Consider the following 72,089-nt stretch of genomic DNA (forward strand, 5'->3'; position numbering starts at 1 on the left):
TTAAGACCATAATATGTAGGAGCAGAAGTAGGCCATTCACCCCGTCAAGTCAGGTCCGCCATTTAATCAGATACGACTGATCTGATATGATAATCTCAACTCCTTATCCCCATAATTTTAGATTCCCTTGCCTTCCCACTTATTTTTGTAAGTAGTCTCACAACACCAGGTTGAAGTCCCAACAGGTTTATTTGGTAGCATAAGTTTTCGGAGCGCTACCCCTTCATCAGGTGAATGCAGGATTTGGTTCACAAACAGCGCATATATAGACACAAACTTAATTACAAGACCATGGTTGGAATGCGAGTCTGGTTGAATGACTTGCATTCCAACCATTATCTTGTAATTTGAGTTTGTGTCTATATGATGCAGGAAAATGTGAAGTTGTCTACTTTGATGGAAAGAATAGAAAAACTATTATTTAAATAGAATGCTGCAGCACAAATGGAACTTGGTGTCCTTGCATACGAATCACAAAGAGGAAATTCACTAACTTGATTTCGTGGATGAACAGGTTCTCGTACGAGGAAAGTTGAGCCTACTGGAGTTTAGAAGAACGAGAGGTGTCTTATTGAGAATAAGATTCTGAGGCAGCTTCACAGAGTAGATGCTGGAAGGATGTTTTCCCTAGTTGGAAGAATCTAGAACACAGTTTCAAAAGAGGTCTCCTATTTATGACAAGAGGTGAGAAGAAATTTCTTAGTAGATTGTTAATCTTTAGAATGTTCTATCCCAGAGGTCAATGGAGGCTGGATCACTGGATATATTCAAGGCTCAGTTTTGGCAGGCATGAATGTGGAGTTGAGGCTATAATCTGATAACATGTTGACTTATTTGAATGACTGAGCAGGCTTCAGGGGCAAATCACCTACTCTTGTTCCTATTTATTGCATTCTTGTATAGAAAGTGCCCTGATCAATTAATTAGTTGGTCCGAGGTGAATAATTTCACACTTGTTTTCAACATTTGTTTTTCATATAGTGAAATATCCAAAGGAAATTCACAGGAATTATGAAAGAAAATTTGACACTGAGCCACTTAAGGTTAGGGAAGTTTGGTCAAAGAAGTTTTTAAGGGAAACAAGGAGTAAACGATACAACCCAGTGAGCCTGCTCCACCATCCAATTGTGGCTGATCATGGGCTTCAACTCCACTTTCCTGCTCACTGCACAAATGCCTAAAACTATCCCAGCCATAATACATTCAACAATGCAGTATCCACAACCCTCTGGAGTAGTGAATTCCAAAGATTCACAATCGTTTGAGTGAACCCCCTCATCAATCTTAAATGATCAGTCTCTTATCCTAGACCATATTTTAAACTTTCTGACCTATGGAAACGATCTCTCAGCGTTTATTGGCACAGTGCTGTCTCAAAGCACCAGGGACCTGAGTTCAATTCCTAGCTTGCGTTCCCTCTGTGCAGAGTCTGCACATTCTCCCCATGTCTGTGTGGATTTCCTCCCACAGTCTGAAAGATGTGCTGGTTAGGTGCATTGACAATGCTAAATTCTCCCTCACTTACTCAAACAGGCATTGGAGTGTGGCAATGGGGGGGGAAATTTTCACAGTAACTTCATTGCAGTGTTAACGTAAGCTTGCAAGTATCGAAATCAAAACTGCAGACACACGAATATGCAAAGCAGTGTTCCAGTGCAGCAGCAACATGGCACAGTTGTTAGCACTGCTGCCTCACAGCTGGGTTCAATTCCCAGCTTGGGTCACTGTGTGGAGTGTGCATGTTCTCCGTGTCCGTGTGGGTTTCCTCTCAGTCCAAAAGACATGCTGGTTAAGTGAACTGGCTAGTCTAAATGCTTCCTCAGTGTACCCAAACAGGCACCAGCATGCAGCAACTAGGGAATTTTCACAGTAACTTCATTGCAGTGTGAATGTAAGCCTACTTGTGAATAATAAATAAACGTTAGATGTTTTCTCCCCAGAGTTCTGTTCAATTGTAGCAAGGTGTTATTGCAAGACTGATTAAAGTACAGGAATAAAAGCCAACATGCCATTTGCCTTCCTAAGTGCTTGCTATACCTGCATGCTAACATCCTGCTTCCTTGTATGAGTACACCCAAGTCTCTTTGAACATCAACATTTACAAGTTTCACATATTTTTAAAAAATTAATAATTTTTTTTATTCTTCCAACCAAAGTAAATAATTTCACATTTGCCAACACTATATGCCACTGGCCAATTTGTTGCCTGTTTATTTAATTTGTCTATCTCTTTGCAGCCTATGTCCTCCCCACAGCTTATCTTTCCACTTAGCTTTGTTAACCAATTGTCTGTCCATGCTAATATACCATTTTATCTATTAACCTTTTGTTGGCACTTTAACAAAAGTGTTTTGGAAATCCAGGTGTAATAAACCTTGTAGTTCTCTTCTACCTATCCTACTAGTTACTCAAAATATACTATTTTTTTTCAAACAGGAGTTCCCTTTTGTAAAACCATGGTGCCTTGTTCTGATCATAGTATACATTTCCAATCAAATTGTTAAAGGATTCCTTAATAACGGATATCAACATATTCCCAATGGCTGATAGGGTAACTGGCCTGCAGTTTCCCATTTTCTCCTCTTTTGAAAAGCGATATTACATTAGCCAACTTCCAGTTTGATGGGATTGTTCTCTAATCTAAGGAAATCATACTGCAATTTTTAAGTGTGTTTAAACAAAAAATTGCTTCCAAATTGCCCTGTCGCTCTAGAAGCAGGTATCCCCCCAATGAAATACATGATGTGTTGTGAAGTTGCCTGTATTTGTGATATTTAGCACTAAACACATTAGTAAAAGTTAGTTAGCTCTTTGTCCATTTGATTGAAAGTACACTTTTAATAGTGTGATGAATCTTAATTAGTCAAATTTTCTAGCACTGAAAATTAACTTTACAAATGTGGAATTTTATTCCTTCAAATTTTAATATTTTAAAAAATTGTGTATTTTACACTTCACTCCTAAAATAATCTTTCCCTAAATAAAACAATTGACTGTGGATGCTGAAATCAAACAAAAACAAAATGTTGGAAAGTCTCAGCAGGTCTGACAGCATCTGTGGAGAGGGAACAGAGCCAACCTTGAGTCTGGATGACCCTTTGTCATCTTTCTCCCTTCCTGATTTTGCTTTTTGCGTTGATATTCAGGCCAGAATTTTACTGTCCCATGGGAATCAGATAGGGCCAGAGAAAGATAATGGAAAGACCCCTTGAGCTCGGGTGGGATTTTAGTTTCAGAATGAACAAGGCCGTAAAATCCCACCCTCAAACTCAGTGCTTTAGACTGTATTGCTCATTAACAGTTCTTCAATCTAATTAGTTAAGGAATTCTTTTGCTCTGTTCATACAGATCCCAGCTCACCTGCAGAGGGTGCTGTGTCTTCAAACACTGATTTTATGGCAAGTTCCAGTCTAAGATCTCAGCAAGTGCAATAAATGGCTGATGCAATTTGTTCACTGCTAAGAACGACTGGTCCGTTGTATATGCCCTTTGGGATATTTCTGAGAAATGTAATAGAACTTTAAATTATATAGTGCTTTTTCATAATGTCAAAGATTTTTTTTCAAAATATGATTGTACTTTTCATTGAACATGTACATGCAATGCAAGATTTTGAGCACAGGACAATGCTTTAAGTATGCAAGTGAATATTTTATTATCAAACAAACGTTCTGAACACAAGAATGTATCAATGTTAAGCACAGAGCTTTATTTTCAAACAAATGATTATTATATCAATCTAGTAATCAATTCCCATACATCAACATTCCAGATGTATTTTTGTCACAATGTTGAATTTTATACATAATTGCTCCACATCTTGGTCAAACATTTACACTTTTGTTTCAATGTGCACTAGAACAAAATTGTAATATAGCATCTTCATCTATATTTTCACAATCTTAAACCACAATGGTCTGCTCATCATGAGGTTTTGCAATACATCTCAAGATTATTATACATATATGTGCTAAAAGTGATCAAAATTGCATAATATTGTGCAATTCCTTGTTTGTTCTGAACTATGCCACCCTCCCTGGTCCAAATCAAACAAGTCAACCATAATTTATCTGTAACCATTTTATTATTTGCAAAATAAAAGCTAAATATCTAATCAATACTGATCTGTGTCAGAGATGTATTATAACAAAGTTGTAAGCAATCAGCAAACATAAGTATAATATACTAATTTTGTATGCTGAGGTACTATATACTTTTAAAAATCCTACTTTAAAGGTTCTTTAGTGAATATTACATCAGTTTAATTATACTTTTGGATATATTCAGGTAAGCACAGGAGAGAAACTGCCATCCATGCATCTCAGGGACAGTCAAATTTTCCCTATCTAAATTTCAACTTTGGAACAGGATCTCCCCCTTGTTATCAATGTGAACAAATTTCACTCACTGTTAACAAAACGTATGGCAATGATGGAGATAAATTTATAGTGACTCTATAGTAGCTCATGCATTGAGTTCAACATCCAATATTAACAACAGAATAAAGTAGGTAGTACCACCTCTGGAAATGGGTGTCACTGCCAGCTGCCTTTTAAGATATTTAGATTTAAATTATTAGAATGATATCCTTGTTGATCAACTATTAGGAAAGAACATCTTCACAGTATTATTGTACATGGTGTTGCTCAGTTCACGCGTGTCCTCTTCTCGCACTGCTGCCATTATTTCCAATACTTGACTATTAAAGAAAAATAATTAGTCAGGACTAATGTTAACCAATTGTTTACACTGAACAACTTTGCAATGGTTTGCCTGTTTAGAAGTTAAGTTCCTGCAACAGAACAGCAAATTGTGCTGACAATCTGAATATTCTTGTACATGAAACTGAAATTGAAAAACTCAGGAACTGAACTTAACTCACACAAGCTTCCTGGTGATTTCTTTCTCAAATCCTTGGGATTAGAACCAGTGACAAGCTAGTGGCCAAGAAGCACATTGGAAGGGAATTGGGGGTGTATCAGTGAGTAAAGTGAGGACAGGCTCAGGCAGGAGAGCCAGCTATAGTCCTCATTCTTTATATCTAGTGTGCTCATATCCTGACTGCTATTTGTTTATTATTTTCAACGGCCAGGCTATCTGTTTAGATCTTTATAGTCGTCAGATTTGAATTTCACATGTTAAGTACCATCAACCTAGGGATTTGAGTTCAGAATTTCAACTCTTCTCACTGAAGTGACAGTCAGGAAGTGATCACTCTTGGTTAGTTTGTCTACAAATCTTTTTCTGATCACTAATTACAAATTCTCATGGAGTGTGGGAGGTGTTTATTTTTTCTATCTCTCAGAAATGATTCCAATAATTTGCCCACCACTAAAGTCAGACTAATCACCTAATAATTAATTATCTGGTTTATCCCTTGCACCCTTTTTAAATAATTGTATAGTGTTCACCAACTTCCAATCCTCTGGTATCTTGCCTGTACTTAATGAGGGTTGGAAAATAATCCTCAGAGCATCTGTTATTTCCTCCCTGGCTTTTTTACAGCCTAGGACCAATCCATCTGGCCATGGTAATTTATCCACCATCAAGGATGTCAGTCCCTCCAGTGCTTTCTCTGTCATTATACTAACTATCTAAGATTTCATATTAATCCTCTAATTAGAATTATGGAAAGTATTCCTGGTGGTACAGACTGTGAGGTGAAAGCTTTATTCACCTATAGTGAGCTGAAGCATGCAGTGGTCTGGTCAATTCCACCACTGTAGCAGGTACTGTAAATGCCGCTTGAGTTTCAGCAACCTACCACTTGTTTAGCACTAGTGGCTGCCTGAAAGGACTTAACAACAGATCATCTCACTTAAACAACTGCTTAAACTACCTGAAGTAGCTAAACCAGTACACACTAGATTTCTCTGAATCAGATAATTAGAAATCATTTTAAGCTATACAGGCTATAAAGTAAACTTAAGAAATAACTTGTCTGTAGATTTAGTAATTTATGCATTGTGTCCAGTGCATTGCATTTGACCCTGAATGAAGCACCGGGAAGGAAACTAAAAATTATCCATCGAGGCAACAAAGTGACGCTACTGAATGCCAAAGTACAGTCTGGCTGATGAAGCATGATGAAGAATGTAGTGCCTTGGAAATATGACTAATAATACCTCCTGTACAATAATCATAGTGAGAAATACTCTTGACAAAATAAACATGCACCATACAATTGAATAAGCTATGTGAGAATTCTCCTTGGTACTCACATAATATGGCATGGCTCATTCCTGTCCTTAAGGCAGTATCCTTCTTCCCACTTCTTTTTTGTTGGAAAGGTTGTTGTCACAAATTTAGCACCTGCATGCGTGTTCTTTATTCCACACCATGGTGCATCTTTTCAGATATAAATAAATAATTACATAAACATCTTGATGAGTACAAGCAAACAAAACATCTGCTCAAAACATGATCCTCTTGATTAGATTATTCAAACACAATTTCCTGAAAAAGTTTTAGAAAGATCCTTTCACTTCTGGGGAACTGGGTTAAAACACACCACAAGTTTACTCTGCTAGCAGTAAAGATGCTGGATGAAGAGAGTTTTCCTTTGTTTAAGCCATAAGGATGCAGTGGTATCCTTTTTGTGGTTGGTGTTGAGGCATATTATTGTGGCTGTTCTGAAAGAGCTTGTCACTGCATCCAACCCTAAATATACCAAATGCAACAACACTCATAAGAAACAAGAGTAGGCCATATGGCCCATTGACCACATTCGGGCAACACAGTGACACTGCTGCCTCACAGCACCAGGGACCCAGGTTCAATTCCTAGCTTAGGTCATTGTCTGTGCAAAGTCTGCACGTTCTCCCCTGTCTGTGTGGGTTTCCTGGGGGTGCTCCAGTTTCCGCCCACAGTCCAGAAGATGTGCTGGTTAGGTGGATTATCCACACTAAATTCTTACTCAGTGTACCAAAACAGGTGGCAGAGTGTGGCGACTAGGGGATTTTCACAATAACTTCATTGCAGTGTTAATGTAAGCTTACTTGTGACCCTAATAAATAAATTTAAACTTGGATCATGGCGAATCTTCTACCTCCATTTTCCCACCCTATCCCCAAAACTCTGAATTCCCTTAAAGTCCAAAAATGTATCGATTGCGGTTTTGAATATGTTCAATGGTTGAACATTCATGACACTTTGGGGTAGAGAACTACAACCCTCTGAGTGAAGAAACTTCCCTTACTCTCAGTGCCAAATGGCTTCTCCCTTATTCTGAGAGTCTAACTGCACCACATGGACTGCAATGTTTCAAGAAGGCCACTCACTATGACCATCTCAAAATGGGTAATAAATGCTGGCCTACCCAGTAGCAAGCCACATCCATGATTGAAGACTCTCTAATTCTAGACTCCCAGCCAGGGGAAGCACTCCCTTAGAATGTACTCTGTCAAGCCCTTTAAGAATTTTATAGATTTCTTTGAGCTCACCTCTCATTCCTCTAGACTCATTCTACTCAAACTTTCCTCAGTGGAAATCCTCTCATTCTGGAATCATCCTCATGAACCTTTGTTGCCCCTTTTAGGTAAATATATCTTAAGTAAAACTGTAACTAGTGGGGTGCCCCAGGGGTCGGTGCTGGGGCCTCAGCTATTTACCATTTATATAGATGATCTGGAGGAGGGAACCGAGTGTAGGGTGTCGAAATTTGCTGATGACACCAAGATTGGGGGAAAGGCAAATTGTGCGGAGGGTGTGGAGAGTCTGCAGAAGGATCTAGATAGACTGGGCGAATGGGCCAGGAAATGGCAAATGGAATTTAATGTTGGCAAGTGTGAGGTGGTCCACTTTGGTAGGAAGAATGGTAGGAAGGACTATTACTTACGTGGCGAAAAACTGCAGCAGGCGACGGTGCAGAGGGACCTCGGGATCCTTGTGCATGAGTCGCAAAAACCCAGCCTGCAGGTGCAGCAGGTGGTCAGGAAGGCGAATGGGATGCTGGCCTTCATAGCGAGGGGGATTGAATATAAAAGTAGGGAGGTCTTGCTGCAGCTGTATAGGGCATTGGTGAGGCCGCAGCTGGAGTACTGTGTGCAGTTTTGGGCGCCGCACCTGCGCAAGGATATTTTGGCCTTGGAGGGAGTGCAGAGGAGGTTTACTAGGCTGATACCGGAGTTGAGGGGGTTGAGCTATGAGGAGAGGCTGAATAAACTAGGCTTGTACTCGTTAGAGTTTAGAAGAATGAGGGGAGATCTCATTGAGACGTATAAGATGATGAATGGGATGGATAGGATAGAGGTGGAAAGACTCTTCCCGCTCAAAAAAGACAGTAGGACTAGGGGGCACAGCCTCAAGATAAAGGGGGGGCGGTTCAGAACGGAGTTGAGGAGGAACTTCTTCACTCAAAGGGTGGTGAATCTCTGGAATTCTCTGCCCGTTGAAGTGGTGGAGGCTGCCTCGCTAAATATTTTTAAGAAGCGGGTTGATGGGTTTTTGATAAGAGAGGGGATTAAGGGTTATGGGGAGAGGGCGGGAAAGTGGAACTGAGCCACGACAGATCAGCCATGATCTTATTGAATGGCGGGGCAGGCTCGAAGGGCCAGATGGCCTACTCCTGCTCCTATTTCTTATGTTCTTATGTTCTTATGTAACAATGTCAGGTAACGTCCCCAAAGCACTACATAACAGTAATGCTTTTAAATTCCAACTACCATTTCATCACCAATATCCTGTATTAATTAGGCCAAAAATTTAAAACCAAAGCTTCACCGGAATTAAGAGCAACATAAACTGTACAACTTAGAAAGCACCCTAAATCTCTCCCTCAACTGCTTAGTTAGCTGATTTCACTCAAAACAACAACTGGGCACAACTGGACTCTGCAATTCTCAAAGAGAGAAGAGAAATACAGTCAGGGTCTCCACCAGCAGTCATTTCTGATGATCCCTGTTGTAAAGGGCAAGATCGAAAAGAACAGAGTATGGTTCAGATGTTTGTGAGTACCTTCCCTGGTGCCCTCCTTGGAACATTCAATCCCGAATCTTTGCGAGTTATCTCAGCAATGACAGTTATAACAAGCTGCAAACAGGTGGAGGGGTGAGGCTTTTTGGTTGGCAGGGGGTGGACTGTAGAAGTCGCTGGGCTTCTGTTCCTAAATGTTATCCAACAGTCCACATTGGAAATACAAGTGTGTATCTTGGGAGAGGACAGGATTGTGATGCTCCTGGGATTTAACAGTATGCTGATGCTTATTTTCACAACTCACTTGAATAATGATCAGTTGAATTAAGGCCTTGTGGCATACAACCCCACTGCATTCAAGAATCAAAACACTGGGAGATAGAGAAAATAGGCAAGAAAATAAGTGTTATAATATTGTCCAAGTGACCAAACTGAACACTCAAACTTATTTTCCAACTAATACCACAGTAGGGATATAGTAATTTTACTTTAAAACAAAGTAAGCAGCACATGTCAGTATGCTGCATAGCCAGCAGTTAAATTCCGTAAAGGTAATGAATACCAGCTTGTATGACAACTCTGCTGTAGCTATTACTATAAATTCAAACCATTTATGAATATGCTTTTCACTCAGCTCTATAGACTGACTGCATGCCAATCACTGCAGTCTATACCCTGAAGCAAATTTATATTATAAATAAAGTCTAATTTAAAAATAAGGCATTGTCCAGAAGAGCTTGGCTTGTTCCCTACTGCAGTAATATCCAGTAGTAGACTAGACACTGTCTGACTGAAGAATGGGTTACCCCATAGTGATGCTGAGTATCCAAAGTTATCCTTATTCATTCAGTTTACTGGAAGCAGTCACTGCAGGTAAACTGATACGTCAGCTAATCTTTGCACTTAGCTCTCTGAATGGAAATTCAACATTCTATTGCTGGTCTATCCTTTACATCTTGGGTAACTCTAAACATATAACTTACCAGTCTCTATCATCAGCCGTTCACTTGGGATAGATTTCATGGCTTCAAGATTGGATTCTGTTTTTAAGGAGCTGAAAGAATCAGATTTGCAATTAATGCATATAGTTTTAAGAACTGAGAGTCCATTCATTTAGAATATTTAGAAATATGGTAGATTTTAATTTTAAGAGATAATGATTCAAATTATTTAATGAGTGCTGCAGTATCAATATAATTAACATTGCTGGTACATAAACTCCTCCCCTTGCTTTCCTCTATTTCTGGACATGGTGCATGCTTACTATCACGTGCCACTCTTAAGTAAAATCTATTCATATTCTGCTTGAATGTTCCCATTCACGCATTCACAGCCCATTAATCACAATAAATATACCTTCCAACTTGTGCTGCAACAGGAAATTTTCGCTGAAGGAGTAGTCATGACAGTGTACATCCTAAGATTGTAATTGCTTCTTCTGGAGGAAAATTTGAGCTCCACAGAAACATTTGTCTTTATTAAACTGTGATTGACTCAACCTATTCACTACGTTAAAGATACTGATTAACATTGTGAAAAGATCAGAAGTTTTAATTACAAAAAGGATAAGTTCTGACTAGAACAGTTGATATAGCTGCAAGTTATGGTTCTCATCTACATTTATTTTACTGGCTGCTGCCAGCAAAATTTAACAAATCACCAACTCAGCCTTTATTTATTACGTTTTATTTAATACTATTTATAATGAAAATTATATCCAAGAATTAAAGCTGCAATTAAACAACATCTTAAATCTGTGTAAATGGGGGTATTAGCATTGAACTTCCAAAAATACTGACAAAATCATTCCGTCTTAAATCTACCCAGTCTGGAGGATGATAAGTTGAACTATTTGCTTTAATTTTGAAACATCGGCTAAGATGGATTAGGTAAGGAGTGAGCAAGTTTTTCCTTTAATCTTCAGAGTTAGAAAAGGATATAAATTTGGGAAACTGCGATGAGAAAAATAGCTGAAAATTGATTCCATTAAACCCTACAGAACTTGTTATGAACCATTTGAAACCAAATAATTTCTTGCAAGCACAATTCTCATCTTGTTACAAGTACACAACTTGTGTGCAAGAAGAGTCAATCAAATGCCTGAAAATCTGTTTAATTTGCTGCACAAATGGTGTTGCTCCAATCCTCTAGATTTAGTAATACAACAATAATTCCTGTTAAGGGTCTCCTTTCTTAGAATATTAGCATATTCAGTCATCCTATAATTTCTCACTACTGGATAATAGCAGTTAGTCCAGTTTCTAATTACTGACCTGTTTGAATATTAATTACCCTCATGCAGAACAGTAAAAAACCCAAGGGACAAAAGACGCAAACAAGAATCCATTGGTTTGCCAATAAAAGATACTTATTTTAGTTTAATAAAAAAAAGCTGATTGCCATTGATGTTATTCATGTAACTCGGTGGATATATTGCATCAGTCTGCTTAAACACTGAAAGAAAGCAAGCCATTTCTTTGGTCCTCACCATAAACTCCATTCCCTAATGACCAACCCCACTCCCTCTCCTCAATGACAATCTGAGGTCGAACCCGATTGTTTGCAACATTGGTATCTACTTGATCCTGGGGTGAGCATCCAACCACACATCTATTCCAACACCATGAATGCTTAGTTCTACGTACATAACATCACCTAACTCCAACTCTGCTCATCTGCAGCTGAAAAGTTCATCCATATCTTTGTTAACTCTAGACTTGACTATTGCAATACACTCCTCACCAGCCCGCCCACCTTGCAGACTAAAAGTTCATCCAAAACTCAGCTACCTGTATCTTAACTCAAACCAATTCACATTCACCCATTGCTCACTGACCTATATTGGCTACTGATTTGGTATTATCGTCAATTCCTCCACAGTCTTACCCCTAACCATCTCTGTTTAACTTTCTCCAGCCCTACAAACTTCCAAGCTCCGTGCTCAGTGAGGGATCGAGGAAGAGAGATGGCAGTTTGTCAGTGCATGGGGAAAGGGAATGAACCTTGAACTTGGATTGAGGGAACTCTTCTGTTGCACGTGTAGAAATTCCGAATCATAACAAGCTGTTTGGACATGTATTCTCTGCATTAGCAAAATTGTAAGAGTATAGTGCTTTTCAGCTCAGTGACCACTATTGGTGGATCACTCATACTTGTATGCTTCACATACTTTAAAGGCCACAACTTCATAGTAACCACAACTGAAACTATAAAATGAAACTTACCAACCATTAATACCAATATAGAGACCCAATTCTACAAGTGCAGCAGCTTCTTCTTTTGTACCATCAAAAGAGTGCACCTAAAGAAAATTATAATCAGACTTTTACAGCACAGAAAGTGGCTTTAAAAATTGATTTATGAAACTCACAGATCGCCCTTTAATAATTCTTGTTTATAAAGTCCACTAACTATGAAGTGCCTGCTTTTATGAGGCAATAAATTATAATTACAAGAAAGATAGAAATATGATGAAATAATTCTGAGGGTATTTGTTACTCCAAAGCTTTCATCTCAGCATCAGCTAACACAGCAAGATAGCACTGTCTGATCACATTAGCAGAGGCTCAAATCAAGTTTCACTTTTGACAACTTAAGCATTCTGCAAGGTCACAAAGATTGGGCAGGTGATCTACATGTCATTTTCAAAGGTTTCAAAAATAAGAAAACAAAAGCAACATTTAATCTGTAAAGACAGACAGAGGATCAATGGAGAAAGGAAGCCGGCAAAAGGAGAAGTATAAGATACATAAAAAGGACCGTACATAAAAGAACTGGCTAGGTCAGTTGGCTAGATGTCGATAGCGTGGTGCAGAATAACGCAAAGAGTGTGGGTTCAATCCTAATTTTGGGGCCTGCCACCTCCCAAAGTGTTATCATATCATAAGCTATGAGGAGACAGTGGTGGCGTACTGGTATTTTTGCTGGACTAATTATCCAGAGACCCCAGATAATCCTCTGGTGTCCTGGATTCAAATCCCATCATGGCAGATGGTGAAATTTAAATTCAATAAAAATCTGAAATTGAAAGTCTGTGATTAATTGTTGTAAAAACCCATCTGGTTCATTAATGTCCTTCAGGGAAGCAAATCTGCCATCCTTATCTGGTAAGGCCTACACGTGACTCCGGATCCACAGCAACGTGAATCACTCTTAAGTGCCTCTGAAACTTAGTTCAAGAGCAATTAGGGATGCTGGCCTAGCCAGCAACACCCACATTTCATAAATGAATTTTAAAAAGTGGAGTAAGAGGGAAGATGTGTGAAACCTTGGACAGATAAGTAAATCTACATGGAAAAGATCATAATTTTGAATATAACAAATTAAATAACATTAAAAATGAGTGGGGAGCTGAAACTGTTGGCTGCCAGAAGTAGAAAGTACCAGACATTACCTTATCAAATTTAAAGGGAGAACAGCTCCTCACAATCATTGCTCTGATAACACATTCAATGTTTTAGCCCACTACAGATTGGAGTACAACGTTTAGGCTAACAGTAGTGCGATGATGAGGGAATGTTGCATGACTCGAAATGTCAAATTTCCAATGAGATGTTAAACAGAGACCCTGTCAGCCAACACTCCTCTCTCAAGCAACACAAAGAAAAGCAGGTTATCTTGGCATTAATGTGTTTTCCCTTTTCTGGACCTTGCTATCCTACAAATGATTTGTTTATACTGCAACACTGTAATAATAATTTTTCTACAAAATAATCCATTAGTCATAAAGTGCTTTGAAACATCCCAAGGAGGCAACAATATAAATACAAGTTATTTCTTTTGCACGTGATCAAATACTTAACATACTGAAACATATTTGATTTGACTATAGTGGTGGCTGAGTTACAAAGTCTAGTTGCTAAGTTTTCACTTTCACCACATTGGTGGTAATTTAACAGAGTGGATCACATCATACTCACTAGATTCTCACTTTATTGATTTCTATGAGACCCTTAGCCCATTTTCAGTCACTTTACCACCCATGGAGTGAAGACCAAAATTTATTTGTGTATTCATAAATTTATCATTCACATGAACCTTGTATTTCCACCACTTAACTAAAAATGGTAAACCTGTTTATTTGTTTTGGAAGCTTTCTCCACAATTCCTGAATGTAGCACAAGATGTATCACAAGAAAGTGCATAAGATGATAGTCAATTTCCTGATTCTCTATAATGAGCCAGAGGAATTGACCTAAGCATCATGTATGGACTTACCACTCCTCCAACACATCTGTCTATATGTCTCTTCATTATATCTACAAATCAAGCAGATAAAAAAGTTAAAAACATTATTATTGAGCATGTTTGTCTTTTGTTCAATCCAAAACATGCATTAGAAATATAATAAGAACATAAGTACCAGAGCAGGAGTAGGCCATCTGGCCCCTTGAGCCTGCACCGCTATTCAATAAGATCATGGCTGATCGTTTTATGGACTCAACTCCATTTACCCGCCCACTCACCAGAACCCTTAATTCCTTTACTGTTCAAAAATTTCTCTATCCTTGCCTTAAAAACATTCAATGAGGTAGCCTCAACTGCTACACTGTGCAGGGGATTCCACAGATTCATAACCCTTTGTGTGAAGACATTCGTCTTCAATTCAGTCCTAAATCTACTTCCCCTTATTTTGAGGCAATGCCCCCTAGTTCTAGTTTCACCTGCCAGTGGAAACAACTTCCCTGCTTCTAATTTATCTATTCTCTTCATAATCTTATGTTTCTATAACATCTCCCTTCATTCTTCTGAATCCCAGTGAGTATAGCCCCAGTCTACTCAATCTCTCCTCATAAGCCAACCCGCTCAACTCCAGAATTAACCTAGTGAATCTACTCTGCAGCCCCTCCAGTACCAGTATATCCTTTCTCAAATAAGGAGACCAAAACTGTACACAGTACTCCAGGTGTGGCCTCACCAGCACCTTATACAGCTGCAACACAATCTCACTGTTTTTAAACTCCATCCCTCTAGCAATGAAGGACAAAATTCCAGTTGCCTTCTTAATTACCTGCTGTACCTGCAAACCAACTCCTTGAGATTCCTGCACAAGGATACCCAGGTCCCTCTGCACAGCAGCATGTTGCAATGTTTTACCATTTAAATAAGTCCATTTTGCAGTTATTCCTTCTAAAATGGATGACCTCACATTTAACAGCATTGTACTCCATCTGCCAAACCCGTGCCCACTCAATTAGATTATCTGTATCCCTTTGCAGACTTTGTGTCCTCTATACACTTTGCTCTGCTACCCAACTTAGTGTCATCTGCGAATTTTGATACACTACACTTGGTCCCCAACTCCAAATCATCTATGTAAATCGTAAACAATTGCAGTCCCAACACTGATCCCTGGTGCACACCACTAGTCACTGATCGCCAACCAGAAAAACACCCATTTACCCCCAGCCTTTGCTTTCTGTTAGTTAACCAATCCTCTATCTATGCTATACATTACCCATAACACTTTGCACCTTTATCTTATGTAGCAGTCTTTGGTGCGGCATTTTGTCAAATAATTTCTGGAAATCCAGACACACCACATCCACCGATTCCCCATCATCCACTGCACATGTAATGTTCTCAAAGAATTCCACCAAATTAATCAAACATGAACTGCCCTTCATGAACATACGTTGCATCGTACCAATGCAACAATTTATATCCAGATGTCTCGCTATTTCTTCCTTGATGATAGATTCAAGCATTTTCCCTACTACAGAAGTTAAGCTAACTGGCTTCTATTAATCCACATTTTGTCTACCTCCTTTTTTAAACAATGGCGTCACATTTGTTGTTTTCTGATCTGCAGGAACCACCCCAGAGTTCAACGAATTTTGGTAAATTACCACTAGAGCATTTGCTATTTCTCCCGCCATTTCTTTTAGCACCCTGGGATGCATTCCATCAGGACTAGAAGACTTGTCTACCTTTAGCCCCATTAACTTATTCAACAGCATCTCTTTAGTGATAATGATAGTTTCTAGGTTCTCACCTGTCCTGTCATTAATTTTTGGCATGTTATTTGTGTCTTCCATTGTGAAGACCGACAGAAAATACCTGTTCAATGCCTCAGCCATTTTCTCATTTCCGGTTATTACATCTTCCTTCTCGTCCTCTGAAGGACCAACATTTACTTTCGCGACTCTTTTTCGTTTTATATATTTATAGAAACAGAGAGGCAGAGGGAGAGAAATCAAGTGGGTTTCATTGCCAAATTCTCTGAATTTAGCCAGTTTTTGACAGGGAGATGAAATACTTCACGAACATCAGTAAATTAATACCAAGAGCAAATACGTACAGACACCCACTTTGGTGCCATTGTGCCATGAATCAAAACCAACACCAATCTTTGTCCACACATTCAACTCTCAAATTTTATTTCCCTACGCCAATTCACTTGTGGCTCAGGCAGCAGTCCAAAGATAAATATCCTCGTGGCTCTGCCTTTTAATTTAGCCCATAACTGTTCAGATTCTCTGTAATCAGAACCTAAGTCCTAGCCATCTTATCGGTACCCAGCTGCAGCCTGACAATTGGATTCTGTCCCTCCCACAGAAAGTTCTTCTCCAGCCTCAAGCAGATATCCTGAATCCAAGCAGTGGGCAGGCAACGCAGCTTTTATACTTGTGCCCTAGGCTGCACAGAAGTGTCAACTCCCCTGACTGTAATGTCCCCTACTACCAAGACATTTCAATTTACTTCCCCATTTGAATGTGTCCCTGCAACATGGTCCCACAGTCAGTTTGCTAATCCATCTCATAGCTCCTGCTTTTGTCCATACAAGCTCAAACATGTTGAACAAATGCAAATGCTGAAGTTCCTCCACTTCCACCTTCTTGATACCCAAATCTGCCTCACTTACTGTCACACCTTCCTGTTCACATACAAATTCAGAAGACCCTAGTCGAAGATATGTAATTGTCCAGATTTTTCCCTCTCATTGAGGCACGGTGTCTAAATCGCAGCCTCCAGCTCATCAATTCTGAGCCAGAGTTCCTTAAGCTGCAAACATTCACTATGGACAACAGTCATCATGGATTATACTGGCATCCATTAGCTTCTAACAATCTACAGCTACAAGAAATCACCCATCTTTATTGCATTAACTAATTATATCACACTTTGATTTTCTCTGAAATGCTTTGATCCCACAACCCCATCCTCTATCTCTTCAAACACTTGCTGCTGTCTCTAGGTTATCCTCTGGAACTTGTGTCATCTACAGCTACTGTAGGATGAAAACAGACAGAAAAAAAAGAGTGCCTCTTTTTCCCCTCTGCACTGAATTCCCGTGTGAATCAAATTCCTAACTTCACTCACTCCAGCATAATCTCCTCTCAGTGAACCTCTTTACTCTGTGAGTTTGAAAATCTGTCTGCTTTCATAGAGCTCATGATTCACTATCTTCCCACACAGTAGCTAACACCTATTCAAAACAACCACTTTCAGCTGACTGACAGCTAACTGGACTACTTACTAACTTGAAATGTGGAAGTCCTAAGTCAGAGCCTGACTTTTAGTTTAAGTTAAACTTGACAAAAACTTATAAACTTACCCCATGAACCAAATGCTTAATTTCACACTCAGTCAATATCTCACTTTACTGTGGACTCCTCTCCGTGCGAAACCTCATTATGTTAGGTGGTGAGTTTCTGGCCTCTAACCTGCTCTCACAGCCACAATATTTATTTGACTGTCCAGTTAAATCTCTGTTCAATGAGAACCTCCAGGATGTTGAAGGTGGGCGATGGAAATCCTACGTCCACTTTGAAGTCTACCTTTATTCTTCCTGCGATTCATAAGACTTCCAAGTTTTGTATCATCCGTTAATTTTGAAATTGTGCCCTGCATGTCATTAATATCGATAAAGAAAAGCAGTGGTCATAGAGCTGATCCCTCGTGGACCACCTCCCTATAGTCCAAAGAATCAACCATTCACCATTAGTGTTTCCTGTGTTAGGATACCAGATCAGAAACCTCAAGGTATATTATAAAGCCAGACTGGATCCCAACTATTGCCTATTTTGGCATCACTATAATGATGTTTCACTCCAAGCAAGATTCTATTGACAAATGAGGAAGCTTTTATCAAAACAAACTTTATTTAACAACATAGTTTAACTATAACAACTGAATTAGCTTAACATTTAACATACAAACAATGCTTAAACATGACAAGATACAATTCTTAAGTGCTAATCTATCCCTATGAGTTCCAATTCAAGTAATATTCCTCTTAAAGACTTAATCACCATCTTAAAATTCAGTTACAAAATACCAGCATATTTGCTGTGACTGAGGTTACCAGGCTTTGGAGCATTGCTGGGTTGTAGGTTTTTTTTCCCTTTGTGCTTTCCATTGAGGGTCCTAGGCGCAAGGGCTGTTGTGAAGGGAGTGAGGGAGTATAAAAACAAGGCCACAGTAGATAGCGGGCAGCAGAGTGAGGCAGGTGCTGAGTGAGTACTGCAGGGCTTTGGCGAGGCAGGCTTAGGCAAGGTGAGTTACTGGTCAAATTTTTCAGAGTATGTCCGTAGGTCTAAGGGTAGCCAAATAAATGGCAGGGTCCGTGGGGAGACGTGTCAGCTGTGTAAGGTGCAATATGTGGGAGTTCCTGGAGACACAGCATCTCCGGAGAGTCCACATCTGCACCAAATGTCTGGAGTTGCAGTGTTTGAGGGCCTGGGTTAGGCAACTGGAGTTAAGGCTGGAGGATTTATTTTTAGTGAGGGAAAATGAGGCACTAATGAATAGGAACCAGATTCAAGAGGGGATCCCAGAGCCAAGGAGGGGGGATGGGTGGGTTACAGTTAGGAAGGGGAAAAAGAAGAGGAGTAATGTTCCAAAGGCTACCCCAGGGGTAGTCTCTCAAGATAGCAGGGGTAAGGCACCAACTGAGGTGAAAAGGGCACGAGGGGAAGAGGAAAATGCCTCAGAGGGAAGGAAGGGGGCTGGATGTGAGATAGTGGTGGGGGATGGGAGGGTTAGAGGAATTGATAGGCGGTTCTATGGGCAAAAGCAGGACTCCAGGATGGTGGTCTGCCTCCCTGGAGCAGGGGTGCAGGATGTGTCAGAGAGGGTAGAGGGAATCTTGAAGGGCCAAGGGACCCAGGCAGATGTAATTATACATGTAGGAGAGAAGGACATAGGAAGGCAGAGTAGGGGGGAAATACGTACGCAGTTCAGGGAGTTGGGAGCCAGGCTGAAGTGTAGGGCCTCCAGGGTGGCGATCTCTGGGCTGCTGCCAGTGCCCAGCAATAGGGATAAGAATAATGAGATCCTGCAGCTGAATGCGTGGCTAAGGGATTGGTGCAGGACAGAGGGTTTTAGTTTTGTTGACCATTGGGAAGTCTTTGCAAAGGAAGGGCACTTGTATAAGAGGGATAGGGAACACTTAAATGGGAAGGGGACACATATTTTAGCTGGGAGGTTGGCTGGAGTGTTTAGGCAGGGTTTAAACTAGTATGGAGAGGGGGTGGGGAGGAGAGAGACAGCTCAGGCACTGGGAGTGAGTTGGAGCTCAGGGTAAGTCTAGATGATAGGAAAATCCCCCAGGAGAAGGAGGATCTGAGAGGGCCGGAGGGTCTTAGGTGCATCTGTTTTAATGCGAGGAGTGTGATGGGAAAGTCAGATGAACTTAGGGCCTTGATGTTCACAAGGAATTTAGATGTGGTGGCAGTGACAGAGACGTGGTTAAAGGAGGGGCAGGACTGGCAGCTAAATATTCCAGGGTATAAGTGTTTTAGGCGTGATAGGGGAGGGTTGAAAAGAGGAGGGGGAGTGGTGCTCTTAGTTAGGGAGCAGATCACAGCAGTGCAGAGGGAGGATAACATGGAGGGGTTGGGAATTGAGTCTCTGTGGGTGGAGTTGAGGAATAGGAAGGGGGCCATTACTATGCTAGGAGTGTACTATAGGCCGCCCGACAGCCCACGGGCAGTGGAAGAGGGTATATGTAGAGACATTTTGGACATGTGTAGGAAGAACAGCGTTGTTGTAGTGGGAGATTTTAATCTCCCTGGGGTGGATTGGAAGGTGCCTAGAGCTGGGGGTTCGGACGCAGAGGAATTCGTAAGATGTGTATTGGAAGGATCCTTGCAGCAGTATGTAGATAGCCTGACTAGAGAGGGGGCAATACTGGATTTAGTTCTGGGAAAAGAGCCGGGTCAGGTGGTTGAGGTTGCGGTAGGTGAGCATGTGGCTAATAGTGACCACAACTCCGTCTACTTTAGGATACGAATGGAAAAAGACAAGAGCTGTCCTAAGGGGAGGGTGCGAAATTGGGGGAAGGCTAGATACAGCTGGATTAGGCAGGAGCTTAGGGATACAGACTGGGAAAGGCTGTTGGAAGGCAAGACCACGTTAGGCATGTGGGAGTCTTTCAAGGGAAAACTGCAAAGGGTGCAGGAAAGGCATGTGCCGGTTAGGAGGAAGGATGGGAAAGGTAGGATTAGGGAACCGTGGATTACTAGAGATATAGAAGACCTGGTTAGGAAGAAACGAGAGGCGAATGTCAGGTCTAAGCAGCTGGGAACGAAGAGAGCATTGGAGAAATACAGAGAGAGTAGGAGGGATCTCAAATGGGGAGTTAGGAGAGCAAAGAGGGGGCATGAGACGGCTTTGGCAGGTAGGGTTAAGGAGAATCCAAAGGCGTTTTACTCCTATCTTAAGAACAAAAGGGTGGCTAGGGGTAAAATCGGTCCTCTCAGGGACAGACGTGGGGAATTGTGCTTGGAGGCAGAGGGAATGGGGGAGATCCTGAATGAATACTTTGCGTCAGTATTCACGAAGGAGAGGGGCTTGATGTCTAGTATGGTCATTGAGGGAGCGGTAGACCAATTGAAAGATCTATCGATTACAAGGGAAGAAGTGTTAGGGCTTTTAGATGGCATTAAAACTGATAAATCTCCGGGGCCCGATTGCATTTATCCTAGGCTGCTTAGAGAGGCGAGGGATGAGATTGCTGGGCCTCTGACGCGAATCTTTGTCTCTTCTTTGGACACAGGTGAGGTCCCAGAGGACTGGAGGATAGCGAACGTGGTACCGTTGTTTAAAAAGGGTAGGAGGGATAGCCCGGGTAACTGTAGGCCGGTGAGCTTAACGTCAGTGGTAGGTAAGTTGATGGAGAGGATTCTTAGGGATAGGATGTAAGCGCACTTAGAGCGTTGCGATCTGATTAAGGATACGCAGCATGGCTTTGTCAAGGGGAAGTCTTGCCTTACAAATCTGGTAGAATTCTTTGAGGAGGTGACAAAAACGGTCGACGAAGGACGAGCCGTTGATGTTGTCCATATGGATTTCAGTCAGGCGTTTGACAAAGTCCCTCATGGTAGGTTGGTAAAAAAGATTAAAGCTCATGGGATATGTGGTCAGGTATCTAGATGGGTAGAGAACTGGCTTGCAAAGAGGAGTCAGAGTAGTAGTGGAGGGGTCCTTTTCTAGCTGGAGGTCTGTCACTAGTGGGGTGCCGCAGGGCTCGGTACTGGGACCTCTTCTCTTTGTAGTATATATAAATGATTTGGAAGAGGGAGTAGGTGGTGTGATCAGCAAATTTGCTGATGACACCAAGATGGCTGGATTGGCAGGCAGTGAGGAGCAGTGTCTGGCAATACAGCGGGATATTGATAGGCTGGTTGATTGGGCAGATACATGGCAAATGGAGTTTAATCCGGATAAATGTGAGGTGATGCATTTTGGCCGGAATAATGAAGGGGGGAGTTATATGGTAAAGGGTAAGCCCGTAAGGAGTATAGAGTCGCAGCGAGACCTGCACAAGTCTTTGAAGGTGGCAGTGCAAGTGGAGAGTGTGGTGAAGAAAGCCTATGGTATGTTAGCCTTTATAGGAAGGGGTATAGAACATAAGAGCTGGAGTCTAATGTTGCAGTTGTACAGAACGTTGGTTAGGCCGTATTTAGAGTACTGCATCCAGTTCTGGTCGCCTTACTACCGGAAGGACGTGGAGACTCTGGAGAGAGTGCAGAGGAGGTTTACCAGGATGTTGCCTGGTATGGAAGGACTGCGGTATGAGGAAAGATTGAAGAAATTGGGGCTCTTTTCCCTTGAAAGACGCCGACTGAGGGGAGATCTAATAGAGGTATATAAGATTATGAAGGGTATAGATAGAGTAAACAGAGGTAAGCTATTTCCTATGATAGAGACACGTAGGACAAGGGGCCATGGACTTAAGGTGAGGGGGGAGAGGTACAACACAGATATTAGAGGGAGGTTTTTCACACAGAGGGTAGTGGGGGTATGGAATGCTCTGCCAAGTAAGGTGGTGGAGGCAAACACGCTAGAGTCATTTAAGAGTAACTTAGACAGGCACATGACTGGGTTGGACATGGGTGGATATAGGAGATTGTTTTAAATAAGGGTCATTAGCATTGGGCGTCCCTGGTAATGTAAATGGGTATGGTATGATAATAATGTTTTTCTCTTTTCATTCACAGGTTTTAAGTCGGTCCACCTCGTGCCCAACGAGGGGCATACACGTGATGGATCGTACGGGGGCTGCTCTTGGTTGTTCAGGATTGGCCTAGTGCTTCATGTCATTAGTGTGTGCCTAAACTGGACAAGATACTGGGCAATACGACAGCTCAGTGACTATCGCTGATTGCTGTGCAGACACATGGATTTGGGCCAGTGTCTGTGGGAGTTTGCGCATTCCCCCCGTGCTTGCGTGGGTTTTCTCCGGGTGCTCCGGTTTCCTCCCACACCCCAAAGATGTGCTGTTAGGCTGATTGGCAGGAATAAGTTGTCCCTAAATCAGTTTCCCTCAATCTGGATGGCCATAAAACATTAGACAGGGGTCGTGGGGGGAGAGGGGGACTGGTGGTGTTGTGATGGCGGCGTGGGCTTGTTGGGCCAAAGGGCCTGTTTCCCGGGCTGATTTTGTTCTTTGTTCTTTCATAAAACCTTTGATGAAACAGAGAGAAACACTGTTTTCTTCAGGCAGTCCAGGCAGAAATTTTTAAAATGAAACTGATTTTTTTTTCCCCCCCTGTAAGCTTAGCTCCTCCCATTAATCACAAGACACTGTCTCTGTCAATCAATTAATCAAAACTCTACTTTGAAACCCTAGGCGGAGTCCAAGTAAACACAAATGCATTAGTCATGCTTTAACAAACAGTCCATGTCTAAAATGATACTTATCTTGTGCTCCCAGCCACTAATTTAAAGGTTTTCTGAGACAAACTGGTGCCATGCAAAACAGATCTGAATTCTAAATGGAGTTGGGGGTAGGGTGTTAGCGTGGATAGAGGATTGGTTGTCAAATAGGAGGCAGAGAGTGGGGGTCAACGGGTGCTATTTGGATTGGCGGATGGTGACTAGTGGAGTGCCCTAGGGGTCGGTGCTGGGGCCTCAGCTTTTTACCATTTATATAGATGATCTGGAGGAGGGAACTGAGTGTAGGGTGTCGAAATTTGCTGATGACACCAAGATTGGGGGAATGGCAAATTGTGCGGAGGGTGTGGAGAGTCTGCAGAAGGATCTAGATAGGCTGGGCGAATGGGCCAGGAAATGGCAAATGGAATTTAATGTTGGCAAGTGTGAGGTGGTCCACTTTGGTAGGAAGAATGGTAGGAAGGACTATTACTTACGGGGCGAAAAACTGCAGCAGGCGACGGTGCAGAGGGACCTCGGGGTCCTTGTGCATGAGTCGCAAAAGGTGCAGCAGGTGGTCAGGAAGGCGAATGGGATGCTGGCCTTCATAGCGAGGGGGATTGAATATAAAAGTAGGGAGGTCTTGCTGCAGCTGTATAGGGCATTGGTGAGGCCGCAGCTGGAGTACTGTGTGCAGTTTTGGGCGCCGCACCTGCGCAAAGATATTTTGGCCTTGGAGGGAGTGCAGAGGAGGTTTACTAGGCTGATACCGGAGTTGAGGGGGTTGAGCTATGAGGAGAGGCTGAATAAACTGGGCTTGTACTCGTTAGAGTTTAGAAGAATGAGGGGAGATCTCATTGCGACGTATAAGATGATGAATGGGATGGATAGGATAGAGGTGGAGAGACTCTTCCCGCTCAAAAAAGACAGTAGGACTAGGGGGCACAGCCTCAAGATAAAGGGGGGCGCGGTTTAGAACGGAGTTGAGGAGGAACTTCTTCACTCAAAGGGTGGTGAATCTCTGGAATTCTCTGCCCGTTGAAGTGGTGGAGGCTGCCTCGCTAAATATTTTTAAGACACGGGTTGATGGGTTTTTGATAAGAGAGGGGATTAAGGGTTATGGGGAGAGGGCGGGAATGTGGAACTGAGCCACGACAGATCAGCCATGATCTTACTGAATGGCGGGGCAGGCTCGAAGGGCTAGATGGCCTACTCCTGCTCCTATTTCTTATGTTCTAAACATACCCTTACAAAGGTATTTTTTAAAGGCACAGTATCACACCAGTCACTCAGTCAACTTTGTATCCAGGCTGCAACCTTGCCTTTTGTCTCAATGGGCACCAATTTTGCTGACAAGCCTGTTGTGCAGGACTTTAACCAACTGTCTTTTCAATATTGATCCACACCACAGCAAAAACACATTACTCTCTTCGACAATCTGTTAATTTATTGAAAACACAATCAAATTAGCTAAACATGATTTGCCTTCAATAAATTTTCACAAACGCCGAGCTTTACCAGACAATGATATTTTGAAATGTACCCTTAACTCAAAATAAAACAGAGAATTCTGGATAAACACCTCACCTTGGAAACATACCCATGTGATCAATTTGCCATGAGGAGAGAAACTCAAACAGAAACCCATTGAAGTGAGGTAGCAGTTTTATCTTTTCACAGAATCTCACAAAAAAAGGACAGCTTTTGTTTAAAATGCAGAATGGCTCGGATGGGGTACCTGGACGAGAACTCAGATCCTACATGGATCAGCTGGTGGGGGTATTCACAGACATCTTCAATCTCTCATTACAACAATGTGAGGTCCTTATCTGCTTCAAGAAGACAACCATCATCTCGGTACCAAAGAAAAGCCAAAAAAACAGCATGCCTTAATGACTTTTGTCCGGTGGATCTGACATCCATCATCATGAAATGCTTCGAAAGGCTAGTCATAGCACAAATCAATTCCAGCCTCCCAGACTGTCTGGATCCACTACAGTTTGCCTACTGTCGCAACAGGTCCACAGCAGATGCCATCTCCCTGGCCCTGCACTCAACCTTGCAACACCTAGATAACAAAGACACCCATGTCAGACTCCAATTTATGGGCTACAGTTCAGCCTTTAACACCATTATTCCTACGAAACTCATCTCCAAACTCCATGGCCTGGGCCTCAGCTCCTCCCTCTGCGACTGGATCCTGAATTTCCTAACCCACAGACCACAATCAGTAAGGATAGGCAACAAAACCTCCTCCATGATCATCCTCAACACCGGTGCCCCACAAGGCTGTGTTCTCAGCCCCCTACTATACTCTTTATACACCTATGACTGTGCAGCCAAATTCCTCTCCAAGTTAACTTTCAAGTTTGCAGATGACGCCATCATAGTGGGTTGGATCTCAAACAATGACGAGACATACAGGGGATGAGAAAGAGAATCTGGAGAACTGGTGCGGTGACAATAATCTCTCTCTCACCAATTTTTACATTTGCACCATTGAAAGCATTCTTTCTGGGTTATGAGGAAAGATTGAGAAAGATTGAAAGATTGAGCAAATTGGGGCTGTTTTCCCTTGAAAGACAGCGACTGAGGGGGGATCTAATAGAGGTATATAAGGTTATGATAGAGTAAACAGAAGTAAGCTATTTCCTATGTTAGAAACACACAGTACGAGGGGCCATGGGCTTAAGGTGAGGGGGGGAGAGGTATAACACAGATATTAGAGGGAGGTTTTTCACACAGAGGGTAGTGGGGGTATGGAATGCTCTGCCAAGGTGGCGGAGGCAGGCACGCTGGAGTTGTTTAAGAGTAACTTGTTGTCCAACGAGGGGCATACACGCGATAGGTCGTACTTGGGCTGCTCTTGAATGTTCAAGATTGGCCTAGTGCTTCATGACGTTACTGTGCTTAAACTGGACCAGATGCTGGGCAACACGACAGCTCAGTGACTACCACTGTTTGCTGTGCAGACACATGGATTTGGGCCAGTGTCTGTGGGAGTTTGCGCGTTCTCCCCGTGCTTGCGTGGGTTTTCTCCGGGTGCTCCGGTTTCCTCCCACACCCCAAAGATGTGCTATTAGGCTGATTGGAAGTAATAAATTGTCCCTAAATTACTTTCCCTCAATGTGGATTGCCATAAAAACAATAGATAAGGGTCATGGGTGGAGCGGGGCGGGGGAGGGGGGGACTGGTAATATTAAAATGGCGGCACAGACTCGTTGGGCTGAAGGGGCTGTTTCCCAGGCTGTTTTTGTTCTTTGTTCTTTATCACAGCTTGTTATGGCTCCTGCCCTGCCCAAGACCGCAAGAAACTACATGAGATTATGAATGTAGCCCAATCCATCACAGAAACCAGCCTCCCATCCATTGACTCTGTCTACACTTCCACTGCCTCAGCAAAGCAGCCAGCATAATCAAGGACTCCATGCACCCGGACATTCTTTCTTCCACCTTCTTTTTTCTCGGGAAAAAGATACAAAAGTCTGAGGTCATGTACCAACCGACTCACAAACAGCTTCTTCCCTGCTGCCGTCAGACTTTTGAATGGACTTACCTCGCATTAAGTTGATCTTTCTCTAACCCTAGCTAGAGCTGTAATACCATATTCTGCACTCTCATTTCCTTCTCTATGAACAGTATGCTCTGTCTGTATAGCGCGCAAGAAACAATACTTTTCACTGTATGCTAATACATGTGACAATAATAAATCAAATCAAAAGAAACAAAGAAGCTACTGCTCTGGGAAAACAGGAGAAACTGTTACCTTGTGTTAATGACCAAACAGGATTCTGGTAAGAATTTGTCTTCACCAGGAAAGGGAATAGAACTGACGGGGTCATGAAGATTTAAGCAATGGTGAGTCACCAAGGTGTGCCTTGCTGGTGGTAATCGCATTCGAGATAATTTGGGTTCGGTGGAATGATTGTCAAAGGATACTGGAAGTTTCAACCTGGTATGGCAGGGAGAAGAGAACTTCCACTAGTCAGCCAAGAGTGACCGTGGGAGTATTTTTGTTTTATAACATATTGGCCAGAAGCACAGCATTGCAATAAAGTGTTTTGTAAGACATATTTCACTTGTTAGTTAGTGAATGCAAAACTTACCTTTTCCTTTAACTTGGTGTTAGTTGCCTGTATATCACTACCTGATTTATGTCGATTTTATTTTGTTTCTTACAGTGAAAGTCTTAAAAAGTGAAATCTTGTCCACTGGTTTATTTCCATTTGTTGTTTGGGAAATTAAGTTCTTGGTTTCTATGGGGATCATAATGCTGGCTGTCACACTAGTTGTGATCATTACTCATCAAACTTAAACCTTTCTAGAACTTAAGGACCAGTTTTACACTATTTGAATCATTCAACAACTGAGGACCCTGATTTTGGTATTTTAATAGAAACTCTGCCATCTTATTTTAATCATACCTAAAAATTCTGGATGTGAATTTCTGCAGTGTAGAAACATAGGCAATTTAGTTTCTTCTGCCAAGTCAAACTGTTTTTCAAAGTATCTGAAAGAAAAAGTATATTCTCATTATTTCTAAGTTTTACCAATTAAGGACAAAAAAACTGCAAAAAAGCTATGAATTAAGGTCTTAATGTCAACTGACTACTCAATAATATGACTGGATGTTCAATGCATCCTGTAGCTTTTAGGAAGTTATTTTGAGACAAAAGAAAGAGGCGCTGCCTAATGAATGGGATGGAGACAGAACAGAAACAGAAAGCCAAGGCCAATAACTCTGATCACATAGGCTTAATATGATGCAAGTAAGGCTTTGAAAGTAACATTGTCTTGCCAGCAAAATGGACAGTTAACAGCAATTTACTTATCCAGTTATAAGGATTACTTCTATTACTCAGCAGCAAACACTTTATAAAATAAATTCTCCTAAAACGAAGGGAATATATTTTCATATGAGAGGTGATGACCTGTCTTTAACATCGTCATTGCAATTCTACTTTAAACTGTCATCTTAATGAATCTGCTTAGCATATTATGAAGCTATGATTTACTTAAAATTTGGCATGGTAATTTGATTTGTTAGTAATTGATTTAACTCAGTTAAGATGTACTTAGTTTACCAAGCAATAATTAATTCCTCTGAACTTTATTCAGTAATCATTTATTTCTACACTTTAATCTGCATCTTTTAGTCCTAGTTTTACTCATACAGGAAAATAATTATCTTGAATTTATCCCTTGAAATTAATCCCACAAACCCAGTGGCAACCTACTTTTGAGTTTTCTTGTTTCATTAAAAATTACCAGGTTTTTTCACCTGGCCAAGATCTGCACAAAGTTAAATCAACCTTTAATTATTTTAGACTAAAGGTCTTCCTTTAAACAAAGCTGCATTGCAACTTCTGGACAAATGAAGCTGAAGTTGTTGCATCCTCCAGCAGAAGACATTATCAAAAAAGTGAAATTTCAAATGCAAAAAGATAAAATAACTTGAGACCAATCATGTCCTCATATGTTTCTGAAAGAAATCTGGACACATTTGTGTATGCAGGTGATACAAAACTTGGAAGTATTGTGAACTATGAGGAGGATAGTGATTGCTTCAAGAAAACATATGCTGGCGAACAGACAGACATGCAGCAAATAAAATTTAATGCAGAGAAGTGTGAAAAGGTTCATTTTGCTAGGAAGAATGAGGACAGCCTATTAGTTAAAAGATACAGTTTTAGAGGAGGTGCGGGAACAGATGGACCATAAGTTTTGTGTGCGCAAATCATTGAAATTGGCAGGAGAAAATGATTAAAAAGGCATACAGTACAAAAGTAGTACAAAAGCAATGAAATAATGGTAAAACTTTATGAACATTAGTTTGGCCTCAACTGGAGTTTCTGGGCATTATATTCCAGAAAGAATGTAAAGGCAACGGAGGGAAAGCAGAAAAGATTTACAGCAATGATTCTGTAGTTAAGAGATTTCAATTTAATGGCGAGGTGAAGCTAGAGAAGGCTGAGAACAGATTTGATGGAGCTGTTCAAAATCATGAGGGGACTAGATTGGGAGAAACTGTTCCCACACTGATTTTAGGTGAATGGCAAAAGAATTAGAGATTTCATGAGGAAAACCTTTTTCACTCAGCAACTGGTTAAGATCTGGAATGCACAGCCTGAGATTCACTGCGGCTTTCAAAACAGGATTGGATAATTATCTGAAGAGAAGTAATTTTCAGGTAAAGGCACAGGAATGAGACTAACTAAGTTGCTCTTACAGCTTTCTAGCATGGACATGATATGCCAAATGGCCTACTCCTGAACTGTAACCATTCTATGATTAATTTCACTACATTACAGATATAGTTGCACATCGGTAGAAATAATCTGCATGCAAGAAGAATTTAAAGTTGACGAAGCAAATGGTGATTGCTATCTCCAAGTGCAGAGAGTTCCCACGACTGTCTACTTACCTTTTGGGCACTACTATTCCTATAGGAATATTAAATAGGAGTAGGTAACAGTCATCTATGGTGCAGAAAGGAATTTGGAGGGGTGGCAACTCAATGTCTGTGGCTTGTGTAGACTGCTCAAAAAATATTAAATACTTACTTCAGCTGAATCTCTTTAGGACAGAATTCCAATCTGTCAAAATCTGTAAAAGTAAAAATAAACAAGGACGAGTAACTAACTTTATCATAAGTCCTTCGTCCTGGATATGGCCTGGTTACAGAAACTAATCAGTTTGTATCCATTAGGAAACAATGCAAAAACAATCCTGTAACAGAAAATATATCATTTTTAAAAAACGTACCCAAGCCACATTCCCCAATGGCCACAACTTTTCCTTTGTTCTCCATGGCCAGTGTTTTAAGATCAGACAGGTACTGCTCTGGATTATTCTGCTCAAATTCACCACTGCGTGTGGGGTGACAACCAACTGTACTGTAGAAAGTATCTGTGAAGTAATGGCATTAAACAGAAATCAGCAGCAAATCCTACATATAACCATACATGACAGTAACCTTGTAAACATGGGCCATATTCCCTGGCACTGAGGAAGGGGTGATCTCACTAAGGCATCTAAAATAATATAGAGAATTAACAAGGTTTAATACAACAGCATGCATTTATATAGGCTGGGGGAAGAGACGGCAATATTACAGAGTTGAAAGTAGGTTTCTTGAAAATGGAAAAGGTTTGTGGTCAGTAGCTCATCCCAGGATCAAACAGAATGGCAAGGTTATGAGTGATATGATTCAGCCTTCGACCATCACCAGGCAGAGGAATGCAGCTGGTGGTTAGGGAACAAGCATGTGACAGGGACTGCAAATAACAGCCTCAGTTTTCACAATACTCAATTGAACAAAATTTCTTTTCATCCAGGACTAGATGTTGGACAAGCAGTGCAACAAATCGGAAGCATTAGAGTGGTTGAGAGAAGTGTTGTCACATTGAACCTGACAAGTTCTTGGATAATGTTGCGAAGAGGTAGCATGAAGCTGAGAAATAGGAGGTGGTCAAGGAGGGATCAGTGGAGATTCCAAACGTAATGGTGCAGATGAAGGATGATAAACCATTTACGGCATTTCTCTGAGGCTAGACAAGAAGGAAATAGGCAAGTGTAGCCTTATCCAGCTGGATGGCATAAAAGGATGTTTAACTTTGTCATAGTCACATAGAATGCCAATTGTGATTCTGATTATACCATTTGATAGCACCAATTGGTATGTGGAAGATGAAGATTAATTGAAGTAGCTCAAATATGGAGTTGTGGGGAAGATGGGCATGGATTTGGGAGGCAACAACAGATTCAAGGACTTGAGAGAAAAGAGATGTTGTTGTTTGCAAGGTCACAAGGATGGGTTCTTTTTTGAGGCTGAGCATGTTGAAATCAAATTTGGTATCTGAGAGAGTGAACAGTTAACAAGACAATTTAGCGTATGACCAATATGGAAGTTTAATTTGGTGGGAACAGGTCCGAAGGATCAGGAGAGGAGTCTCATTTACAAGATGTGCTTGGAGTTTTTATTTGATTAATGAGCAATAATTTATAACATTACAGTAAGTTTGTGGCCACCGATTAGTGTGGACATGCGCAAAATGTACCTGATTGTACACGCATTATTGGTGTCTGATTACTGTTCAGCTTGTTACTTACACAAATGCAACAAAATTGAGGATGCTCCAATTATTTGTACAAAGAGCAACTCAGCAGGGCATGAAAGGAGATAGAAGAGAAATTGGAAAAAGATGAGAGTTTGATGTTATGGTGGGGGCATGGAGGAATCTTGGAGTAGGGCAGAGAATGGAAGGTTTTGAGAAGATGGTTTGCTCTGAAAAGAAGCTATTGGTTATCTCTGCATTCCAGAATGATCTTTGCAACATGAGCTGTTTAAGTTGAGAAGAGCACAACACTGCTTTCATTGGTTCTGGCAACGAATGGCTCAACCAGTTGTCTACCGTAAACATTCAAGACTATATATTTTGGACTTAAAGGAGCACAATAAGGGCTGTACCAGAGGAAATGTCCAGTGAGAGTGTAGTGGCTTTAATGAGGACATGGGCATGAAAGACAATGGTGAGAGTTTGATCAGATTGAGAGCTGCAAAAATGTTATGGTGAATAGAGAGACAAAGGGTGAAATGTTGGGAACCACCTTTTCACTCCAGCAGCCCTGGCATACACTGGCAGCAGTGTATAGCATACACAAGTTGCACTACAGCAACTCACCAAGGCTCCTTGAACAAACAGCACTTCGACAACTCATTATCCTTATCATTTAGAAGAGGGCAGCAGATGCAAAAGAACAGCACTACCTACAAGTTTCCCTCTGAGTCACATATATTTCTGACTTGAAATAATAATCACCATTCCTGTACTGTTGCTGGATCAAAATCCTGGAAGTCCCTTCCCAACAGCAGTGGATGCACCAAAACCACAGAGTGCAGCAGTCCAAGAAGGCTAACCACCATTTTCCTCGAGGGCAATTAAGGTTGGGTAATGAATGCTGGCATTTCCAGGAATGCTCACATTTCATGCACTTTTTTTTTACAAAAAGCTATTCATCAGCATCCTGGAGCTTCTTGTATCTTTAGTGAAAGTTGTTTCCTTATAAAGAGTTTTTAAAATTCAAAGTAATTTTGATTTTTAATCCCATTTGTATCTTTCACTTAAAATTCTAACAAGACTAGAGTAGATGCAGGAAGGCGGTTCTCGATGATGGTGAAATCCAGAACGAGGGGTCGTATTTGAAGGATAAAGGGTAAACCTTTTAGGACTGAGATGACGTAAAACCCTTATGTTCGGGGTTGCGGAGCTATTGAATTGAGGCATAGAATCCCTACAGTGTGGATGGAGGCAATTTAGCCGAATGAGTCTGCCCCCAGGCCTGCCCCTCTGCCCGAGCCAGGCATTTACCATGGCTAATCAACACACCTTTGGACACTAAGGGGCAATCCATCTGACCTGCACACCTTTGGACTGTGGGAGAAAACCTGCACAAATACAGGAAGAACATGCAAACTCCACATAAGGGAGAACTTGCAAACTCCACAGGGACAATCACCCAAGGCTGGAATCGAACCTAGGTCTCTAGCGCTATGAGGCAGCGGTGCTAATCACTGTGCCACTATGTTGGGTTTTAAACAAAAAGGAAAGAAAAAGATGTTGTTTGCACACACACATTCAAAATAATAACAAAAGGTTTAACACAGGAGCTGTTGCTTGTACCGAGTAGAAAATGGAAATGTTTCTGTGAAACACCCCAATGACATTACCAAATCATGTGACCAGCTTTGAAAGCAGTCATGCAACCACTTAAATAGATAACAGATGAGGAGAAATATTTTCACCCAGAGAGTGGCAAGTCTGTAGAATTCACTACCACAGAAAGCAGTTCAAGCTAAACCATTCTATGTTATCAAGGAGGAGTTATGTATAGCTTCTGGGGCATAAGGAATAAAAGGATATGAGGGGGGTGCAGCAAAGACAGGATCAGGTTCGAGTTGTAGGATCAGCCATGATCATACTTAATGATGGAGTGAATGACCTATTCTTGTTCCTATTTTCTATGTTTCAATGTAAACAAAGTAATGGTCTTTTTATGCCAGTCCTCAGTCTAGAATTATATCCCAGTTAATAACTCAAAACCAGTAACTACTGAGTATGCTATATGCAGCTTTTTAGAACAATAATTACAGTTCAAAAACTACATTAGTGGCTGTATAGCACTTTGGGATGTGCTAGTGACTTGAAAGATGTATATCTTTCCACAGGCATTTAAGTCCACCTTGTTGACCAGCAAGGGGCACGCATGCGGCAGGTTGTAGTGGGCTGCTCTTGGATGTTGCTTCGGGAGTTGCCTATTGCTTCATGTCGTTAGTGTGCTTAAACTGGACCATCTCGAGGGCAACATGACAGCTCAGAGACTATCTCTGTTGCTGTGCGGACACATGGATTTGGGCCTGTGTCTGTGGGAGTTTGCGCGTTCTCCCCGTGGTTGCGTGGGTTTTCTCCGGGTGCTCCGGTTTCCTCCCACATCCCAAAGATGTGCTTTTAGGCTGATTGATTGGGTAACAAATTGTCCCTATATTGGACCTCCCTGATCCTCGCACATTAGGCGTAGACTAAAATCATGAATAGGTCACTGAGACAATGGGACGGCGGCGCGGGCTCGTTGGGCCGAAGGGCCTGTTTCCCGTGCTATGTTGTTCTTTGTTCTTTATAAATGCAAGACTTTCTTATGAATGAAAGACACTTAGTTATTACATGTTCAGTATTCCACTTTGCAAATATGCTCATTTTAAATTTTACTGTTAACAAGTGCCCGCTTCAAAACTCAAAGCAAACTCTTCAATTTTTTCAAGTACTTTTGAAATTTTGATCAAGAACTTTTGAACTTGTGATCAAGAAGCAGATGGAACGTTGGCCTTTATAGCGAGGGGGATAGAATATAAAAGCAGGGAGGTCTTGCTGCAACTGTACAGGGCACTGGTGAGGTCGCAACTGGAGTACTGTGTGCAGTTTTGGTCCCTGCATTTGCGAAAGGATATATTGGCCTTGGAGGGAGTACAGAGAAGGTTCACCAGGTTGATACCAGAGATGAGGGGGTTAGCTTATGAAGAGAGATTGAATAGACTGGGTCTGTACTCGTTAGAGTTTAGAAGGCTGAGGGGGGATCTTATAGAGACTTACAAGATAATGAAGGGGCTAGATAGGGTACAGGTAGAGAGATTCTTCCCGCTTAGAAAGGATAGCAGAGCTGGAGGGCACAGCCTCAAAATAAGGGTGGGGGGGAGCAGTTTAGAACGGAGTTGAGGAGGAACTTCTTCACTCAAAGGGTGGTGAATCTCTGGAATTCTCTGCCCGCTGAACTGGTGGAGACTATCTCGCCGAATATATTTAAGTCATGGATAGATAGATTTCTGATAGACAAGGGAATTAAGGGTTATGGGGAGCGGGAAATTGGAACTGATCCACTTCAGATCAGCCATGATCTTATTGAATGGTGGGGCAGGCTCGAAGGGCTAGATGGCCTACTTCTGCTCCTATTTCTTATGTTCTTATGTAATTTAACTTCACAGCAGTCGGATGATACACCACATCTGATTAAATTTAGAGGAGACGTGGTGAACCATTCTAGAATGTATCTTGTGCAATTTTTAGTGGACTCAAATTTCATAACAAAAAAGCAAAATATCACAAATGCTGTAAATCCGAAAGAAAAGTGAACGAAAGTACATTTATGGAAAGAGAAACATATTTCAAATTGGTGACCTTTCATTAGAACTGGAAAATGTTAAAGATGTAAAAGTTTTTAAGCAAGTGTAGAGTGGGATAAAGGGGGCTTTCATCTTCTCACCTCCCACCACACAAGGCCCCAAAATCCCTTCCAATGATTTAACTGTTTCAGTTTACTATCCAGTATCTGTTCCATTACATGAAGGAAACCGAACGAAGGTTAAGTGATCACTTGCTGAACACTTTTATTCTGTCTACAACCATGATCCTAAAATTCTGGTGGCTTTCAATTTTAACTCTCTGCCCCATTCCCACTCTGATCTCTCTGTCTCCAGCCTCCTAAATTATTCCAAATGAAGCTCAACAGAAACATAAGGAACAGCATCATATTTATCAATTACAACTTTACAGCCTACTGAACAACGTTTGAGTACAATTTCAGATCATAATCATTGTCTCCAGTTTTTCAGACAACAGGTTCTCCTGTTGCCATTACAGTTCATCTACAGCCAACTTTTCTTTCTTTACTTGTCTTGTTACATTTGTCAGTTAATCGCTCCTGCCTTCTATCCTATTTTCGACCTTCCCCTTTGTTCTATCCCAATCTCTCCCCTACCTCTGTACTTGCTTAAAATATGTTACACCTCTAAGATATTCCAGTTCTGAGGAAAGCTATCTATCCAGTTGAGCATTTCCAGCATCTTCTGTTTAAGGATACATGTCATGTTGCTACTTTCATATCCATGCATGATAGAAACTGTTTCATATTTATGGCCAGAAACAGTAAAACCCAATCATCAACTGGAATGCATATTTAAATACACATCATTCTTCAAATTCAAATACTGAAATTTGTCACTTCAATTATTACTAAATGGTCACCACAGCCCCAGCACTGTGCTATAATGGTACTTTACCATTAGAAACATTATTTTGCAAATAACTTTCTGATATTTTTCAAGTAAGTAATATCACTAACATAATGGTGAGCTTATCAGTGAGAAGCAGTGGCAGTACTTCTGTACATTTTCAGTATTATGTTGGCACATTATACACATCTTTAATATTAGAAAGAAAATATTTGCATTTAAATAGACACTTCTCTCTGCAGTGCTTTGAGGTCACACTTCTAATAATGAAGTGCTTTGAATTGTTGTGAATATTAGGTAGCTAAACAAGGCAGACATCTTACAGAATTACAGAATGGTTATAAGAACATAATAAGAACATAAGAAATAGGAGCAGGAGTAGGCCATCTAGCCCTTCGAGCCTGCCCCGCCATTCAATAAGATCATGGCTGATCTGTCGTGGCTCAGTTCCACATTCCCGCCCTCTCCCCATAACCCTTAATCCCCTCTCTTATCAAAAACCCATCAACCCGCGTCTTAAAAATATTTAGCGAGGCAGCCTCCACCACTTCAACGGGCAGAGAATTCCAGAGATTCACCACCCTTTGAGTGAAGAAGTTCCTCCTCAACTCCGTTCTAAACCGCCCCCCCTTTATCTTGAGGCTGTGCCCCCTAGTCCTACTGTCTTTTTTGAGCGGGAAGAGTCTCTCCACCTCTATCCTATCCATCCCATTCATCATCTTATACGTCTCAATGAGATCTCCCCTCATTCTTCTAAACTCTAACGAGTACAAGCCTAGTTTATTCAACCTCTCCTCATAGCTCAACCCCCTCAACTCCGGTATCAGCCTAGTAAACCTCCTCTGCACTCCCTCCAAGGCCAAAATATCTTTGCGCAGGTGCGGCGCCCAAAACTGCACACAGTACTCCAGCTGCGGCCTCACCAATGCCCTATACAGCTGCAGCAAGACCTCCCTACTTTTATATTCAATCCCCCTCGCTATGAAGGCCAGCATCCCATTCGCCTTCCTGACCACCTGCTAGCTGGGTTTTTGTGACTCATGCGCAAGGACCCCAAGGTCCCTCTGCACCGTCGCCTGCTACAGTTTTTCGCCCCGTAAGTAATAGTCCTTCCTACCATTATTCCTACCAAAGTGGACCACCTCACACTTGCCAACATTAAATTCCATTTGCCATTTCCTGGCCCATTCGCCCAGCCTATCTAGATCCTTCTGCAGACTCTCCACACCCTCCGCACAATTTGCCGTTCCCCCAATCTTGGTGTCATCAGCAAATTTCGACACCCTACACTCGGTTCCCTCCTCCAGATCATCTATATAAATGGTAAAAAGCTGAGGCCCCAGCACCGACCCCTGGGGCACTCCACTAGTCACCATCCGCCAATCCAAATAGCACCCGTTGACCCCCACTCTCTGCCTCCTATTTGACAACCAATCCTCTATCCACGCTAACACCCTACCCCCAACTCCATGTCCCTTGACCTTCTGCAATAACCTCTTGTGAGGTACTTTGTCAAACGCCTTCTGAAAATCTAGAAAGACCACATCCACCGGCTCTCCTCTATCCACCGCCCTAGACAGATCCTCATAGAACTCCAGTAAATTTGTCAGACACGACTTCCCTTTAATGAAACCGTGCTGCGTCTGCTCTATCAAGCAATTCCCTTCAAGATGCCTCGCAATTTCCTCCTTAATGACAGATTCTAACATTTTACCTACCACAGACGTTAAACTAACCAGCCTATAATTCCCTGCCTTTTGCCTGGCACCCTTCTTAAACAACGGCGTAACATTAGCTGTTTTCCAGTCATCCGGCACTTACCCGGAATCCAGCGACGTCTGGAAAATAACCACCAAGGCATCCACTATCACCTCCGCCATTTCTTTCAGAACCCTCGGATGCATTCCATCCGGTCCTGGGGACTTGTCCACAATCAGCCCCTCCAGTCTGTCGAGCACCGCCTCTCTAGTAACAGTAATGTCATTAAGACCCTCCAGTCCTACCACCTTTCCATCGCTAACACCCGGCAAATTATTCACGTCCTCCTCCGTGAAGACAGAAACAAAAAAGCTATTGGGCCCATTGTGTCTGTGCAGACTCTCTGAAGGAACAAATTTTAGCAAATGATGATATTTAGTCCACATTTTCATGATAAACATAATATTCTGGGATATTCATAATAATAAACATAATATTCAAGTTCCTTCAGAACAAGATCCCCACAATAATAATGAGATGAGAAGTTCAAATGCATTTTGTTGATGTTGGTTGAATGAAGGGTATTGGTCAGGTGACTAGGAGAGCTTCTTCAAATGATCACAGGGGAACAAACTGAATCACCAGGACATTCACTCAATTTAAAGTTTCATCCAAAGCCAACATCTCTGATAATGTCACACTCTTTTCATTACTGCACTGCAATGTCAGCCTGGGTTACATATTCAAGCGCAAAGTCTCCTGATGTAATTGGAGAGGAAATACTATCAAGTGGGCCAAGCTGGTACACTTATCTGCACAAATTAGGAAGATGACCAGTATGTTAAAATTGTCCACCTGAGTGGGCTATTGGTTTCAAGAAAAATATGGTAACAACTACACTGCTTAAAGTTTTGGATTCTAAGAGAAACTCAAAATGCATGAGTATATTAATCCTGCCAAAGGACCCATCCTATTTCAGTAGAACAAATTTCACAAAAAATATTCATTGGGAACAAATAAATAACCAAAATAAGATTTGTCTCTTTACCACCATGTTTTGTAATTGCTAACAGACTCAGTGGCAGGCAAAAGTTATTAGTAATAAAAATTAAGTTTGAAACTTTAAAGTTATACAGAAATTCTGATCCATTTTGTTTTTCCATATTGTAAATAGTAACTCTATGGTGAAATGGAATAAGAGAAGTGTATAGACACATGGCTGCATGGTGGCAGTGGTTAGCACTGTTGTTTCACAACACCAAGGATCTGGGTTTGACTCCCACTTGGGTCACTGTTTGTGTAGAGTTTGCACATTCTCTCTGTGTCTGTGTGGGTTTCTCCCGGGGCTCTGGTTTCCTCCCACAGTCCAAAGATGTGCGGGTTAGGTGGATTGGCCACCGTGTCTGGGGGACTAGCCAGGGTAAATGCACGGGGCCTGAGTGGAATTGTGATCGGTGCAGACACGTTGGGTCAAATGGCTTCCTTCTGCACTCTAGGATTCTATCTATCCATCTACACCTTAATTCACAGTACAAAACCCATAAATTAACTGTTGCATATTTTTTCAGTGACACTATTATTCATGAACAGTTTAAATCTAAATAACAAAGAAAGTCAGCAACAAAATTTACACTGAATTCTACAAGATTAATGAATCTCTGGAGCATTCTCAAAGAAAATATTGGAGCAGAACAGGTTTGTTAACTTACCACTTGTCTTTGCCAGTTCCAATGCATCTTTACTATCTTGCAAACTGCCTCCTGTAATCATGAACTGAATAAAAGAGAAAAACCATCAGGCATGAAGAAAGGTTAAAATGTAAATTACATATCTTTTTAAAATATTTTTTCCTGGTTATACTTGTCTGAAGGAAAATATGCAGTTTTAACTTGTAACTGATTTACAGAATACAAACATGATATCACAGATGGGAACTAATTATTGAGAGATACAAGAATGATCTTTGATACAATTCTTATGAATTCTGTAGCAGACAATTATTCAAAACTGGTCCCTGTAGAATTCATATATAATAATCCATGCAGCATTCTAAAGTGACAAATATTCTACATTACAATTCAGGCTCAACATACTACAACATCAACAAGCACAACCAGTGAAAAGGGCATTTACATAAAGTACAGGTTTAAAAAAAAGACAGTTTTTTAGCAAATGCTGATATTTAGCCCACATTTTCATGATAAACAATATTCTGGGAAAAGATTTTTGATACCCAAAAGACAACTTGGGTCCAAGTTGTTGCAGTTCACTCCTGTCAGGTCACTCGCTAAACAATTCTAGAAATTGAGGCCTTTGCCATATTTTGACCAGGTATTTCATAATTCAGTGCATTCCTATTGGATTTAGTTTGTTTTCACTGAGTGATCAGGTAACTCGATTTTAAATATATTTCAGTATTCAAACGATGTGCAAACAGAATTTAAAACCAATATTTTGAGAACTTTTTTCTCTTTGCATAAAACAGAATTTTGTTTACCTTCTGTACTCCACTTTTGACAGCTCTCTGTACTACATCCAAAAAATCATCTGTAAGAGTGCACAAACAGATTCTGTGTCCTATAACTTCTTATTCAAGACAAGTGATCAGGTGCTTTGATTATCCAAGGTCCTGGTAATTAAATAATGTTTTTAATACAGAAGGTAATTAAGTTAGCATTATGGTGATAAGCAAAGATCTTATCATTTCTTGAAATATGAAACAGCCATGCTGCTGGCTAGCTGGATTCTTGGCCTCACATTGAGCAGCATTTACAAATTAAGCATATGGTTTTATGTTTTGAAAGAAGTGTTGTATTTCTACAATTTGGTCCAGTTTGATTTTTCTCTTTTTGCTCTTGACATGGTGGAATTAATTTTGTTTCCTTCACTTTTCCTGTTTTATCTCCTGCCAGATTCTGTAGGAATTTTAAAGTCTACCTCATTTATATTTTCTCATTGTTCAGGTATGAAAATGATAACTATAGAAGAACCTACTACGTTTATACAGCAGCTTATCTTCTCTCAAAAATGTTTCAAGATGCTTCCCATACAATAAGTTAATGTGAAACATAGTTACTGTTAAGTCGTCAAATTGGGTAAGATAAAACATGAAAATAACATGAAACTTCATTTAAAATGATAAACTAGACATAAGAAATGCAACAAGACAGAAGGAATGCAGAGTAAAGCACAGAAATCCAAGAAGCGAAAGAGGAGAGCAAAGAAGAATTTAAAGCAAGGATAAAACCAATATTTGCTGGAAATGTACACCAGGTTAACCAGCACCTGAAAAATGATATGTTTTAGGGCAGACCCCTTATCTATTCTGATAACGAAAAATTCATATCCAAAACACTAGCTCTTCAGAAATAACAGGAAGTTCAGAAAAGCTTAGCAGCTGGCAGCATCTGTGGAGAGAGAAACAGTCTGTTTCTCTTTCCACAGATCATAGAATCCTTACAGTAGAGGAGGCGGCCATTTGGCCCATTAAGTCTGCATGACAACAATCTCACCCAGACCCTATCCCCTTATCCCACATATTTACCTTGATAATCACCCTGACACTAAGGGGCAATTGAGCATGGCCGATCAACCCAGCCCGCACATCTTTGGACCAGATGCTGCCAGGCTTGAACTTTTTCAGCATTTTCTGTTTTTATTTCAGCATTTCCAATATATGCAGTATTTTTCTTCTATCTCTTTAAATGCTGATTAACCAGTTGCATATTTCTAGTGCTTCCTAGTTTTGTTCAGATGTTCAGCGTCTTTTTTTTACCTTTCCTTACCTATACCTCGAAAGATATGCGGGTTAGGTACATTGGCCATGCTAAATTGTCCCTTAGTGTCCCAGGATGTGTAGGTTAGAAGGGTAAGACGTAGAAGCTATTGAAAGGGTACAGAGGAGATTTACAAGGATGTTGCCTGGACTGGAAGGCATGCCTTATGAAGTTAGGTTGAGGGAGCTGGGTCTCTTTTCCCTGGAGAGACGAAGGTTGAGAGGCGACCTGATAGAGGTTTATAAAATGTTGAGAGGAATGGATAAGGTGGATTCTCAGAGGCTATTTCCCCGGGTTGAAATGGTCGCTACGAGAGGACACAGATTTAAGGTGCGGGGAGGAAAGTACAGAAGTGATGTTAGGGGTAAGTTTTTCACTCAGAGGGTGGTGAGTGAGTGGAATCGGCTGCCATCAGTGGTGGTGGAGGTGAACTCGCTGGGGTCTTTTAAAAGACTTCTGGATGAGTATATGGGGTTTTATGGGATTGGGGGTTATAGATAGGTGTTGATGTGATCGGCGCAACTCGTGGGCCGAAGGGCCTGTTTGTGCTGTAGTGTTCTATGTTCTAAATATGTGGTTACGGGGTTAGAGCCTAGGTGGGATTGTGGTCGATGCAGATTCAATGGGTCCAATGGCTTCCTTCTACACTGTAGAGATTCCATGATACTATGCAACCTTTAGCTAAAACAGAGAGTGACTTATGTTTTATGCACTCACAGGATGAGTGTGTTACAGGCAAGGCCCACATTTATTGCCCAGCCTTAATTAACCTCGAGAAAATGGCAGTGAACCATCTTTTTGATAATGCAGAGGCTTGCTATGCCATTTCAAAGGGCAATTAAAAGTCAACCACATTGCTGGAATCACAGATAGGCCAGAATAGATGATTTGCTTCTCTAGTGGACATTAGTGAACCAGATGGGGTTTAAGACAATCTGGTAGTTATGTAGTTAGCTATGTACTTAACATTACTGATAACTAAGCTTGTACTCCAGGATTATTTAATCAATCAAAATTAACTTATCAGCTGCTGCAGTGGGATTTGAACCTGTATCTCCAGGTCTTTAGTGCAGTCTCTGAATTGTTAGCACAGTAACATCCCCACTGTGCTAACTTTTCCACAATCAGTCAGGAGATAATTGAAATGCAAAGAAATCTCCCTCGAGAACACTATTTCTATACAGCAAGCAAAATTCAGTGACTCATTTAAGAGTGAATCCTTGACTCTGGGAGTGAACGCCTGAACGGCACGTGGTAGATTTGTTCAGTCGGTGTACTTGGCACAGTTTATGTTAGAAAGTTGGGCAATACCATCTCCAACCATGGGTTTACTTCAATATCCAGATCAGATGGAAGAGTCTTGCAGAAAAGGTCCAACTGATTGCTCAGCTAAACAGGCAGAATTAAGAGAGGTTATTTTATGTTGGATGTAATTCATATTTTCAGTATTTTCCCTGATTTGTGTAAACTTTATTTTAATGCAGAATATTTGAATGAGGTTATTATCTCCTTAAGGGTAAAAAAAAGGAACTTTTGCTGACAACCGTTAATTACTTTTAAAGTTTAAAACTTATTAATGTCACAAGCTAGCTTACACTGCAATGAAGTTACTGTGAAAACCCTTAGTTGCCACACTCCAGTGCCTGTTTGGGTGTACTGAGGGAGAATTTAGCTTGGCCAATGCACCTAATCCAGCACTTACTTTTTGAGCTAGGATTTTGCAAGTCAGAATGAATTACTAAAGATAAATCTATACCAAGAGTTAGGATACTCTTATTACCACTAGGGGTCACTCCATGAGCATCAGTACAAGCACTTTCCCTCTATTGACACTGTAACAAAAGCTCACATGCAATCACATCGCAAAAGCAGGATGCGAGAAATATACCAAATGTCTGAAAATTCTTATCTCTGATCATTTGAAGTGGTAATTCCTGGAGCTTTGTCAATGGTATTAAATACATGTAACCCTACAAATCCTAAAAGGTTCTACCATCTTACTCTTTTTAGCAAGCCAATAAACTAGTACGAAATTGGAGCTCATTACCTCATCACCGCTATTGATGGTTATTAAAAGGATGGAAAGATTAGCCTACTGTTTATATATAAAATGTCATGGTTCAATTGTATCTGATCAAAGTAACATTTCAAATCTATTAGGCTTCTATGCACAAACATAAAAACAGAATATTACAACAGGACTGCTTCTTTGAATGTAGCATGGATATTCTATAGTTATATGTCAAGACTTACCTTGGTGTTTCCGTGTGCCACGATAAATCCCACGAAACATTGGATCTGTCAAATTTATACCAATATCTGTTTCAAAAGTAGTATTAAAGAAATTGAATAGATTAATGGAAAATAAAGAAATTAAACAAAATATAAACAAGTGAACAAAGACACAGTGAAAGGCAAAGGGAAACTCTGAGAAAATCAAGATCAATCATTTCACAATCAAAATAAAATAAGTTCCATTATGATTTTCAGAGGTATTTATGTTCGATTTCATTTATTATTGTCACATGTATTGGTAGACAGTGAAAAGTATCATTTCTCGCACATTATTCAGACAAAGCACACCATTCATAGAATACATAGGGAAGGAAAGGAGAGAGTGCAGAACGAAGTGATGCAGCCATAGCTAGGGAGTAGAGAAAGGTCTAACATGAGACAGGTCCATTCAAAAGGCAGCAGGGAAGAAGCTGTGCTTGAGTCCGTTGGTACATGACCTCAGACTTTTGTATCATTCTCCCGACAGAAGAAAGTGGAAGAGAGTATGTCCAGGGTGCATGGGGTCCTTGATTATGCTGGCTGATTTTCCTAGACAGTGGGAAGTGTAGACGGAGTCAACGGGTGGGAGGCTTGATGGACTGGGCTTTCTTCACTGTCAGAAGAGGAGCCACACCAAGTTGTGATACATCCAGAAAGAATGCTTTTTATGGTGCATCTGTAGAAGTTGGTGAGAGTCGTAGCTGATATGCCAAATTTCCTTAGCCTCCTGAGAGAATAGAGGCGTTGGTGGACTTTCTTAACTATAGTGTAAGTGTGGAGGTATCAGGACAGGTTGTTGGTGATCTGGACAATTAGAAACTTGAAGCTGTCAACCATTTCCACTTCATCACTGCTGATGAAACAGTCCTCCACTGCGCTTCCTGAAGTCGATGACTATCACCTTTTTTTTGTACTGACATTGAGATAGAGATTTTTGATGCTGCACCAGTTCACCAGATTCTCTCTCTCTTTCCTGTACTCAGTCTCACTGTTGTTTTAGATCCAATCCACTAAGGTAATGTCATCAGCAAACTTGAAAATCAAGTTGGAAGGGAATTTGGTTACACAGTCATAAATGTATAAGGAGTATAGTGAGGGGCTGAGGACACAGCCTTGCAGGGCACCAGTTTTGTGACTAATTGCGGAGGACCCTTACTGATTGCGGTCTGTGCGTTAGGAAGTCTAGGATCCAGTCACCAAGGGAGGAGCTGAGCCCTAGGCCACAGCGCTTGGAAATGAGTTTTGTAGGAATAATGGTGTTGAAAACCAAGCTGTAGTCAATAAATAGGAGTCTGACAGAAATGTCTTTGTTACCCAGGTGTTCCAGGGTTGAGTGCAGGGCCAGGAAGATGGCATCTGTTGTGGATTTGTTCCGGTGATAGGCAAACTGTAGTGGATCCAGACAAGTTGAGAGGCCAGAATTAATCCATGCCGTGACTAACCTTTCGAAACACTTCATAATGATGGATGTCAGAGCCATCGGACGATAGTCATCAGGTCACACTGCCTCACTGTTCTTTGATACAGGGATGATGGTCGTCATCTTAAAGCAGATAGGGACCTCAGATTGTTGTAAAGGGAGGTTAAAAATATCTGCGAATACAGCCAGCTGGCCTACGCAGGATTTGAGTGCTCGTCCGGGTACCCCATCTGGGCTAGTCGCTTTCTGTGACTTTCGAGAAGGCTGACCTAACATCTGTGATGCTGACCTTGGATACCGGTTTGGCCGAGGCTTTTGGGGCAGAAGGTGTGTTCTCGCTTATTCAAAAAATGGCATAGAATGCACTGAGCTCATCAGGGAGGGGTACATTAGTGGCTGGTGATTTTACCTGCCTTCATCATGTAGCCTGTTATGTCTTGAAGACCTTGCAATAGTTGGTGGGAGTCCATATAGCTAACCTGGGACTCTAGCTCGGTCTGGTATTGTCTCTTAGTATTTTTGATGGTTCTCCACAGATCAAATCTGGATTTCTTGTATCTTATTTATACTGTAAATGACTCTATAAGGTTATCTCATGTATTTAGAGCAACAGGCTATAGCATATTAACAAATTTCCACATATTGGCCACACAGAATTAACTGCTAACGTATGATTGTCCCATCATCCTGGTACCTAAGAAAAAACAAGCAGTGTGCCTTAATGACTATCAGCTGGTCACTCCGACATCCATCATTATGAAATGCTTTGAAAGATTAGTCATGGCATGAATCAATTCCAGTCTCTTGGATTAACTACAGTTTGCCTACTGCCGCAACTGGTCCACAGCAGACGCCATTTCCCTGAAGCTGCACTCAACCCTGGAACACCTAGATAACAAGGACACCTATGTCAGACTCCTATTTGTTGACTACAGCTCAACCTTTAACACTATTATTCCCACAAAACCCATCTCCAACCTCCGTGGCCTGGGCCTCGGCACCTCCCTCTGCGACTGGATCCTGAACTTCCTAACTCACAGATCACAATCAGTAGGCAACACCTCCTCCACGATCATCCTCAACATCGGTGCCCCACAAGGCTATGTTCTCAGCCCCCTACTATATTCCTTATATACTAATGACTGTACGGCCAAATTCCCCTCCAATTCGATTTTCAAGCTTGCTGCCAACACCACCATAGTAGGTCAGATCTCAAACAATGACAAGACAGAGTACAGGAACGAGATAGAGAATCTGGTGAACTACTGCGGCAACAATAATCTCTCCCTCAATGTCAACAAAACGAAGGAGATTGTCATCAACTTCAGGAAGTGTAAAGGAGAACATGCCCCTGTCTACATCAATAGGGACAAAGTAGAAAAGATCGAGAGCTTCAAGTTTTTAAGTGTCCAGATCATCAACAACCTGTCTTAGTACCTCCAATGTCGATGCTATGAGCAGCACAGTAGTACAGTGGTTAGCACTGCTGCTTCACAGCTCCAGGGTCCTGGGTTCAATTCCTGGCTCGGGTCACTGTCTGTGTGGAATTTGCACATTCTCCTCGTGTCTGTGTGGGTTTCATCTGGGTACTCCAGTTTCCTCCCATAGTCCAAAGATGTGCAGGTTAGGTTGATTGGCCATGCTAAGAAATTGCTCCTTAGTGTCCAGGGATGTGTAGGTTAGAGGGATTAGTGAGTATAATATGTAGGGATATGGGGGTAGGGCCTAGGTGGGATTTTGTTCCGTCCAGACTCAATGGGCCTAAGGGCCTCTTTCTGCACTGTAGGGTTCTATGATTTCTATGACTATACTTAAGAAAGCCCACCAATGCCTCTACTTTCTCAGAAGACTAAGGAAATTTGGCACTCAGCTACAACTCTCACTAACTTTTACAGATGCACCACAGAAAGCATTCTTTCCAGTTGTATCTCAGTTTGATATGGCTCCTGCTCTGTCCAAGACCACAAGGAACTATAAAAGGTCGTAAATGTAGCCTAATCCATTGACCCTGTCTACACTTCCCGATGCCTCGGCAAAGCAGCCAGCATAATTAAGGACCCCACGCACCCCAGACATTCTCTCTTCCACCTTCTTCCTTCGGGAAAACAATACAAAAGTCTGAGGTCATGTACCAACCGACTCAAGAACAGCTTCTTCCCTGCTGCTGTCAGACTTTTGAATGGACTTACCTTGCGTTAAGTTGATCTTTCTCTACACCCTAGCTATGACTGTAACACTACATTTTGCCTCTCGCGTTTTCTTCTCTAAAAACGGTATGCTCTATCTGTATAGCGCACAACAATAAATACTTTTCACTGTATGCCAATACATGTGACAATAATAAATCAAATCAAATATTTAAAATGTAAATTCCTTACACTAGCCAAGACCAACATTTTCTCAAGCCTGCAGCAGATGCTGTTCATTTGTTAAAAGCTCCTTGACATTTCATAAGCTGCTCCTCACATACTTTTTCATACTGCAATCAATTTTTGCATTTTATCAAATACCTTGACACATGCTCTCAAGTTGAGAAAAGGTCAATCTGCCACAATGCTTCTGTCAATGTCCCTTTTTGGCCAGCTCTAAGGAAGCACAAGATCTCACTATGAGATGTGAGCTGTGCTGCAATTGTTAGTATTCCCACCTCTTGAAATCAGATGGTCGTAAGTTCAGGTCCCACGCCAGAGACTTAGTACATAAATCTAGTTTGATACTCCTCCACAGTACTGTCAAAGGTGCTATATTTTGCATTTGCAATTAAACTTAGGCCTTTCTACCCTCTCAGATGCAAGTTAAGATCTTATAGCAAGTTTGCCCCAATATCTTAGCCAATATTTATCAACATCACTAAGACAGATCACCTGGTCTTTATCACATCGCTATTTAAGTCGTTGCTGTGTGTAAATTAACTGCCAGATTAGCTTCACTTCATAAATACTTCATTGGCTATAAAGTATTTTAAAACATCCTGAGGTCATGAAAGTGGTATCCAAACACGAGTGCTTTTCTTTCCCCCCCCTCCCGTAAGAGAAGTGCCTCCATTCTATAGATTAAATTTTAATATGATGTGGAGGTCACATCACTTGATTCAGATTACACATGATTTTTCATTCATTAAACCCAACCGATGGAAAACCAAGCTAGCTGCAAATCAGATAAGCCCAAATTTTCACTAAGAACGAATTACCAGTGCTCCTCCTTAAGATCACATCATTTGAGAGAGATTGCGAATGCAAGACAGAATTTAAATCTTAATCATCACATTCTGCTGCAAAGAGCAAGACAAAACTGCTGTAAAAGGCAGATAAAAATATTATATGCAAAAAAAAATTGTGAGTATTGATCTAAAATGATAAATATTTCAGCACTTCAGTACTATTGTAAAAATACGTTTCCCTCTTCCTTAAAGACACTGACTCATGGTGGATCAAAACACCAGAGGTGTTGCAATAACTCAGCTGTTGTTTAATTTTAAACCTCAACTCTGGGGCTGGGACAGCCAAGTTTAATACTATTACCATCTTCTTCCAGCAGTCACTGGTTAACAATCAGGAACAGGATTGGTGGGTTCATTTTTCTGCTTCCTAGTCCAAGCATCAATAATAGTATCTGTGGCACTATCCTAAGTAAGTCAACCGAGACCAGGGGTAGAACAGTCCTAATTTTGTCCCCAGTCAAACAGCAGACCAGGAACCTGAATAAAAGAGTGGGCTTTGCTGGGGCTCTTTAACTAAGTCATTGTGTCAGCATCCCACCCGGGTGTCATTCAGAGAAAGCAAGCAGCATGATACACTAGAGCTGTCGAAGGGAAGAATTTATAATCAAAGAGACCACAACAAGGGTTGCAATAATCACCAGTACACTCTCACTCTTACCTGGTACGATGCAGGGGGATCTGAGGGCCTGCAGTGAGGTGAGCTCCCCCACAACAACAGCGGGGCGGGGGGGCGGGGGGAGGACAACTTCTCCAGCCAAGCAGGCATGGATAGAAGTGGTTGAGGACATCAGCAGAAGTGAGGTACCTACTGCTTAGGACAGTGCACCAGGAGGATGCAGGTGTCTCAGGACAGCCTGACAGATGAGTGGCCACAACACTTTTAGGGCCAAGTCCAACATTCTGATATGTCCAGCAATCTCTAGGGTGCAAGGGGGTGGTTTAGCAGGACCACTGAGGGAGAAGTGGTAGGGGGATAGAAGGTTGACAGGACCAGGGGGTGGGTACTGTCACTGAGGAGTGGCAGGTCATAAGGACAGAGGGAGAAGGGAGGTTTGGCAGGGTCTAGGAGGAGTGAGTGGGGGTGGTGTTGGGGTTAGGGGCAGTACTGAATGGGGGGGACAAGTTCACTGAGGGGATGGGGTTGGGACAGAGTAGGGTGAGGAGTGGGGTGGGCAATGCTGGGGGGACAGGGACACAGGAGAATGGCAACATGGGGGGGTGGGGACAGAGAGGGGGCAAGTTAGAAGAGGAGTGGGCAGTGCCGGGGGGGGGGGGTGTGGATGGGCAGTGCGGGGGGGGGGGGGGGGGGTGTGGATGGGCAGTGCGGGGGGGGGGGGGTGTGGATGGGCAGTGCGGGGGGGGGGGGGGGGGCAGTGCCGGGGGGGGGGGGGGGGGGGCAGTGCCGGGGGGGGGTGGTGGGCAGTGCCGGGGGGGGGGGCAGTGCGGGGGTAGAGACAGAGGGGGAACGGGGGGTCGGGCCCGCGGCCTGCGAAGCTGGAGCCGGCACAGCCCCAGCCTCCGCGGCGGCCCTGACTCGCACCCGCAGCCCGGGAGTCTCCGCTCCCTCTCTCCCCGGTAAACACTCACCGATGAAGGTGAAGGTCCCAATTCTCCTCGCGGAGGGGAAACGTGCCGCCATCTGCTCCCGGAACTGCTTCACCCCGCCACTGACCTCTGACCCCTGACCGCCCCCTCTTCCAGCAGCCTGCAGTCAGGGGTCACCTGGGCAGAGTCCAGTCACTGGTCAGTGTCCATGGGGCTGCTCCTCATGTCCATTTATTTCACAATCATTCAGCTTTGTAATCTGATCACATTCACTGATCTGCTTTCAGGATATTCCTTCAGGCTGCTTTGCAGAATTCAGCTTTGGTGAAGAGCTTTTTGCTTCACTCTGACCTCAAACTAAATAATGTTAAAGCTCAAACCTACTCGAAAGTGGAATAATACTGTTTCCTCCAGAGAATGTTCGGTGTGGACTGTGACCCTACATTTAGGGTCTCTCTCCAGGTCCAAACTATTCCACTACTACAGGTTTGCAAGAAAAACTCCTTTTGACAGCAAACTACTTCTCTAACCCTGTCCTCCACTCTTCCAAACTTCATCTCCAAAACAAAATAAGATAAACTGTTGATCAAAGACCCTCTTTTCAGCTGCCTCCTCCCTCTCCCTGGATTCCCCTTGACCCATGACATTATGCAACCACGTTCCATTGTAACTTGTCCTGTTCTTCTCTATATGGTCCTTAACCAGTTGCCACCTCCACCAATAACTCAACCACCAGCGAAATGATGTCACCTGTGCTCAAGCTTACCTCTCAAGACCTATCACTGACCTATTGTACCCTGACATCGTTAATGCCTTCCTCCCTATAACTCTTTCCCCGTCCTTCAAAAAGGTTGTCATAATCCCATTTCAAAAATAGTCCTATTGATCCATCTGCTCCAAATACCACCTATCTCCTTGCAGACAACCTTTTACATTCTTTCCTCTTCAAATCTCTTTACTCTGGTTTCTGCAGAATGCCCTGATCAAATTCACCAATAATGTCCTTTTACCCATCACATGCTATCCACCCGTTATCCTTGATGACCCCTACATGACCAACACAGTTAATGAATCAAGCTTGCATCATCTCTTTTTTGTGCTCAACTTTTGTGCCATTTTTTCTGGTTTGGGTGTGTTCTTGCATTCCTCAACAAAGGCCTATTGAAAGGGTTATAAATTGGAAACACCAAGCCTTCATTACATATCAAAATCACCTTGCACCACAGACAAACAAGAAGAATACTTAATTCTGAATATTCACCACTACAATCCGTAGCTCAGAGAATATTACATATCAGCAAGAATAAGTGGTGGGTAAAGAAGGCCAACGAAATTCAATACTATGCTGGCTTGTATGACATGAGCAGCTTCTTAGAACCATAGAATCCCTACAGTGCAGGAGGCCACTAAGTCCATCTATTTACCAAAAACAGCTCATTGCATCTGCTCCGCCATTCAATCATGGCTAATATTTTTCTAATCCTCATTCTCCTGCCTTTTCCTCATAACCCCTGATCCCCTTATTAGTCAAAAACTGATCTACCTCTGTCTTAAAAACACTCAATGACCTGAGCTCCACAGCCTTCTGCAGCAAAGAGTTCCACAGATTTGTGGTGACAGAGCCCTTCCACATGTGGATGGGCATCAAGCAAGGTTTTATGATTGTACCAACTCTTTTCACTACCTACTTCAGCCTGGTCATGGAGCTCAGTTGTGACCAATTGCCACCAGGGGTCAGAATTGAGTTTTGACATAACAGAAACTCTGACAGCCAGTTAAGACTAGGATCAACCTCCACCGTATCCACGATTTACAATACGCTGTTGACTGCACAGTTCTGTCTGCAAACAACAGAAGCACACCAACTTCTTCAACTCCATGTGTAATAGGGTTGGCCTGATGAAAAGTCATTGACCTGAAATTTTAACTCTGTTTCTCTTTCCACCGATTCTGCCAGATCTGTTGACTATTCCCAGCATTTTCTGTTTTTATTTCAAATTTCCAGCATTTTGCTGTTGTATGAGAAGGGATAAGTGGCTCACCTAAAAAGGACCCTGAAAATGGGGGTGACACCAAGGCCATGATTGCAGAGATGAACCACAGCTCCAAGGAGGTAACCTGCTGGGACTGTCACCCCCAGAAATATTGATTATATCAATGAAGTTATTAATGTACTGGTTGGGGGGAAAAAAGAAAATGTTGACCATTATGTAAGTTATACTGTTGCATCCTGTTAATTCTGTAAATAAATTTTGGAATTGTAGTTATTAATTTTAGGTTAATAAGTTAGATTACTATTTTCTGTTATGGGGATTATTGTTTAAGAGAGGTGAGTGTTATGTATGTTGAGTGCGTAGTCTTTAAGGGAGTGCATCATGTGACCCTTTGGGCTTTGGAGGTCTGCCCATGGATTGCCCTGGGAGAGCAGAAGGAGTTGGAGCATGGAGCAAACAAGACTTGTAATAAAATACATGTGTACCCCGACTTCTGTCTGTGGAGTCAATTCTTGGGATATACTGCAGAAGCAGAATATCCAACAGTTCTATCAACACATTAACATTAAAAAGGTAGTCATAAAAGGGCAGGGAGATTGATGATTAAAAAAAAATCTTGTGGAGCCCAAGCATGGCTCAAGTACAATTAAATGCTTTGCATGTCTTCTGTAGGGAAGAGGATACTGCCATCATAGCAGTAAAGGAGGAGACAATTGTGATATTGTATAGGTTAAAAATAAAAATTATATACTGGAAAAGGTTAGGAATCCTCAAATTAGGAAGTATAACTGGTTCACATGGAATTTATCCTAGATTATTAACTAAAATAAGGGTGGAAATTGTTTAGAGCCTGGCTATAATCACCAGTTCTTATATATGTTGTGGTGCCAGAGGACAAGGAGATTGTAAATATTACAGCCTGTTCAAGAGAAGAATGAGAGATAAGCTCTGCATTCAGGCCAATCAGTGGTGAAGAAACTTTTAGAGACATTAATCCAGGACAAATTAATTGGCATTTGGAAAATTATGGGCTAACAAATGAAAAACAGAATGGATTTGTTAATTATGTCCTACTAACTACATTGAGTTCTTTCATGAAGTAATGGAGAAAGTTGGTAAGGATAAGGCAATTGATATTATATACTTGGACATTCAAAAGGCATTGGACAAAATGCTACATAACAGACTTGTTACTAAAATTAAGACCATGGGTTTAAACAAGTAGGGACAGCATGGATGCAAAATTGGCTATGGAGCAAAAATCAGGGAACAATGGTGAGTGTTATTTTGCAAACTGGTGGAAAGTTTACAACTACTGCTCATTTGTACAGTGGCATAGTTAGCACTACTGCCTCACAGTGCCACGGATCCGGGTTTGATTCCCGACTTGGGTTACTGTCTGCGTGGGGTCTGCGCGGTCTCTGTGTCTGTGTGGGTTTATTCCAGGTGCTCCTGTTTCCTCCCACAGTCCAACTTAAAGTTTATTTATTAACATAGAACATAGAACACTACAGCACAAACAGGCCCTTCAGCCCACGAGTTGCGCCGATCACATCAACACCTACCAACCTACAGACCTATCTATAACCCTCAATCTCATTAAACCCCATATACTCATCCAGAAGTCTTTTAAAAGACCCCAGCGAATTCGCCTCCACCACCACTGACGGCAGCCGATTCCATTCACTCACCACCCTCTGAGTGAAAAACTTACCCCTAACATCACTTCTGAACTTCCCTCCTTGCACCTTAAATCTGTGTCCTCTCGTAGCAACCATTTCAACCCGGGGAAATAGCCTCTGAGAGTCCACCCTATCTATTCCTCTCAACATTTTGTAAACTTCTATCAGGTCGCCTCTCAACCTTCGTCTCTCCAGGGAAAAGAGTCCCAGCTTCGTCAACCTAACTTCATAAGGCATGCCTCCCAGTCCAGGCAACATCCTTGTAAATCTCCTCTGTACCCTCTCAATAGCTTCTACATCTTTCCTATAGTGAGGCGACCAGAACTGCGCACAATACTCTAAATGAGGCCTGACAAGGGTCTTATAAAGTTGCAGCATTACCTCCCGACTCCTAAACTCAATCCCTCGATTAATGAAGGCCAGTACACCATACGCCTTCTTGACCACCTCCTCCACCTGCGAGGCCGATTTAAGAGTCCTGTGGACCCGGACCCCTAGATCCTTCTGCTCTTCAACACTACTCAGACTTCTGCCCTTGATAGTGTACTCGTTCATCCCGTTGGTTCTGCCAAAATGGACGACTACACATTTATCCGCGTTGAAGTCCATCTGCCACTTCTCCGCCCAGTCCTGCATCCTATCTATGTCCTGCTGCAACTTTTTCCATCCTTCCAGACCATCCTCAACACCACCGACCTTAGTGTCATCAGCGAACTTACTTACCCATCCCTCCACTTCCTCATCCAGGTCATTTATGAAAATGACAAACAACAAGGGTCCCAGAACAGATCCTTGAGGCACTCCGCTGGTGACTGACCTCCATTCAGAAAAAGCCCCATCCACAACCACTCTCTGCCTTCTGCAGGCAAGCCAATTCTGAATCCACAAGGCCAAAGGCCCTTGGATCCCATGCCCTCTCACCTTCTCAAGAAGTCTTGCATGGGGGACCTTATCAAACGCCTTGCTGAAGTCCATGTACACTACGTCCACGGCACTTCCTTCGTCAATGTGTTCAGTCACATTATCGAAGAACTCAACTAGGCTTGTAAGGCACGACCTGCCCTTGACAAATCCATGCTGACTATTCCTGATCATGTCAAACCTCTCCAAATGTTCGTAAATCTTGTCCCTCAGAAGCCTCTCCATCAGCTTACCAACTACTGAGGTCAGACTCACCGGTCGGTAATTTCCCAGGCTATCTCTGTTCCCTTTCTTGAAAATAGGAACTACATCCGCAATCCTCCAATCCTCCGGAACCTCTCCCGTCTCCATTGACGACGCAAAGATCATCGCCAGGGGCTCTGCAATCTCTTCCCTCGCCTCCCACAGTATCCTGGGGTACATCCCATCTGGTCCAGGCGACTTATCTACCTTGATAGAATTCAAAAGTTCCAACACATCCTCCTCCTTAATATTCACGTACTCAATCTTTTCCATCTGCTGCAAATCCATAACAAAATCTCCCAGATCAGCTTCCACTGTGAATACTGAGGCGAAGTACTCGTTAAGCACCTCTGCCATTTCTTCTGGTTCCACACAAACCTTTCCCCCCTCACCTTTTATAGGTCCTATCCCTTCTCTTCTTATCCTTTTACCTTTCACATATTTATAGAAGGCCTTGGGATTCTCCTTAATCTTACCCGCCAAGGTCTTCTCATGACCCCTCCTGGCTCTCCTAATTTCCCTTTTAAGTTCCTTCCTACAGTGCTTATACTCCTCAAGATCTTTAACCTCTCCTAATTCCCTGAACCTCTTATACACCTTCCCTTTCCTCCTGACTAGGTTCAACACAGCCTTTGTGCACCACGGTTCCCGCGACCTACCAAAACCCCCTTGTCTCATCGGAATGTTGTCATTCAGAGCTCCAGACACACATTCCTTGAATAACTGCCACCTTCCTTCGGTACTTTTCCCTAAGAACGCCTCCTTCCAGTTTATTTGTCCAAGTATCTTCCTGACTTCTTCGTATCTCCCCTTACCCCAGACAAACACCTTCCTAGCCTGCCTGATCCTACCTCGTTCCAATGCAATTGTGAAGGAGATAGAATTATGGTCACCATTTCCAAGATGCTCTCCTACCGAAAGATCCATCACCTGCCTTGGTTCATTCGCCTGGTTCATTAGTGTCATAAGTAGGCTTACGTTAACACTGCAAAGAAGATAATGTGAAAATCCCTTAGTCACCACACTCTGGCGTCTGTTCGCATGCACTGAAGGAGAATTTAGCATGGCCAATGCACTTAAGCACCACATCTTTCGGACAGCAGTCAGAGGAAAGCTGTGCAGACACAAGGAGAATGTGCAGACTCTGCACAGACAGTGACCCAAGCTGGGAATTGAACCCAAGTCCCTGGTGCTGTGAGGCAGCAGTGCTAACCACGGCGCCATACTTTGACACTAATAAAAAATAAATAAATAATAATGACCAGGACTTTAATATAGAGGGCATAGTTTCAAAGTTTGAAGATAATAAGAAATTCGGAAATGGGGAAAGTTTAAGGGAGATATGTGGGAGAAATTTCTCATGCAGAGAGTGGTGGGTGCTTGGAACATGCTGCCAGAGGAGCTGATGGAAGCAGGCACATTAGCAACATTTAAGAGGCATCTGGATGGGTACGTGAATATGGAGGGAATAGAGAGATATGGACTGAGTAAGGACAGAAGACTTTTTTAGTTTAGTTAGGCATCATGGTTGGAGGGCCGATAGGCCTATTCCTCTGCTATACGTTTCTTTGTTCTTTGTTATTGATGGATAATGACAAACTTTAGGAGAACATTGACTCATAAAACGGGAAGACAACATGGCAGATGAAATTTAACATAGAAAAATGTGAAGTGACACATTTTGGCAAGAGGGATGAGGACAGGCAATATGAATTCAACTGGGAAAATTAAAAGGGGGTGCAGAAACAGAGATATGGGGAGGAAGTTTATGTAAACAAATCTTTGATTTGCCTTGTATGCAGGACAAGTTGAGATGGCTCTGAAATGGTAAAATGAATCCTTAGGGATATTCAAGAGGAAAGATGTACTAAAAACAAGAAAGCTTTGCTAAATCAAAACATTGATTAGGTCTCAACTGGAGCAGTTTGTTTGATTCTGAGCACCGTAATTTAAAAACACTCAGACCTTGGAGAGGGAGAAGAGAGATTTACTAAATTTGTAATAGAGATTGCAGTATAAGGATCTGGCACACATGGGGTTAATGTGGGATGAAGTGCTGTACCATCTATATAGTAATGAAAAGGGCACATGATCTGCACCCAGGGTCAGTCAAGTGTTAGACAGAAGTGTGTGTACCAGCAAGCATGGAGACAGCTCCTGACTTGTACTCTTTACTACATGAACAGTTCTAAGAGTCAGTAAAGATGCATAGTTAACGTACCAACTGTAACCAACATCCTATAACACAGTGGTAGTATATGGAAAAGCCTAAGACCTTGCAGAAAATGCAGAGGAAAATAAAAATGCTGGAAGACTGTAGAAAGATCCAGCAAAGCAGACTGAGCTGAAAAGAAACTCCAGAAGCGGAAGCACAGAGCAAAAATTGCCAGGAAATTGCTCCAAAGAAGGTTTTGGCCTCTTTTAGGTCAAAGAAGGTCTTGGAAGTCGGAAGCATGAAGTTAAAGTTCCTGCTGCAGCAAATTTGTTGAATCCTGGTTTTTGCTTTCTCTCAGCTAAATCGAGAATTTCAACATCCTCATGGGTGAGACCAATGTCCTGCAATTTCACCTCAATGTCTTCAGTGCAATACGATTGGACACCATAGCGAACTGTGCCGGGCAAAAAAGTACATAGAAGGTTCAAAGACATCCATGAGTTTGAGACCGAGAGCTTGGGTTCTCATTTTGGAATGTGGAAATTTCAGTCAATGGCCATTTAACAAATGTTAAATCAGACACAGGAGGCAATGTAATAACCCTTTAGGATGAACAACCATGACTGATGACCCAACAGCTAATGCTGTCCATGCCATCCCAGTAGGGGGTAGATGGTTGTAAATTCCCAGTGAAAAACATCCTGCAGGTGATATTGAAATAACAAGAATAAAGCGACCCGTGAGACCCTCCTTGTAATCCACAACAGGATTGTTCATTACTAAGTCACAAAGCCTACGTTGAACTTAACATGTCACTGAGGATTGGTGAGGTCAGCTAACAAGGGCCTGACTCAAAATGCAAATATGAGTTCCCAAAACTCTTCACAGGACTCGAATGACTGAAAAATACACACACAGGGTCACATTTACAGGGGATACTAAACCCATGTGTTTATTCACACCACGCAAGATACACCACCCACTCATGAAGCAGGTGCAGCAGTAGCTGGATGTGATGACAAACATAAGCGACATCGCCCCATCAGTTCACTAACCGCGTGATGTTCTGGTAAGGTCTCAATCCCAAAACCAAACAGGTCCATTTGTATCAACCTCAATAAAGAGAAGTACAGTCCATCTCCTCCATGGACTAAAGCCTGACTAAATTCTCAGAGAGCCTGGTATTTTTAAAACTGGATGCAACCTGTGACATTTGGCAAAGAGTCCAGGCTGTTAGCAACATTTATTAACCCCCTTCAGCAGATTTTGCTTTAATTAGCTGCTGTTTGGAGTCATGTCAGCACCAGGAATATTCCAATGTGTGATGTTGGCCATTTGCCACATGGACAATGTATTGGTTCATAGTGTATCGCTGGATGAACATGACAAGAGACTCAGAGCAGTTTAGAGTGCCTCTAGAAAGGAGTGCTAATGCTGAATGACAAATGTGAGTTTCCAAAACATTAATTCCTGGGCCACATCATCAGTGATAAAGGCATCATGGCAAACTCACAAAAAAACCAAGGCTATCGATAAGTCCCCAACCCCATCCTCAATGGCAGGCCTCTATCGATTCTTTATATTGGTGAACTATTTAAACAAAATTTGGCACATTTCACAGAACCCTTGAGGTATCCAGTTAAGAAAGACCAAGCATGGTACTGGGACTCAAATCAAAGGCAATGCTGCTCTCCATGGAAATTTTCCCACTATGACCCAGTCCTGTTCATCACCATAGGAATGGGTACTTTGTCTACAGGTCTGGAAGCAGTTCTGTTCCAAAAACAACTGCATAGAAATTGCTGACCCGTGTGGGCATTCAGAGGGCTGTCAAACGTGGAGACAAGGTATGTGTCATAGAAAAGGAAATTCTCACAGTCACATGGGCATGTGAGATGTTTTCAGGCTACATCATCAGCTTCAAGGTTACAATCAAAATGGACCACAAGATATGAGTCTCCTTACTGAACGAGAAGGAGCTCAAAAAGATTCCCCCTAAATCCAAAGGTTTCACTTAGACCTCGCAAGGTTTGCCAACTGGATGGTACACGTCTAATGTGAAAGCCAAACAATGACAGGCACACTTTCCAGAGCCACAATGGGCCTCCCAACAAAACAGGACATCAATCCCATCGAACAACTGGAAACATATTCCCAATTGATAAGAGGACACCTACCAGCAAATATAGATAAAGTCCAAAAGATCCACTAGGAACAAATGTGCAATGAGGATTGTGCCTGCATTCACAGATACTGCCAACAAGGAAGATCTCAGCAGGGGCTAAATGGACAGACTATGAAAAACAACAAAAACACTTTATGATTATGGATGACATCCTGGTCCACAATGAACAGCAAATCATCTGTCTCCCTGAGACCACAGACCTTCAAAAAAAACAGCAAGGCTATCTAGGCATCATTTAGAGCAGAGTACAGGCCCAATCCACTGTTTGGTGGACAGGGATTTCCAATGTGATTGAAGACACCATTACAAATTGCCAGGTGTGTACATTGCACAGGCAGGACCAAGGAGAACCCCTCATCACCACGTAATACCCTCCTCATCCTTACACAATTCCCTACCAGGCCAGGGGATGAGCTGGGTATTGACTTCTTCACCTTCAGCAGCAAATTGTTCCTTAAAGTGGTGGACTACGTCTCCAGATGGATTAAGTTGAAACAACTATAAACAATTACCACAGAGGCAGTAATTAACTCACTAAAAGAGATGTTTGTGAGTCATGGCATCTTGCACTTTATTGTGTCTGATAATGACCCACTTTGCGAACTTCACCACTGTATCTGACTTCCAGCACTGCATTAGCTCCTGAGATAGGCATGGGGAGGCTGAAAGAGGGGTCTATACTGTAAATGCCCCCCTAAAAAAGAATAAGGACTTCCCAAAGCACTGTTTACATATGGGTTTTATAATGTGGCCGATCCCCATCCGAGCTCCTGATCGGCAGGATATTTTGCACACAACTTCCAAAACTACTGCAAAAACGCATACCACATGTGGTAACCAAAAATACCAGGACATCCAAGCAAGACTTACAGGCAGAATTAAGCTTTGTCTGCAACAGACACTTGGCACAATTACAGAATGATGACTAAACCTGGATTAAAGAGCTCCAGAGAGAAGGTGTCATCTTTAGAAAGAATAAGGACAGTATGGGCAGTCAGGAGAAACAGGATGAGTCTTCTTCCTATCCCTAGACTGCTCACCTCAACTCAGCAATGGAAGCTTATTGGGGAACATAGTCAGATGTTAGAACAATCTCCAAACGTAAAGGAAGAATCAGCAGTAAAGGAGCTCATACTCCCACGGTAGTGTGAATGAAATACAAGGCTTTTAAACCTCCTGAACCCTCTGGATTCAAGGATTTGTAGAGTGGAGATGGTGATAATATAGTAAGGACAATGTAAATGTATGATAGAATTCACAATATAAGACATAAGATAAACAATATTCACTTAAAATGCATTGGATAAAAACTTGGGGGGAGGTGTAATACAAGAGTCTGGTAAATAGAGGATGCAGTATCGGTCACACAGTGATATAAGAAACAACGTTATCCACATCCAGGATCAGCCTGGTGTTGGACAAAGCCATGTGTACCTGCAAGCATGGAGACAACTTTACTGTATATATGTACATAATTCTAAGGGTCAATAAAGACAGTTAATGTGTGTATGACTACAAGGACTTTTTCAGACCTTCCGAACAGTAAGCAATACCCTACAGCTGAGTGTTATGTGGAAACACTTCAGAAGCTGGCGTTGTTTCCCTTCAAACTGAGAAGGTTATGGGAAGATTTGTTAGAGGTGCTCAAGGCATGACTGATTTTGATAGAGTAAATCAGCAGAAACTGTTTCCAGTGGCAGGCGGGTTAGTAATAGAGGACATAGATCTAAGGTAATTGCAAAATAGCCAGAGGCAACACAAGGAAACTTTTTTTTTACACACAGCAAGTTGTTGTGTTCTGGAATGCACTGCTTGAAAGCAAGTTGGAAGCAGATTCAATTCGTAACATTCAGAAGAGAATTAGATAAATACTGGAAGAGGAAAAAAGCAGGGCTATCAGAAAAGACTAGAGAAATGGGATTAATTGGATCGCGTTATCACTGACAGGATGGATTAAAGCCTGCTTCTGTGTTGTATCATTTCATGAGTTTATAATTCAATATAAGCAATTTGTTCGTGTTAAGTTGAGGGTCTTTCTTTGGCCTTCAGAGAAGAAACAAAGAATGAGGCATATAATTGTTATTATCAAAGGCGAGCATTTAAGGCAAACAACTACACCAACCCTCTGTATCAAATATTTTCAGAATCAAGAATAAGAGAGAGTAGGTAGAAATGATTTAACAGCTTGAAAAGACAAATTTTAATGGTGGGGCATCATTACTATAATTTTTTTAATGCATCACAAGATGCCAGTTACTACCTGGCCTGTAGGCAGGAATTCACTGGTAGAAGCTGCAGTCAGAAATCTGCAGGAACAATCCCTGGAAGTCAGGTAAGTGGTGTGGGGGAGGCCTCTGGACACAATTAAGGGATGGGTGAACCTGGGGGAAAGAGGCCCAAAAGCTTCCCATAAGTTCCAGAAAAGCAGTCCTGTGACTCTTGACCCTCAAGAAAACTTGAAATAAATTTTAAAGCTTAGGTTGCTGGGTCACTTCTGACTCACGATCTTCTCCAGTCACCCCCACACAGACCCCCCAGTTGCTCTTTGGGTTCCAGCAATTCTGGGGGACCTAACCTGCATGTTTAAAGCAGCCACTAATCACCACCTCCTCACCTCATCATACCCCCCATCCTGTTTACCTGCTCAAATTAGCACATTAACGTCGAGACATAGAAGAGGGTCAGAAGGACAAGATACTGCCCTCATTTTAACTCCTCACTAAGTTTCGGACTGTCTGGGGTGTTAAAAGTAGGGCCAGAGCAATTGAGCACTTGAAGATTAATGACCAGTGAGCTTGCACACGCCGGTGAGTAAGAGACTGCAGCTGGAGTGAGATTCAGCCAAAGTGAGGGTATTGGGCATTTGGAGCTCTGTGGGAATTCGGTGCTGAGGGGAAAGAGGTGCTCATCTTCAGGAGGAGTGGAGAGGCTGACCTGCGGGGGTGACTCGAGGCAAGTGAGGAGTAGAAAGAAATCAAACCATGACGTCGCAGCCAGCAGATAAGTGATGGACTGGTAACTGGTAAGTAGTTTTTCTTTTCTTTTCTCTCTTTCCTCTCTTTTTCTCTGCATTGTCGTTGTTGTTGAATTAATTTAAGGGTTAAGTCATGGCAGGAGATCTCAGACCCATGTCATGCTTCTTGTGCAATGTGGGAATTCAGGGATCCATCTGGTGTCCCTGGCTCCTTCACATGCAGGAAGCGTGTGCAGCTGCACCTCCTATTAGACCACTTGATGGCTCTGGAGCTGTGGATGGATTCACTTTGGAGCATCCACAATGCTGAGGAAGTTGTGGATAGCACGTTTAATGAGTTGGTCACACGCAGATAAAAATTACTAAGGGAGGTAGGGAATGAGTAACCACCAGACAGAGGAAGAGTAGGAAGGCAATGCAGTGCAGAGATCCCCTGCAGTCATCTCCTTCTAAAACAGATATACCGTTTTGGATACTGTTGGGGGAGATGGCTCACCAGCGCAAGGTGGCAATTGCCAGGTTCATGGCACCTTGGCTGGCTCTGCTCACAGGAGGGCAGGAAGAAGAGTGGCACAGCTATACTGATAGTGGATCAAATTGTAAGGGAAAGGACAGGCATTTCTGCAGACCCCAGGATTGTATGTTGCCCTCCCTGGTGCAAGGATCAAGGATGTCTCAGAGCGGCTGCAGGGCATTCTGGCAGGAGGGGGGAGGGTGAACAATTGGTTATCATGGTGCATATAGGCACCAATGACATAGGTACAAAATGGGGTGAGGTCCCTGAATTTAGGGAGATAGGAGTTAAACTAAAAAGTAGAATCTCAAAGGTAGTAATCTCAGGATTGCTACCAGTGCCACATGCAAGTCAGAGTCGGAATGTCAGGGTAGCTAAGATGAATACGTGGATTGAGGGATGGTGCAAGAGGGTGTAATTCAAATTCCTGGGACATTGGAACCGGTTCTGGGAGAGATAGGACCAATACAAATTGTGTGGTCTGCACCTGGGCAGGATTTAAACCAATGTTCTAGGGGGAATGTTTGCTAATGCTGTTGGGGAGGATTTAAACTAATATGGCAGAGGGATGGAAACTGATGCAGGAAGTCAGAAGGAAATAAAATGGGGACAAAAACAAAAGGCAGTAGGGGAAAAGTGGAAGATAGCAAAAGGCAAAAATCAAAAAGGACCACAGTACATCATAATTCTAAAAGGGCAATAAATGTCAGAAAAAACAAGCCTGAAGGCTCTGTGTCTCAATGCGAGGAGCATTTGTAATAAGTTGGATGAATTAACTGCGCTGACAGTCATTAACAGATATGATGTAATTGGGATCACGGAGACCTGGCTCCAAGATAATCACGGATGGGAACTCAATATCCCAGGGTATTCAATATTCAGAAAAGATATACGGAAAGGAAAAGCTGGGGGGGCAGGGGTGGGGGATGGGGTAATATTGCTGGTTAAATAGGAGATTAATGTAGTAGTAAGGAAGGATATTATTCTGAATGATATGGAATCTGTATGGGTGGAGCTGCGAAATGTCAAAGGACAAAAACACCAGTGGGAGTTGTGTACAGACCACCAAAGAGTACTAGTGAGGTTGGGGATGACATTTAGCAGAAAATTAGAGATGCGATAAGGGTAAAGCAGTTATCATAGGTGACTTCAATTTGCATATTGATTGGGTTCACCAAACTGGTAGCAATGCGACGGAGGAGGATTTCTTCGAATGTATAAAGGATGATTTTCTCAACCAATATGTCAAAGAACCAACTACAGAGCAGGCCATCCTAGACTTGGTATTATATAATGAGGATTAATTAGCAACATTGTGGTGCAAGATCCTTTGTGGAAGAGTGACCATAATGTGGTAAAATTCTTTATTAAGATGGAGAGTGACACAGTTAAATCTGAGCCTAGGGTCCTGAACTTGAGGAAGGCTAACTTTGATGGTATGAGACATGAATTGGCTAGGGTAAGCTGGCTAAAGATACTAAGGGGTTGACAGTGGGTAGCCCATGGCAGACATTTAGAGAACACATGGATGAACCTTAACAACTGTACATCCCTGTCTGGTGTAAGAGTAAAATGGCGAAGGTGGCTCACACGGTGAACAAGGGAAATCAGGGATAGTGTCATAGCCAAAGAGGAGGCATATAAATTGGCTAGAAAAAGCAGCAAATCTGAGGACTGGGAGAAATTTAAAATCCAGCAAAGGAGGACAAAGGGTTTACTACGACTGGGGAAAATAAGAGTAAGCTTGCAGAAAACATTAAAAATGACTGCAAAAGTTTCAATAGATACGTGGAGAGAAAAAGACTGGTGAAGACAAATGTAAGTCCCTTGCAGTTTGAATCAAGTGAATTCATAATGTACAACAAAAAGATGGCAGGCCAGCTGAAAAAATACTTTGGATCTGCCTTCACTAAGGAGGACACAAATAACTTTCCAGAAATACTATGGGACAGAGGGTTTAGCATGAAGGAGGAACTGAAGGAAATTGTATTGGAGAAATTGCTGGGATAAAATGCCACCAAGTCCCAGAGCCCGATGCTCTGCATCCCAGAATACTCAAGGAAGTGGCCATTGAAATTGTGGGCACATTGGTGATCACTTTCCAGCATTCTATAGCTTCTGGAAGAGTTTCAGTAGATTGGTAGCTAATGTAGCTCCACCTTTTAAAAAAGGAGGGAGGAAGAAAACGGGGAACTATAGACCGGTTAGCCTGACATCAGTGGTGGGGGAAATACTGGGAGTCAATTATTAAGGATGTCATAACGGCGCATTTGGAAAGAAGTAACAGGATTAGTCCAAAATAGCATGGATTCACTAAAGAGAAATTGTGCTTGATAGATCTTCTGGAATTTTTTGAGGATGTGACTTGTAGAGTGGACAAGAGTGAACAAGTGGATGTTGTGTATCCGGACTTTCAAAAGGCTTTTGGCAAGGTCCTACACAAGGATTCAGTGAGCAAAATCAAAGCTCATGATTTTGGTGGTAATGTGTTGATGTGGAGAGAGAACTGGTTGGCAGACACGAAACAGAGAGTGGGAATAAATGGATTTTCAGACTGGCAGGCAGTTACTAGTGGGATACCGTAGGATGCCAGCTATTCACAATATCCATTCATGATTTGGACAAAGGAATTGAATGAAATATCTCCAAATTTGCAGATGACACTAAGCTGGGTGTGTGCTGTGAGGCAGATGCTAAGAGGCTACAGGGTGACTTGGACAGGCTGGCTGAGTGGGCAAATACTTGGCAAATGCAACATAATATGGATAAATGTGAGGATATCCACTTTGGTGGTGAAAACAGGAAGGAAATTATTATTTGAATAGTGGCAGTTTAGGACAAGGGGAAGTGCAATGTGAGCAGTGCTAAAGGTTGGCATATAGCTACAGCAGGCGGTAAGGAAAGCTAATGACATTCTGGCCTTCATAGCAAGAGGATTTGAATATAGGAGTAAAAACATGTTGCTGCAGTTGTACAGGGCCTTGACAAGACCATACCTTGAGTATTGTGTGCGGTTTTGATCTCCTACTCTGAGGAAGGACAATCTTGCTACTGAGGGAGTCCAGTGAAGGGTCACCAGATTGATTCCGGAAATGGCAGGACTGGAATATGAAGAGAGATTGGATTGACTGGGCTTGTTCTCACTGGAATTTAGAAGAATGAAAGGGGATCTCATAGAAACATATAAAATCCCAATGGGACTGGACAGGCTAGATGTGGGAAGAATGTTCGCAGTGTTGGACAAGTGCAGAGCTTGAGATCAAAGTCTAAGAATAAGAGGTAAGACATTCAGAACTGAGGTGAGGAAGAATTTCTTCACTCAGAGAGTTGTGAATTTGTGGAATTCTCTACCATAGAAAGCTATTGGGGCCAGTCCATTAGATGTGTTCAAGAGGAAGCTGGCTGTGGCCCTTGTAGCTAAAGGGACCACGGGGTATGGAGGGAAAGTGGGCGTGAAATACTGACAGTGCGTGATCAACCATGGTCATATTGAATGGTGCTACAGGCTCAAAGGGCTGAATGGCCTACTCCTACACTTATTTTCTATGTTTCTATGAACTGATCGAAGAAAATTAACATGCATTTGTAATGGGTAGTTCACTTCTGACTTATCTAGTTGAATTTTCTGGGAAGGTCACTAACATCACCAACACTGATTGACAGAAGGCAGGGAGTGGGGATAAAGGGGTCTTTTTCAGGATGGCAGCAGTGACTGGTGGTGTGCCTCAGGGGTCAGTGCTGGTACCACAATTTTTCACAATATACATTAATGATTTGGACAAAGGGACTGAAGGCGCTGTTGCAAAGTTTGCAGATGATACAAAGATACGTAGACGGGCAGGTAGTATTGAGGAAGCAGGGGGGCTGCAGAAGGACTTGGACAGGCTCGGAGAGTGGACAAAGAAGTAGCAGATGGAATACAATGTGGAAAAGTATGAGGTTATGCACTTTGGAAGGAGGAATGGAGGCACAGGCCATTTTCTAAATGAGAAAATGCTTAGGAAACCAGAAACGCAAAGGGACTTGGGAGTCATTGTTCAAGATTCTCTTAAGGTTAACGTGCAGGTTCAATCGGCAATTCGAAAGGCGAATGCAATGCTAGCATTCATGTTGAGAGGGCTAGAATACAAGAGCAGGGATGTACTTCTGAGATTACATTAAGCTCTGGTCAGTTCCCATTTGGAGTATTGTGAGCAATTTTGGGCCCATATCTAAGGAAGGATGTGCTGCCTTGGAAGGGTCAAAGGAGGTTCACAAGAATGATTCCTGGAATGAAGAGCTAGTCATATGGGGAATGGTTGAGGACTCTGGGCCTGTAATCGTTGGAGTTTAGAAGGATGAAGGGACATCTTATTGAAACTTACAGGATATAGCGCGGCCTGGATAGAATGGATGTGGAGAGGATGTTTCCACTACTAGGAAAAACTAGAACCAGAGGGCACAACCTCAGGCTAAAGGGACAATCCTTTAAAACAGAGATGAGGAATTTCTTCAGTCAGAGAGTGTATATCTGTGCAACCCTTTGCTGTAGAACACTGTGGAGGCCAGGTCACTGAGTGTCTTTAAGACAGAGATAGATAGGTTCTTGATTAATAAGGGGATCAGTAGTTATGAGGAAAAGGCAGGAGAATGGGGATGAGAAAAGTATCAGCCATGATTGAATGGTGGAGCAGACTCGATAGGCCGAATGGCCTAATTCTGCTCCTATGTCTTATGGCAGAACAGATAATGTTTAGGATGTTGCCAATATGAACTTCCAGAATTAATTGTTTGGGAGGGAGGAAACAGGAAATAGTGTTGAACAGGAAATTATCTGGCAGGATGTGTTCAGTGAAATTCTCTAATGATTTGAACTGGACCCTCAAACTTTCACCAAAGATATGACTGACTGATGAAGGAATGGATATTTGTATCTGTAAGCCAGAGATGATATTAAGTCGAGAAGCAATGATATTTGTATATCGGAGCAATAAGTTACCAAAAGGACAATTGCCTGAGTGAGTGAATAAAATTATAGTGTCCAATGTGGGGAAGTGTGACATCATTCATTTTGATATGAAAAAGACAACTCAAATCACTAAAAGCCAGAGCACATGTTCAAAAAAGTAATAAAAATGTTCATGGAATACTGGTTCCGATCAGGAGACATTTAGAGTGGCACAGTGGCACAGTTGTTAGCACTGCTGCCTCACAGCAAAGGGATCCAGGTTCGATTCTGGACTGGGGTCACTGTCTGTGTGAGTTTGCATATTCTCCCCATAGGTTTCCTTCAGTTTCCTCCCACACTCCAAAGAGGTGCAGGTTAGGTTGATTGGCCATGCTAAATTGCCCCTTAGTGTCAGGGGGATTATCAGGATGGGGCCTGGGTGGGATTGTTGTCAGTGCAGGCTCTATGGGCCAAATGGCCTCCTTCTGCACTGTAGGGATTCGCGATTTCTATTATTCTGGAGTGAAAAAGTGGGGAAGTGATGTTTCAATTGTACAGAAACTTGGTCAGGCATCATCTAGAGTACCACAGGAATAAATTTATGTGGACAAATTGTACAAACTTGGTTTATATTACACTGAGCTTAGATGAAAAGTAATATAATAAAGTTTAAAATGATAAATGGATTGTAATTGTTGGAGGTCATTCATCTCATCCTTCAGGACATCACTGCAGGAGTTCCTCAGGGTAATGTCCTTAGACCCACCATATAAATGTTTTATTAATGACCTTCAGTCCATCAGAACGTCAGAAATCACTGATGCGTAGTGTTCAATTCCATTCACAATCCTCAGATACGAAAGCAATCTGTGCTTGAAGGCAGCATGATCTGGGCAGTATTCAGGCGTGGGCTGAATTGGCAAATAACATTCATTCCACACAAGTGGAAGTGATTATCTTCAACAAGGGAAAACAATATTCAATGATATTGGCTGTGATTCACCCAGGACTGGGAGATTCTCACATTGTCCGATTCACAGAGTTTGTGTGGGCATTCACATCCGCCAGCATCTTCTGGTGCTGGATTTCCAGCAGTGTCAGATCCATGCTGGAAATCTGTGCAAAGGCGCAAAGACTATTTAAGTGGTCATTCGAATATAATTTGAATGAGATTAGCTGGGTCTGAGGTCTCTGGGCCTGCTAGCATTTCCCCCTGCCAGAGTGGTTCACTTCGGTGGGGTTTAGAATAATTCCCCACTTTCAGGGAACTAGTGGACCGACCCTGCTGGAGTGAAGAGGGGCTGCAATTAGGACCCCACCTGAGGATCGGGCGACGGGATGTGTGTCCCCTGGGCATTGGCACCCTGGCAGTGCTGGCCTGTGCCCCCAGCACTGCCCAGGGGCAAAGTACCAATGCCTAGGAGGGAACTTGGCAGAGCCTGTTGGGCATGCGGTGGTGCCAAGGGATGGGGCATATGGGGGAAGGGCCGAGGGGCTTGGGCCAGATTGGGATGGAGCTTAGAGGGCGATTCGTGGGAGTGGGTGGTCTCGCTGCCACTCTGCTGTTGTGATCAGTAGGGGAAGGGGGGAAGCCAGCGATCCGGGTGGGCTGAAGGGTAGGGTAAGCCAGGGGAAGGCGATCAGCCTGCTGAAGTGGTTGACACCACAGGGGCTGGGTCAGGATTGCAGAGGGGGTAAGTGTCAGGGGGATATGTATTGGGAGGGGGCTGGAAATCGGTGCTGGTCGGGTGGGGGGACGGTTTGGGACTGGGCCAGGGAATGCTCAGGGGGCCAGCGATTGTGCCATGGGGGCGGATGGAGGGCCAGCAATGTGGGGGTCGTGGGATTGGCCAATGATCAAGCTAACTAGCAATCAGGAGGTCATCATCGCAGAGCCACTGTGCATGTGCTGATCTCCGCACTGACAGGTTCTCACATTGCCAATTACAGGGTTTACGCATGTGTTTGTGCCCATGAGCATCTTCCAGCACCGGGTTTCCAGTGGCATCAGATTCATGCCGGAAATCGTCGGGGAGATGCAGTATGCTGATTTCAACCTTTCGAGAAGGAATAGGCCCTGCCACCTGAAATTTAATGGCCTCTGCAGTGCACAGAGTGTGGGAGATTCTTCTCTGAACTCCCACTGGAAAAAAAAAGCATGAATTACTCCAATCTTCACACAAGTTTGACACTTGAATTTTTTTGGGAGAATTCTGGTGATTATCATAGAATCATAGAATCCCTACATTGCAGAAGGAGGCCATTTGGCCCCTCGAGTCAGCACCAACCACAATCCCACCTAGATCCTATCTGTGTTACCCTACCTATTGACCTTGACAGCAGAGCACCCGGAGGGTACGCCTGCAGACACAGGGAGCATGTACAAATTACACACAGACAGTGACCCGAGGCTGGGATTGAACCTGGATCCCTGGCACTGTGAGGCAGCAATGCTAACCACTGCACCACCTATCTTTACTGAATCTTCCACCATCAATATCCTGGAGATTAGCACTGACCAGAAGTTACACTAGACCTGCCACATAAATAGTATTGCTACAAGAGCAGTTCAGAAGCTAGAAAATCTATAGCAAGTAACTCATCTCCTGTCTTCCAAAGCCTTTGGAGAATTCTGGCAATTATCATAGAATCATTGCAGAAGGAGGCCATTTGGCCCATCGAGTCAGCACCGACCACAATCCCACCTAGACCCTATTCCCATAACCCCCCTATTTACCTAAGTCAGAGTGTGATAGAATACACTCAAATCTCCTGGATGAGTGCAGCTTCAACCAAACTCAAAAACTCAACATCATTCAGGATAAATCTGCCTGATTGGCATCCCTAAATATTAATTTGCTCTCTAACCAAGGCACCGTAGCTGTAGAGTGTACTATTTACAAGATAACTTGAACTTTTTAGATCAAGAAGAGATAATCAGCAGTCTAGAGCTGAATGGTTCACCACCACGTACCTGGAACAGGAGTTTCATGGTCCCTATTGAGATCAAACAGAGGCAGGACCTGAAAAAAAAAGCTGCTGAGAAGGGCACTCAGATGTACCATCTCTGTTTTCACCCTCTGCCACTTTCATAAGGGTAGTAAGGGAGTGTCCCCCAGCATCCTCCCATTACTATTGAGGTGGTAATTAGCAGCATTTTATAAGCATTGCGAGCCTCTCTTCAGTACTTTTGTTTTATTTTCATGGAGGCAGCCAGACATTTGCAGCTATCGGGTTTTACACCAGCTGCAGGGAGGTGTGAACCATGATTGGAGGTGGAAAGAGTTTAGCAAGCAAACAAAATGGTTTTACCTCCTGTAGGGTTCATTGTGAAATGCTGCAGCATGAGTTGTGTCTGTGTTCATTAAGGAGAGTTATGATAGTGTTGCGATTGGAAGATGTACTCATTAATCAGTGTGTTTGCCAGGTTGTTACTTCTGCCAACTGGCAAGCTGTCAAGTAAAAAAAATCAACATTGTAAATGTGGAAACCTCTTCAAGTGAATTGAAAAGTTCATGAAATGGATAAAATGAAAGAATACATTCTTTCATTTGAATACATTGAAAATGTAGCTTAGTGTGATAACAATGTCTAATTGTTCAAGCTTTTCCTTGCTTTTATATATTCAGTCCAGACGTCTGTTGAGTTAACAGTTCTGACATTGATTTGTTTACTTGGACAGAGTCAACAGCCTCCAATTGTTATAAAGGGCTTGTGAGTTCTGTTCATAAACTGGATAATGGGTGAGGGGGAGTGGATGATGGAAGAATTTAAAGTGGTCAGAAGGCTCAACTATGTAGAACCATAGAAAATTACAGCTCAGAAACAGGCCTTCTTGTCTGTGCTGAACCATTTTTTGTCTAGTCCCACTGACCTGCACTTGAACCATATCCCTCCACACTCCTCTCATCCATATACCCGTCCAAGTTTTTCTTAAATGTTAAAAGTGACCCCACATTTACCACTTTATCTGGCAGCTCATTCCACACTCCCACCACTCTCTGCGTAAAGAAGCCCCTCCTAATATTCAAAGAACAGCACAGCACAGGAAACAAGACCATCGGCCCTACAAGCCCTTGCTGCCCATTTTAACACACTCAATGGGTGCCTTATTCGAGTCTTATGTCACTCATCGATGTTTTTGTCTACCTCTCGTGGAACTCTAGTGGAAATTTAGGGAATTGTATGTACGCCAGATCCAATTTAGGGACAATTTATTGACGCCAATCAGCCTAAAAAGCACATTTTTGGGATGTGGGAGGAAACCGGAGTACCCTTTAATCTTTTCCCCCTTCACCCTTAACCTCTGGTTTTTTTCTCCCCTAGCCTCAGTGGAAAAAGCCTGCTTGCATTCACTCTATCTATACCCATCAAAATCTTATACACGTCTATCAAATCTCCCCTCATTCTTCTACGCTCCAGGGAATAAAGTCCTAACCTATTTAATCTCTCTCTGTAACTCAGCTTCTCAAGTCCCGGCAACATCCTTGTGAACTTTCTCTGCACTCTTTCAACCTTTTTTACATCCTTCCTGTAACTAGGTGACCAAAACTGTACACAATACTCTAAATTCAGCCTCACCAATGCCTTATACGACCTTACCATAACACTCCAACTTTTATACTCGATGCTCCAATTTATAAAGGCCAATGTACCCAAAGCACTCTTTATGACCCTATCCACCTGTGATGTCACTTTTAGGGAATTCTATATCTGTATTCCCAGATCCCTCTGTTCAACTGCACTCTTCAGAGTCCTACCATTTAGCCTGTACATTCTACTTTGGTTTGTCCTTCCAAAGTGCAATACCTCACATTTGTCTGCGTTAAATTCCATTTGCCATTTTTCAGCCCATTTTTCTAGTTGGTCCAAGTCCCTCTGCAAGCTTCGAAAACCTTCCTCACTGTCCACTACACCTCTAATCTTTGTATCATCAGCAAATTTGCTGATCCAATTTACCACATTATCATCCAGATCATTGATATA

At 42.3% G+C, this 72,089-nt stretch overlaps 1 protein-coding gene across 2 annotated transcripts; it reads right to left on the reverse strand.

Moving 5' to 3' along the window:
* Positions 1–3,686: 3,686 nt before the first annotated feature.
* Positions 3,687–49,634, reverse strand: tatdn1 (TatD DNase domain containing 1). 2 transcript variants are annotated; one of them, XM_080194283.1, is made up of 12 exons: positions 49,551–49,634; positions 43,303–43,368; positions 39,771–39,820; positions 38,983–39,046; positions 29,779–29,922; positions 29,577–29,619; positions 27,438–27,523; positions 14,131–14,171; positions 12,138–12,214; positions 9,897–9,967; positions 6,222–6,348; positions 3,687–4,699 (listed from the first exon to the last, which is right to left on the reverse strand). In XM_080194283.1, the coding sequence occupies exons 1-12, from the start codon at positions 49,600–49,602 to the stop codon at positions 4,597–4,599; spliced, it is 924 nt and encodes a 307-aa protein (XP_080050409.1). In that variant the 5' UTR covers positions 49,603–49,634; the 3' UTR covers positions 3,687–4,596. The 2 variants fall into 2 exon arrangements, with proteins under 2 accessions (XP_080050409.1, XP_080050410.1); XM_080194284.1 differs by lacking the exons at positions 39,771–39,820; positions 49,551–49,634.
* Positions 49,635–72,089: the final 22,455 nt, after the last annotated feature.

Source organism: Carcharhinus amblyrhynchos, chromosome 8, assembly GCF_965287045.1.
Source record: "Carcharhinus amblyrhynchos chromosome 8, sCarAmb.v2.hapA, whole genome shotgun sequence".
Lineage (NCBI taxonomy): Eukaryota > Metazoa > Chordata > Chondrichthyes > Carcharhiniformes > Carcharhinidae > Carcharhinus > Carcharhinus amblyrhynchos.

Coding starts and splice junctions, on each gene's coding strand:
- tatdn1 (XM_080194283.1), bottom strand. CDS start 49,602: ATGGCGGCACGTTTCCCCTCCGCGAGGAGAATTGGGACCTTCACCTTC. Junction 29,923..38,982: donor GGAACTGGCAAAGACAAGTG/GTAAGTTAACAA, acceptor ATTACTTCACAG/ATACTTTCTACAGTACAGTT. Junction 6,349..9,896: donor ACGGCTGATGATAGAGACTG/GTAAGTTATATG, acceptor ATATCTGAAAAG/ATGCACCATGGTGTGGAATA.